Below are 71,890 nucleotides of genomic sequence, written 5' to 3' on the forward strand. Positions count from 1 at the left end.
AAGCCCTAAGGCAAACTACTTGAGCGAGTAGTGCCTTATGTGAGTACCTGCCCGCTCATCTCTAAAGATTCGGGTGCCGGCGGGGAAGAGCGGGGAGTTGCGGGAGTGAGTAGGGGGGGGGCGGGGGGGAGAGAGTGAGATCTCCCCCCCCCGTTACTACCCGCTCTCCCCCGACGCCCCCGCCGGCACCCGAATCTTCTGAGACGAGCAGGCAGGTACTCGCATAAGGCACTACTCGCTTGAGTAGTTTGCCTTAGCGAGTACGCTCGCTCATCTCTAATTTACTTCCATTCCATTTGGTTTCCGTTTTTTTTAACTAAACAATAACACTAAAGACTGTTCAGTTAAAAATATGGAAAACAAGCGGAAAGCTTCCTGTTTCTTTGAAAACTTATTAAAATCCATGCAGCAATAAACAGATCAGTTTCTTTAGGGGTGGATAGGAGGCGGAGAGGGGGCAGGAGCTCAGAGCACTGCTCCTGGCTCTTCCAGGCTCCCCCCTGCAGATGAGGAGGACGTATATCGGCCGGGCGTGAAAACTCAGCCGATATACGGTTGTCTGAATCCAGCCTTTGGCAGATTTCACGTTTTCAATTGAATACAAACTGAAGAGGTGAAATCTGCGGCAGATTCGCACCAAATTCTGGGACCAAATTCGCAGCAAACCAGTGACGTACAAACGCACCCTTAGGGCCCATTCACACAAGTGTATTTTCTGTCCGTATTTACTTGAACAAAGACGGAAAGCACGCGAATGCATTAAATAAAATCGTCTATTCAGCATCCGTAGGCTACTGGTACGTAAAAAAATTAACCCCTTCCCGCTCCACGACGTACTGGTATGTCATGGAGCGGCGGGGTATGTATGAAGAGAGGTTGCGTGGCAACCTCTCTTCATACAGTGCGGGCATCAGCTGTTTATATCAGCTGACACCCGCGGCCAATAGCCGTAATCGGCCGTTCGCGGCTATTAACCATTTAAATCCCCGAACAATGTTCGGGGGTCCTGCACGTCCGCCCCGTGGTGAGATCGGGGGAGCCGTGCAGGTGTCATGGCAGCCAGGGACCTAATGAAAGGCCCCAGTGCTGACTTACCACTTGCCCGTGGGGTGGCTTGATAGACTGCCTGTTAAATTGCAGTATGACGTAATGCTATAGCATTACGTCATACTGCAGGAGCGATCAAAGCATCGCATGTTAAAGTCCCCCAGGGGGACTTCAAAGTAATGTAAAAAAAAATCAATAAAGGTTTTTTAATTGTGAAAAAAAAAAAAAAGTTATAAAAGTTTAAATCACCCCCCTTTTGCCATATCTATTATTAAAAAATCGAAATCCTAAAATAAAAATATGTTTGGTATCGCCGCATCCGTAAAAGTCTGATCTATCAAAGTAGCGCATTCTTTTTCCTACACAGTGAACGTCGTCCAAAAAAAAAAAATAAAGAACGCCAGAAATGCACCTTTTTAGTTACCCTGTCTCCCAGAAAAAAACGCAATAAAAAGCGATCAAAGAGTTGTAAGTATTCCAAATTGATACTATCGGAAACTACAGGACATCCCGCAAAAAATGAGCCCTCGCTCAACTACGTTGACGAAAAAATTAAAAAGTTATCGCGCGCACAAAATGACCGCAGAAAATAATTGAAAAAAATTAAATGTCTGAAAAAAAAGAGTAGTATAGTAAGAAAAGCCCTATAGAAGTTTGGTATCGTGGTAATCGTACCGACCCGTAGAATAAAGTTAGCACGTCGCTTTTGTTGCCATTTGTGCGCCGTAGAAACAAGACGCACTAAAAGATGGCGCAATGTCGTTTTTTTTGTTTTTATTTTACTCCACTTAAAATTTTTTGCAGTACATTATATGGTACTTTAAATAGCACCATTGAAAAATACAACTCATTCCGCAAAAAACAAGCCCTTAGGGCTATTTCAGATGACCCTATATCAGCTCGGTTTTCACGCCGAGCCAATATACGGTGTCCTTGTCTGCAGGGGGAGAAGGATGGAAGAGCCAGGAGCAGGAACAGAGCTCCCACCCCTCGCCACTATTTGCAATGGGAGGGGTGGAGCTAAGTGCTGTTACTTAGCTCCGCCCCATCCTATTGCAAATAGTGGCAAGGGGCGGAGAGGGGGCGGGAGCTCAGTTCCTGCTCCTGGCTCTTCCATCCTCCTTCCCCTGCAGACAAGGACACTATATATCGGCCGGGCGTGAGAACCCAGCCGATATACGGTCGTCTAAATAAGCCCTTATTCAGCGACGTCGATGGATAAATAAAGGAGTTACGATTTTTTTGAAGGGGGGGGGAGGAAAAAACGAAAATGGAAAAGGAAAAAGGGGCCACGTCATTAAGGGGTTAACATATATGTTCTTTTTTTTTTTTTGATGCACCATTTTCGGTAGGTTGTGACAAAATTGACATCACTTGGGCCTTCTTGCGTTTTTCTTTGCACATGTCAAAAATAGATGTAAAAAACGCCACATGCGTGCAGCAAACACGCACATACAGATGTAGTAAAAATAGCATTTTTGGGGACTAAAATTGCATATGAGCTTGTGAATGTAATGTGTGATGGCATCACTATCACATCCTGGCACATGTATACTATACACACACAGAGCCGGACGTGGGCACTGGGCACACGCAGAAGGGGGCATTTGCTATACACAGGGCATTGCAAGCAGGATCTTATTCTGCAGGTGTCTGCACTGCTGATCTCCTCCCACCAGTTTACACTGGAGTGTGCTGGAGCATGCTGGGAAGTCAGAGAGGATGAGGAGGAGTTTGGCCTGCACTGATATACACAGAAGTGTGTGCTCTGCTGCAGAGCTTCAGCAATGTCTGCAAGCGTGGAAGATCTGCTTGCCAAGATCCGGGCAGAAGCTCTGGTGAGAGGTGTAGACTGGCTACGAGAGACCATGGCAGAAGCCCTTGAAGATAAAGGAGCAGCAGCTGATACTGAGGATGCCCAGCCATGTGCTAAGAGGGTTAGACCACTTGAGCACAGGAGCCCGTCCCCAGTGCCCAGAACACGGTGCAGAGTAAGCAGCCCCGACAGGGACCCTCCAGGAGCAGCCACTGGGCAGTGCCCGGCGTCAGAGGGGCTTCATCCTGGGAGGAATCTATTCAGATCAGACTCTGATTTAAATACTGTTAACGAAGCCCATGATGAAGATTTACGGACTTCGACTGATGCGCCTTTGCAGCGTGACGCAGACAGTGGACCAAGTAATGCGGTCGCTGTTACTGTATCCGTGGTGGACGATGAGTCCAATGATGACCAGAACTACACTAGTCCGTTAGCGGACTCTCAGCCAGACCAGGAGTTGGCAGCTCAACTCCCTGGTAATGGTAGCAGTGGGAGGGTTCCCATTACGGCCCACGCCAATCGCACGGTTAAGGAGCCTGATGCAGTACGTATAGAAAGGTTGCTCCAAAGCTGTTCAGCTGCAGCAAGCTTAGATCAGCAGCATGCACCAAAGCCGGTTAGTCGTTCTGCGCCAGGTAAGGGTTTGTATTTGACAATTGTCCTTTTGAAGCCTGAATCTTGGAGTCAGCCGAGAGTTTCTGGGTAAAGGAATCTGACCAGTGGGTTTACCTTCAATCAATGAAAAGCACAAAAGTTTCTCTTCCTTTTTTTTTCTCTTCTGATGCTGATCACAACACTAGTACTGGCACGTGCAGTCTTCTGATTTTGCTGTATTATACCCATCATTGCCAGTGGAGTGCGCCAGTAAGCAATTTTAATACTGCAGTTGATTGTGCTGGCCGCTGTTCAGTTTTGCCGTTTTTTTAGGCGGCTGTTACTGTTTTCTAATTAGAGTCTGCTCTGTGATTGGCCAGCACTGATATCACGTGAACAGCGCTGGCCAATCACACAGCAGGTAAAGTGCATTGGTAATCCTAACGCTATCAATGTACTATGGCGGAGGCCATCCTAGCCAACTGAGAATGGGACCTAAAACAGCGAAAATGAATGACAGCTGACCAAATCAATTGCAAGTAAAGTATCAGCTCCCAGTACACAATTTTGTCCAGAAATCAGAAGATTTACTGTTGCTGTCGTGTCCCAGGATGATTTTAGATTCTAAAATCTGTGGGTGGGCAGACTGGTTTCATTTCTCATTTATTTTTACCTTTTTCAGGTACAGTGATACTTTGGGTTAAGAGTGCCTCAGCTTGCAAGCTTTTTGACTTGAGAGCAGGCTCTCTTCCGAATTTTTGCTCTAATTTAAGAGCAAAAACTTGGGTTAAGAGTAGAGATGAGCGAGCGTACTCGGTTCGGGAGTTTTTGCACTCAAGCACCGCTTTTTCCGAGTAACTGACTACTTGGACGAAAAGATTCGGGGGGCAGCATGGTGGAGCAGGGGGTAGCAGTGGGGAACAAGGGGCTCTCTCTCTTTGCCCCCCTCACCCCCGTTGCCCCCCGAATCTTTTCGTCCGAGTAGTCAGTTACTCGGGAAAAGCGGTGCTCGAGTGCAAAAACACCCAAACCGAGTACGCTCGCTCGTCTCTAGTTAAGAGCCTTGCTCTCAATGGAGCCGCTGCCGGTGGCCCCATTGAAAGCAATGGCCTACCGGCAACCCCTGCAGTGCTTTTCGGGGAAGGGCTTTCAATATAAGCCCTTACCTGAAAATCTTCCCTAGCTGTAGTAAAAAAAATATATATACTCATCTGTCTGCCGGAGCTCAGGCATGTCTAGCCGCCGCTTGTTCTCCCTGTATTTTTAATCCCTGTCTGCTGAAAAGCTTCAGAGCAGTGCAGGGAGAACAAGCGGCGGCTAAATGCACCTGAGCCCTGGCAGACAGGTAAGTATATATGTTTTGTTTTTTTTTACTACAGCTAGAAATGATTTTCAGGGAAGGGCTTATATTTAAAGCCCTTCTCCAAAAATCAATGCGGGGGTGGCAGCGTCCTATTGCTTTCAATGGGTCAACGTCATCCCCATTGAAATCAGTGGGAGAGCCTCGCAATCTGGAACGGATTAATGGCTTTTCCATTCATTTCAATGGGGATAACTGATTTGATTTACGAGTGTTTTGGGTTAAGAGCTCCGTCACGGAACGAATTAAACTCTTAACGCAAGGCACCACTGTATACCATTCTTTCTTAAAAAGGACTGTCCTTACATTACTGATTTTAGTAAATACTTCTATTCCCCATACGCTAACAATTCTGGAGCAACTCTTCGTTGTGCTCTTATTCCTCCTAGACACTTATGAATAAATTGACTTCTGGGTGTTATCAGTTGGGGACATGTCCCTATTGTCCAATCAGTGCTGTCAGACGGCAGACTGTAGGACATGCCCCTTACATACGTTATCAATTTATTGATACATTTCCAAGAGGAGTAACTGAGGAACAGCACAACCTAAGTTCTAAGAAAATATGCTTTAGAATTATTTCAGGTGGAATGCAAGTATTTACTAAAACTGACAAGTAAGGGTGACTACCCACTAGCGTTTGTGAATTTGCTGCGTTTTTTTTTCCAGGTGTCTAAGGGACTTTCTAATGTTAAAAACACATCTTACCGCGAAATCCCGTTTTTACGCGATGCGATTTTAACATTAGCAAGTCCCATAGACCCCTGGAGAAAAAAAACACTGCGAATTTCGCAGTGAAAAAGAACCGTAGTGGGTAGTCACCCTTAGGGCGCCTTCAGACGACTGTATATAGACCGTGTGCCGATATACGGCGTCCCTCTCTGCAGGGGGAGGAGGCTGGAAGACCCGGGAGCAGAGCACTGAGCTCCCGCCGCCTCTCCACCCCTCTGCACTATTTGTAATGGGGGGCGGACCTAAGTTCTGAAAGCTAGCTTTGCCCCCGTCCCGCCAACCCATTGCAAATAGTGCCGAGAAGTGGAGAGGGGGCGGGAGCTCTGCACTGCTCCTGGCTCTTCAAGCCTCCCTCCTGCAGAAAGGGAAGCCATATATCGGCACACGGACTATATATGGTCGTCTGAAGGCGCCCTCAGGCTTTTTTTTTTGTTTGTTTGTTTTTGTTTGTTTTTTTTTCTCCCTCTTCAGGCAAATTAAGGTGGGGGACTCATACAAACAAATTTTAATTGCAGAATCTGCGGATTGCTGTCCGCATGGAAGATCTGCTGTAAAACATGGGCATCAAACAGCAACCCGATTCTGCAGCATAAGTAGGCGTTTTGTGGATTCAGAATCTGCAGCGTTTTACAAAAATGCTGCAGATTCAAAGCGAAAAGTTAGTACTATTGTATCTTGTCTCCACCACAAAAATGGGTGGCGACCTGTCATTGTGCTGTGGGAGGGGCAGGATACGCCCCTAGCTACTGATTGGCTGTGCTCCATTCTCAGCTGTATGTGCGTCTGTCCCGCCGCTGATGGCCTCCTTGCCATGGGCCTGCTGAAGACACTGACGGCAGGTGGCAGACAGAAGCACAGCTGCAAGTGGTTTCCCTCCGTGCAATGGTCCGCGGCAAGGACACTGACAGCGGCCAGCAGCAGGCGGGAGCAAAGAACGGTGGAGGATAGTGAGAGCGGCGGCAGGAGGGTGCACAGCTGGAAATGCATTACCGTCTGGCCTCCCTGCAGTGCCCCGCGGCCAGGACATTGACAGCGGCCAGCAGCTGGGACGACACAGCGGCGAAGGACAGTGAGGGAGCGGTGGTGTGCATGCTTGCATACAGTTACAGTGGACGCGGAGGACACTCAGTACAGCACAGTGGCTATTGCAGCAGAGGTGGGTAGGGACAGTTAGTGCTGGAGCCAGCAGGAGGAGAGACGGGTGAGCAGCGTGGTAACAGACAGGAGGCTGGCCGGCCTGCGGAAACACTCAGTGCTGCAGGCAGCTGGGGACACGGGTGAGTGGCAAGGGGTAAATCACAGGAGGCCAGCAGGGAACACAAAGGAAACCGACACGATGGTAAAGTGGCAGGGCTCATGGAACAGCAAGAGACAGCAAAGCTAACATGGCATCCCTGCATCAGCCAATCGCCTGCTGTGGGCGTTGCCAAACCCTCCCCTAGAACTCATCCTGCAGAACCCAGTTCACCACCCATTCTTCATGGTGGAGCCAAGATACAATAGCACCTGAAAAAATGTCCTCACCATGTGAAGATATATGTATATTTTTTAAATCCCCTTGACATGACTTGTACTGTAAACACTGTGGAATTTCAACACCGATTCTGCTAGTGGAAATTCTGCAGCAGATCCTGGATGTGTGAAGATGGCCGTAGGGTATGTTTACACGCGGCAGAAATGCAGCGGAATGTCTGCAGCAATTCCATATCCAGAACAGAGTCATTGGTGCAGATTTTGACACAAAATCCGTTGCGTACCCACAACTGTTATCAAAAGATACAGCGCTCATCTCAGACGTTTTCGGCTGTCGGTGCACTCCTTCACCCACTGGTCAGGTGATGGCATGAGTACCGCATCAAGGGAGTGTGCTAAAAGCCGAAGACTTCAAGGGTGAGCACTCTATCTTCTGAAATCGGCTGCGAGTACGACTTTAATGTGTAGTTGATTTCAAGTGACAATCCGCCCCAGTGGTACGTATTTTCACTTAGTTTTGGATGCGGAAATGCTGCAGAATCTTGTACTGCAAACATTCCGCAGCATGCAGATTTGTTAATCCATTTGGACCCCCATAAAAGCCTTGAGTCCTGCTGCAGACTGTCAGATCTATGTTGGAAAGTTCTGACGTGGGTTTGCTTGGGGTGTGTTCACATGTTGAAGATTTTCTGCAGCAGTCATTGCAGAGCAAATTGTTTTAGTTGCCGTGGATTTAATCCCCTCAGGTCAGTTTACTCTGGATTCTCTGCAGCATGTGGATGGGATTTCTTAAAATCTCATTTACGATATCAGTGCTGTTAATGCAAAACCTTCAGAGCTGTAGGATTTCATCCGGTACACAGAAATGCTGCCAGATAAGGCAAATGTATTGAAAGGCTTGTGCCTCTTAATGCATTTGTCGCTCATCTAGACACATAGTTTACATAGAAATGGTGGTCTAAGCTAATGGCCCCAGAGTGCCTCCACATTGGACTATGTAATCGCATCCAAAGCTTCACCATCCCTCCCCATAGCAGTTTAATCACATCCAGAAATTCAACAACCCCTTTGGGCCAAGAGCAAAATGGGTGGGGAGTTGAAATCCAACTTTCTGATCACTCTTCCTCAACATCGGCTGTTGGGAGAGAGTCAGAAGTCCCCTGATTCACGTTAGATCTGCCAAAATTGGCAGGTTTGGCTGATATCCATCTAGTGTATATAGCCCGTCTTAGAAGAGCCATATGGTGCTGATCCCACCACATGATAGGTTCTCAAAATTAAAAGAAAATAATGAGTACATATCAAAATTAAAGGGGTTGTACTACAAATTCAAGTTATCCCCTATCCACAGAATAGGGGATAACTCGCCGAAGAGACCCCCACTGATCTCGAGAGCGGGACACCCATGTCCTGCTCTTCTGTCACTGCAGGGGTCACTTTTTCCTCTTCAGAGATGTTGTTGTGAATGCAGTGCTGATCGCATGGGGCCCACGGAAATAGTCGAGCGGGACCCGCTCGGGTATCTCCGTAGTTCCATCGAAAGTGAATAGAGTACTTGTGCGTTTGCATGACCAGTGCTCCATTCGGCCCCCTCACAGATCAGCAAGTTATTCCTTTTCCTGTGGATGTGGGGGGGGGGGGGGGGTAACTTGCAATTGTGATACAACCCCTTTAAAAGGGTATTCTAGATGGGAAGTGAATGATCAAATATTCCTGATATGAAAGATGTTTGCGGCATGTTTATACACGGCTGGTTGTGGGTGTAAATTGAGCGGCCATTACTCTCTTATCCTGTCCCTATTCCCTTAAGTTCTTCATCTATAGCGCAGTCTTCACTTTAAGGGCGCCTACCCACTTGCGTTGCCGAGTTTCGCGCGTTTTTCGTGGCGTTTTTTGCAGCCCTCCATTGACAATCATGGGTGCATTAAGAGAAAAATAAGGACACATATGCAACTGACAGTTCCTATGTGAAAAAACCCCACGAAACGGAAAAAAACCCCCAGATGGACAAGAAAACATTCTGTACTAATTGCTCTTGAGAAAAAACGCAAAACATCACAGGAAAAAAAATCGCAAGTGGGTAGGCACCCTTAGGGTGTTTTTACATGGGGCTGAAATGCTGTGGAATGTCTGGAGAAAACTTCACAGCATTTCCGCATGCAAAACAGTCACAATCTGCAGCTGATTTCAGAAGATGCAGCGCTTACCTCCGAAGTCTTCAGCTGTCAGGGCACTTCTTCACACGGTACCCAGCGGCTTGTACTGAGCGCAGCACTGTTTGTCAGGTGATACAGAAGGGCCATCACCTGAGCAGTGGTGCTGCGCTCAGTACAGGGTACCGGGCGAGGTAGTGCGCTGACAGTCGAAGACTTTGGAGGTGGGCGCTGTATCTTTTGAAACCGGCTGTGGATACAAGGCACAAAGTTGAAAATTTTAGGTGGGCAGACCTAAGCAAGGGTCTTATTTGGTATACAAGTGTTAGGCTGTATCTACATGTTTCCAATGGGTCAATTTACAAAGGCATTCTTCCCCTCGAGAACGAGAAAGGACTTGCTTCATTTTTCTACCTTCAGACGATTCACGAGTAAGAATAGGACTTGCAATATGCATTCTCACACAATACACATATGCGGGGTCCATGTGCTGTGCAATGCAAGCTGCTAGGCTGGATTTAAATGGCCCTGGGATGTTTACACGGGGTGGAAATGCTGCAGAATGTTCTGGCTAATTGCTAATTCCACAGCATTTTTGCATCCAAAACAAAGTCAAAATCCGCATGATTGGTGTAAATACAGCCTAACAGTAGCGGGCCATATACTACATCACTGGTCCAAATAAGACCTTTCCTTAGGTTTGCCCACCTAAAACTTTCTAATCTGTGGACGTGGGTAGAAATGTTACTTGTATGAGTAGAAGTAATACTGGAATATGACGAGGTAGTTTGGGAAGTCCTATTGAGGGTGTGTGTACATATAAATGAAACTTTTTTTGTCTAACCTTGTTCCTGTAGATCTCCGAGCCTGCTTGGTGTGGATTCTTGGAAACTCTTTTGTTACTTCAGCATTTGAAAGAGTGTCGCAGCTACCAGATGGACGTCAGTTGGGTTTTCCACTTTCAAAAGCTATCATTCGCTGGCTGGGACTCAATATTCTGCCGTGGGCTTCTGTTAGAGCTACGGTTGCGCGTTACTCAGAACAATACCGCCCCCCTGATGTACTAGTTGTACATACTGGGGAAAATGATCTCGGTACTATTCCAATAAAACATCTGATTGAGTATATAAAGTTTGATATGTTGAGGTTGAGGTCTATATTTCCAGGAGCAGTTATTGTATGGTCAGAGATCATAAAGAGACGTAAATGGCTGCATGCAAAGTCGCGAAAAGGACTTGACCGGGCCCGCATCAAGGTCAACCAAGCTGCCTCAAAATATCTTGCAGAGAATGGTGTAGTAGTGATTCGCCATAGACGTCTAGAAGGTGATTCGGCTCACTTGTTTGAGGAAGATGGAGTCAACCTTAATTCAGCAGGTAATGACGAATGGTGTAATGAAATTCGGGAAGGGATTGACAAAGCACTTCAACTTTGGAAGCAGTCACATGGTATAACGCCTAACCATGTCATGTAAGTCAACCATTAGTGGTTGATGATCAGCTGGCAATGTCTGGGCCCCAGGAAGTGTTTCTGAAGAGCCAATATACTCACGGCTATTGGGGAGCGTACACATCACGGTGCTCCTTGTGGTATAGCTTTACTTTGAATTATTAACTTCTTTCTGATTTGTCACGTTCTTTCAAAGTTAATAAATCTGTTTAGTCTTTGGTCTTGTCTAGCACTCTTGATTGTTTGTAGTATGGGACTGGGTAAGCACTATATGGCGGTATTATGTGAGCACTGTACAGTGTTTTATTTAGGAACTAGACTTATTTAGGCAGTATTACTTTCTATTTCCTACCTTTCCAAAAAAAAGTGAAAGGGGCCTCACATCTGTCCAAATGCCTCATTTGCTCTGGCCCTGGCATTCTAATTGGATGAAAGGAAATATCAGGTTCAGGAGGATGTTAGCTGGTGGTTGGCAATAATACGGATAATTCACAGAGTTAGAGCTAATTTAGAAGTCCCTGTGTTTATGGCACATACAGAATTCTGAAAAAATGTTACAATGGCTAAGACAAAATTCCCCAAAAGATAAAGGTTCTAAAAGACAAACAGTCCTGAGGGTGGAGAGTTGTCAGGAAACCCCTAGACTGCTCAGATGGTAGGGAACAGACATGTGACTGGAAATCCTATACATATCGGAGGAAAAGGAAGAGAAGAGGTCCTTTTTCAGGGACCCGTTCTTGTCCCAATGTAAATAAAGAGAAGCATGTCGATTGGCGCTTGTTTGTTTTTCGTTTTACATTGGATGAGAGTCGCTGTTATGGAGATGAACGATTGTACATTTCATAGGCTTTTCACACAGGAAGATGTACAACCGGTCAGGAAGCATTTTAATGTTTGCTAAAAATGAACGATCAGTCGACGAACCAGCATTTACTTGTTCGTTGGCCCTTTTTAGGGCTCCTGTCCACAGACGGATTTGCATTGCGGAGTACGGAGCGGGATTCCGCAGCAAATCCAGCCCCATAGCCTACAATGTAAAAACGTGATTTTCTGCCCACGAGTGGAAATCGATTACAATTTTCCGCTCGCGGAAAAGAAATGCAGCATGCCGCGATATTGTGCACACTGCACGCTAACTGCTTCCATTGAAGTCAATGGAAGCTGTTTGTCCCGGTGCCGTTCTGCAATCATCATTGCAGAATCGCTGTGGGAGCCGCGTCATTGCCATAGCGACGGCGCGGCGTCCTCTGTTTTGCGCATGCGTGCTGGCGCGCAGGCCTGCACATCCACAGTACAGAGAAGAAGCCGACGGCCAGGTACGCAGGGGGCACAGAGTTCAACCCCGCTGCGGGATCCGACCCGCCTGTTGACAGATGGCCTTACATGGCCCCATTGTTGGAGGAATGTGTTGCTTGTGTAAAAGGGCCTCCAAAGGAAACCTGTCACCATGTTCATGCTGCCCGAACAAGAGGCGCCGTGACCCCGGAAAAGCTTTGCCCATTCTGCCTATGTATGGGTTATTCTGAAATGTGCTGCGTTTTGGAAAAAAGCACACTTACAGGTTTGACTAGGAGCTCTTGAGTCAAAGAGGCCGGCCGTGCCAGACTCTCCCAACCCACAGCATCAAGTATGACAACTCTCCTCCCTGCTTGACCCTATACAGGGGCGAGGAAAGCCCAGTGCGGCCCACCTCTAACTCTGAGCCTTGATTTCAAGTGAAGTCAAACTTCAAAGTAGGCTTTTTCTAAAATGCAGAAGCGGTACAGAATAAAACCTACAGGGGCTGATTAGCTATATTGGTCCTTGGTTCATGCTGCCAGTGGTTTGGGCAGCATGAACATGGTGACAGGCTACCCCTCACAGCTTTTTTTTTTCTTCAATGTTTAACGTTCCCATTGTTTTCAATGGAGCCTCTCAGACGTGCGCTCGATGACCGAGTGACTTTCGAGCACTGTCCTATTTTAGCGAACCTCATCAATGATGGTGTAAAGCTGCTTTCAGAGGCAGGAGCGCTGCCTCCGAAAGTAAAAGCGGGGCAGAGCGCCCGCTGTAAATCACGGAGCTCTGCTGCGCTCATATGTGAGAGTGGCCTTAAAGATTTACCGCTGTGCATAGAAAGGTCAGAAGTGAGAGGCAAACAAAGCTGCACAGGAGTATGTGTGGACAGATGAAGATATATATATATATATATATATATATATATATAGACGGAGGTTGGTTCCAACTCAAGGGGCATAAACAGGAATCAGGACTGCAGCGAGGGACAGGATGTCTACAATGGCAAAATCTAAAAATAAGGCACCAGATATTACTAGGAATATATGCATTACATAACAAAGATGATGGAGCTCTGGATGACGAATTAGAAGATGTGCGCTGACCTGACTTATATGGACAGGACTGCCAGTGATGCTTCCTATTCAGCCCATTAATTTAATTAGGTAATACAGCCAAGTTTTCAAATCCGATCAGGTGGATGTTGATAAAAGATTACTTGAAATGGTTTTCTGGTTTACTTAGGACCGCTACTTACCATCAGAAAGAACGGGGCTGCGTGGCAATACCCAACAAGCCATGTGTGCGGATGTGCCTGTAAGCATCCATGGTGCAAATGTTACTTTGCTGGAGAGGGCCTCTGGGATCTGACATCACCAATCACACAGTGGTCCAGCCGAACAATCGAATGGGTCCTGAACTTGACCTAACGGTACAATTTCCATTAATGAGCCCCAGATACTCATGGGTGGAGATCAAGGGCGTAACTAAAGGCTGAGGGGCCTTTAGCTTGGGTCCTGCCCGCCCAACCCCTTGCCTTCCCCGTACCTGAACCGCACAGCACACAGTTGCAAAACTAATAATGACCTAGCCTCTTTGCATAAGCTTTCCAAACATGACTTATTTCCTGGACTGCGTGAAAATTTGTTTGTAGCCCCTTAGACCTGGCTCACACGAGCGTATGATTACCATGTATTGCGTGCATTTGATATGCAGTAAGTCGCTGCCAATCATATAAATAATCAATGCCACCCATACGTAATTAGATTGTGTATGGGCGGCATGCATATGTGCCATTGCATAGTGATGGCGCAAGAAATATAAACAAAAAAGAAAAACTGGTGGACTGTGTATAAATGTGTGTGAGATACGCTGTCATGCGCAGTACAATTTTGCTGCAATACTTTGCAATAGGGCAGGTCACCGGCGACTCCACAGCGGTAAGGCGGTGAGTGATCCACTACTATAAATTCTGCCGCAAATCCGCCCCGTGTAGTAATAATGACCCCCTGTAGTGGTGGCCCCAGTAGTAATAGCTTACTCTATATTGGCCCCAGAAGTAATAGTGCCTCCCATTGCGGCTGCAGTAGTAATGTCTCCTATATTGGCCCCAATAGTAATAGTGACTCATATATTGGCTTCAGTAGTGATAATGGTCCCTATTGTGAGAGGGCTTCCCCATTGCAGCCCCAGTAGTGTTATCGACCCCCATTGCGGCCCTTAGTAGTAATAGTGTCCCCTGGCCATTGGTCCCCGCTGTACTCACCGCTATAAGAATAATATTTATTTGTATAGTGCCGACATATTCCACAGCGCTTCCATAGACAGGAGGAATACAGAAAGACAAAAGTACAATGATTACACAACCACGGCTACATAGTAATCAGTTGATGGAAACAATAGGGGTGCGGGTCCTGCTCCAACGAGCTTACATACTACAAGTAATGGGGTGATACAGAAGGTAAGGGGCTGGAGATGTGCACAGTATGGCGAGGTGGAGAGTGAGGGATGCTATACACACAGACAATGGTCAGACATTTAACCGTGTGACGGTAGAATCGGTATGACTGCAAGGGCAGTTGATGGTGGCTGGCAAGGATTGCAGTCAGTAGGTCAGGGAGCATGTTACCAGGCGGTGTACAGAGGGGTTTGTTTAGGGAATGCGGTATGCCTCCCTGAAGAGGTGCGTTTTTAGAGCACGCCTGAAGTTCTGTGAGTCCTGGATTGCCCAGGTATCTTTTGGTAGTGCGTTCCAGAGAACTGGTGCTGCTCTGGAGAAGTCTTGGAGGTGGGAATGAGAAGTTCGAATTAAAGGGGCGCACAGTCTAGTTTTGTTAGCAGAGCGGAGAGCCTGGGCTGGGTGATGGATTGAGATGAGGGAGGCAATATAAGGGGGGCGTTGCGCTGTGGAGGGCTTTGTGGATGAAGGTAGTGAGTTTAATTTGAATTCTGTATTTAACGGGCAGCCAGTGCAGTGACCAGCACAGGGCAGAGGCGTCCGAGTAGCGACTCTACAGGAAGATGAGCTTAGCTGCCGCATTCTGGATGGATTGGAGAGGGTAGAGTCTGGTGCAGGGGAGGCCGATCAGCAACGAGTTGCAATAATCGACCTGTGAATGGATGAGGGCAACAATAAGCGTTTTTAGCGTGTCTGCGGCGAGCAACGCGGATCAAAGACCGGGGCCGGCTCATGTGATCTGCGTTGCTATGCCAACCACAGGTCCTGCATTCTGCATTTCCTTGGGACACGGCTACAGTGGTGAGTACAGCAGGGACCTAGACCCTTCATCGGAGCCCCCCTGAGAAGCTCTTGCTGCACTGCCAGTGTAATGACATCCTGCACTTGTGACCAATCACAACTGCAGTCTCTCGGGGAAAGGGAGAGCCACGCGCCCAGGAAGTCGTCAACCTGTAACTAATTCTCGGCTGCCCAGGTAACAGTCCCTCCCCTCCCTAGGTGCCACCCACAGCTAGACAAGGCGGTAAAATGGCATATGGCGGGGGACCTCGGGCCCCAGTTGGCTAAGAGGCTCGGTGGCAATTCCGAGCTCTGTGACCCCCAGTGAAGGAGGTGATACTGTCTGGTAAAACCAGAAGGGACATCTTCATTGTCACAGTTACTGGGAGCTCCAGTATTTCGTTGACACCGATCACATATTGGTGGCCCATCATAATGAGCCATTAATCATTCCAAGCACAGAGGACTTTTGGTTCTCATTCATCAGTCTTAGGACTTGGTCATGTTGGAGAGTGGAGTGCACTTTATAATCAATGTCTTCACAGAAGAATATAAAGGTATTAAGGTCAATTTAGACAGGACGAATGTCGGGCAAACGATGCCTGACACTCGTTCTTGTGTGTCCTCAGTCCCATGCTGCTGCACGGGAGCTAGAAGAGCTGGCTCACTCACAGAGCGGCCAGCAGGGGGGCAGGGCGGCTGCAGGAGATTTCTCTCCTCGCGCTCCCCTGCCCCTCTCCATGGACTTAACATACCGGCCATTCAATACTGAATGGCTGCTATTTACACTAAGCGATCAGCTCATCGTCCATCGTTTATGCTGCATAAATGATGGATGATGAGCTGATTGTTGATCGCTCAGTGTAAATAGCAGCCGTTCAGTACTGAACGGACTCTATGTTAAGTCCATGGAGTGGGGTGGGGGAGCGCGAGGAGAGCTATCTGCAGCCGACCCGCCGTGAGCCAGCGATACTAGCTCCCGTGCAGGTGCACGAGAGCTACTATGTGTGGGCATGAGTGTTGGGCATTGTTTGCCCGACAGTCGTCCTGTCTAAATGGCCCTTTAAAACCCACTCGGTCAGCACAGCTACAGGTGTGAACCAAGACAAAGCACAATATTCACAAGAGTCAGTCCTTGGCAAGTCCCTATGAGAGAGCCTGAGTCCAGCATTGCATTGTAAAGCCTTATGCCCACGACCATGATGGGCTCCGCAAGCAGAATACCGCAGCGGAGTCCGTCATGGCGCCCCCCAAAAGACCCCATACTCGCCTCCGGGTCTGCTGCGTAGCTCCCGCATGACACTACCGGCGCGCATGCGCAGTACAGCGCATGACGCACCGGCAATGTCATATGATGCGTCGGTGGTGTCACATGATGCGCCGGCAGCGTCATATGTGCTATACTTCCGCTTGACTACAATGGAAGCCGTCCGCGCGTATGCCCGCGACAAATAGGACATGCCGTGGGTAATTTCATGCTGCGGAATTCCACAGTGCACATTGAGCTATTAGGATCAATAGAACCTAATAGCTGCCGTGAAACACTGCAGATTTCCTGCCGTGGGCATTAGGCTAAATCTGTGACATTATTTTTTGCATTCAAGCTGTGTGAAAACTCACGTAGTGGAGATTGACGCCCATTCCCTGAGCTGATGAGGCTGCGGGGCATTTACTTAGGGGCTTTGTTTGTGCAGGTAAGAGCTAGGCTGCGGGCAGCGTCTAATTCACCACAGCCCTTGGCAAAGAGGAAAGTGACCCATCTCTTTCCACCTTTATCTGTTACCCTTGCATATCTCCCAAAAAAGCATGAAAACAGGCGCCACATATGCAGCATGCTCGGCCCGCCATGGTGGATTTTGTTCAGCCATGCATCTAGCCCTCACCTAGTCCTTTTTCTGCCACAACACAATAAGGGCTCATGTCCACGACCGTGTTTTTACCACATATTACGCGTGCGTTGCACGGCCGCGTGATTCACGGTGAATGGAGCCAATGACAGCCAATGGACGTTCATTGATTTGTGTACATGCATGTGTAGACACTGCATATCAATACAGAGCAGAAATAGATCGCAGCGTGCTCTATTTCTCTGTGTACCACGCAGAGTTAGCCGTAGACATTTTTATAGGCTTGATATAAAACACTGTTCATGCGCAGTACATTGCGTACGGACGGCGTTTTCATACACATCCTCGCTCTGAAACAATGCAGTTTTTTTTTTTTTTAAAGTTACACTGCGGATGTCCGTGTGCACATCACATCACACGGGCATGCGCAGTACACTCAGCCATACGCGGTTTCTACCAGCAAAACCGTCATTTACAAACATTGGTAAAACGCTGTGAGGAGACCCGCAGAGTTTTACCTATATGTTTGTGGACAGGAAGCCTAATAGTGCCTCTTTATGCCACACAAAGGCCTCATGTCCACTTGAAAAATACAATCCGCGCAGAATCTGCCGCGGATTCCCCGTGGATTTGCTTTAAATGGTATTTTTTTTATTGCAGATATCCGCACACATCGCTATCATTGTGATAGCAATGTTGGCGATCCGCGCGGAATCCACGGCAGAATGGAGCATGCCGCGTTTTTTCTCCCGCGCGTGAAAAACGCAATTCTTTTAAAATGCCATCCACGGGTGCAAAAATCAATTTAATGGACCCACGGATGGCCAATGATTCCCTATGGGCAAAATCCGCTGCGGATTCCGCAATTCCATTTAGCTAGTGGACATGAGGCCAAAGTGCAGAATGCCCTCTTTGTGTGGCACACACTAATAGCGACTCCTCACAGTAACGCATCCCCAGGATATGCGCACACGGCGGAACCAATGTGGATTTTTCCATGTGGATACCACATCTAAAAACAGCGGCGGAAATTTGCAGCCGAGCCTCCGCAGACTGTATGGAAACGGCGCCGAATCTGCTTCAAAAAGTGAAACCTCAGTTCTTTTTTCTGCATGTGGATTTCAAATACTTGTGCAAAAATCTCTGTGCTGTGTAGACTATGGCGCGGATCCTAAGTGAAAGCGATGGCTGCATATTTGCTGCGGAATCAGTGCACTTCAATGGAAGGTATGGGAATGGAGCAAGGATGCCATGCATCGCTGTCTGTTTTCCGGCGGGGACACCAGTCACGGTTGCAGTTCTCTGCGCTGCTCAGTAGTCCGCCCGTTGTAATTTGAGAGCAGACGGACTTAGCAGCATCACTAAATGCATTGAGCGGCTGCTTCCAGCGCTGACATCGGGGGAACGATGGGGAGGATGAGGATAAAACATCCCCGGATTCCACGGGTCACCTGCAGTCCATAAGCTCAGCTCATAGGGTTAAAAGTAGGTGACAGATTCCCTTTACTGTAACACCTAATGTAATAAAGTGTGATGACATCATTATCTGGCATTTCACATCCTGGCAGATGTATACTGTACACACAGAGCCGGATGTGGGCACTGGGCACACGCAGAAGGCGGCATTTGCTATACACAGGGCATTGCAATCAATGAGTGATCCTTGTCTTATTCTGCAGGTGTCTGCACTGCTGATCTCCTCCCACCAGTTTACACTGGACTGTGCTGGAGCATGCTGGGAAGTCAGAGAGGATGAGGAGGAGTTTGGCCTGCACTGATATACACGGAAGTGTGTGCTGTGCTGCAGAGCTTCAGCAATGTCTGCAGGCATGGAAGATCTGCTTGCAAAGTTCCAGGCAGAAGCTCTGCTGAGATGTGAAGAATGGATGCGAGAGACCATGGCAGAAGCCCTTGAAGATGAAGGAGCAGCAGCTGATACTGAGGATGCCCAGCCATGTGCTAAGAAGGTTAGATCTCTTGAGCACAGGAGCCCGTCCCCAGTGCCCAGAACTCTGTGCAGAGTGAGCAGCCCCGACAGGGACCCTCCAGGAGCAGCCACTGGGCAGTGCCCGGCTTCAGAGGCGCTTCGTCCTGCGAAGAATCCATTCAGCACAGTCGATGATTTGCTAGATGTTAATAACACGGTCAATAATGAAGATTTACACACTTCATTTGCTACGACTTTTCCAAGTAGTTTTCATTCAGACTGTGATATGAAAAGCTTTAAAAACATGGCCTATTGTGAAGATGAAGAATCCTCAACCTCATCTGATAGCTCATTCGAATGGGTAGCAACTGCCCCAGATAATGAAATCACCTGTGTGGAAGATTTGCTTGCCAAGTTCCAGGCAGAAGCTCTGGTGAGAGGTCTAGACTGGCTGCAAGACACAGTGGCAGAAATCCTTGAAGATGAAGGAATAGCAGCTGATACTGAGGATGCCCAGCCATGTGATAAGAGGATAAGACCTCTTGAGCACAGGAGCCCGTCCCCAGTGCCCAGAACTTGGTGCAGGGTAAGCAGCCCCGACAAGGACCCTCCAGGAGCAGCCACTGGGCAGTGCCCGGCTTCAGAGGGGCTTCATCCTGGGAGGAATCTATTCAGCTCAGTCAGTGATTTGCTAGATGTTAATAACACGGTCAATAATGAAGATTTACGGACTTCGTTTGATACGACTTTTACGAGGAGTTTTCAATCAGACTGTGATATGAAAAGCTTTAAAAACATGTCCGATTGTGAAGATGAAGAATCCTCAACCTCATCTGATAGCTCATTCGAATGGGCAGCAACTGCCCCAGATAATGATATCACCTCTGTCGAAGATTTACTCGTCAAGTTCCGGGCAGAAGCTCTGGTGAGAGGTCTAGACTGGCTGCAAGACACAGTGGCAGAAATCCTTGAAGATGAAGGAGCAGCAGCTGATACCGACGATGCCCAGCCATGTGATAAGAAGGTTAGGCCTCTTGAGCATAGGAGCCCGTCCCCAGTGTCCCGAACTCGGTGCAGGGTAAGCAGCCCCGACAAGGATCCTCCAGGAGTAGCCACTGGGCAGTGCCCGGCGTCAGAGGGGCTTCATCCTGGGAGGAATCTATTCAGCTCAGTCAGTGATTTGCTAGATGTTAATAACACGGTCAATAATGAAGATTCACGGACTTCGTTTGATACGACTTTTACGAGGAGTTTTCAATCAGACTGTGATATGAAAAGCTTTAAAAACATGTCCGATTGTAAAGATGAAGAATCCTCAACCTCATCTGATAGCTCATTCAAATGGGCAGCAACTGCCCCAGATAATGATATCACCTCTGTCGAAGATTTACTCGTCAAGTTCCGGGCAGAAGCTCTGGTGAGAGGTCTAGACTGGCTGCAAGACACAGTGGCAGAAATCCTTGAAGATGAAGGAGCAGCAGCTGATACAGACGATGCCCAGCCATGTGATAAGAGGATAAGGCCTCTTGAGCACCGGAGCCCGTCACCAGTGCCCAGAACTCAGTGCAGGGTAAGCAGCCCCGACAGGGACCCTTCAGGAGCAGCCACTGGGCAGTGCCCGGCTTCAGAGGGGCTTCATCCTGAGAAGAATCCATTCAGCTCAGTCAGTGACTTGCTAGATGTTAATAACATGGTCAATAATGAAGATTTACAGACTTTGTTTGATACTTTTACAAGGAATTTGCACTCAGACTGTAATATGAGAAGTCGTAAAAACGTAGCCCATTGTAAATATGGAGAATCCTCAACCTCATCTGATGGGCCATTCGAATGGGTAGCAACTGCCGCAGATAATGATTTCACCTCTGTGGAAGATTTGCTTGCCAAGTTCCGGGCAGAAGCTCTGGTGAGAGGTGCACAATGGCTGCAAGACACAGTGGCAGAAATCCTTGAAGATGAAGGAGCAACAGCTGATACCGAGGATGCCCAGCCATGTGCTAAGAAGGTTAGGCCTCTTGAGCACAGGAGCCCGTCCCCAGTGCCCAAAACTCGGTGCAGATTAAGCAGCCCCGACAGGGACCCTCCAGGAGCAGCCACTGGGCAGTGCCCGGCTTCAGAGGGGCTTCATCCTAACATGAATCCATTCAAATTACACTCTGATTTGCAACATGATGTTAACGAGGCCCATGATGAAGATTTACGGATTTTGTCTGATGCGACTTTGCAGCGTGACGCAGACAGTGGACCAGGTAGTGCGGTCACTGTTACTGTATCCATGGCGGACAATGAGTCCAGTGTTGACCACAGTGAGCAGGACAACTTTAGTCAGTGTGCAGACTCTCGGCCAGACCAGTTGACAGCTCAACTCCCTAATAGTAGCAGTGGGAGGGTTCCCCTTACGTCCCACGCCAAGCGCACGGTTGTGGTGTCTGATGCAGTACGTATAGAAAGATTGATCCAAAGCTGTTCGGCTGCAGCAAGCATACGTCGGCAGCATGCACCAAAGCCGCTTAATCTTTCTGCGCCAGGTAAGGCCTCTACCACACAGACGCTTTTTACCACGATTAACGCAACGTTTTGAATGCCGCGTTAATCACGGTATAATGCTCCCAGTGAAATCAATAGGGCCTCCAGACATGCGCTCGATCTTCGAGCGGGATCTGTTCTATTTTTTTGTGTTTAGCGCACCTCCTCAATGATGAGGTGTGCTAAACACCGCTGTTGGCCACAGGGAGCTGCGGACGAAAACAAAAGAAAAATTGCGGCTGCGCTGCTGTGTGAGAGTGGCCTAAGGCCTCCTTCACATGGGCGACTAATGCTACAAAATGCATGTAGGTGCACGTGCGATGTTTTGTAGCATGCAACAACCCGTCACAAAAACCTCGCAGCTTCGGTGATCTGTCCGTGACTTGTCAGGTTTTGTAGCCCATGTTTCCCTATAGAGCCTTCATCTCTGTTTCATCGCATGAAAATGCGATTTTCGTGCGGTGCGATGCAATTTTGACAGTAGGAAATCCTACTGTCAAAACCCTAAACTAAGCATTAGCTGCAAGGAAAAATAAATAAAAAAGTATACATCACCTTAGAAGAACTGTCCGACACATCTGCAGCTTCCTCTGGGTCCCTGACACTGTTTTTCTTCATCCCCGTCTCCTGGAAGCGCTGGCTGTAATTGGCTGATGCTTAGCCAATTAGAGCCAGTGCTCGATGAATCAATCGCAACCATTCATCGAGCGCTGGTTCTGATTGGCTAAGTCTCAGCCAATCACAGCCAGCGCTTCCAGGAGGTTGGAATTTTTCAATCCCCGGCCAGAGGAGATGGAGAAGAAGAGTGTCGGGGCCCAAGAGGAAGCTGCTGAGGAAACCCTAGACAGCGTTTCTAGGTGATGTAAACAGTTTTTTTTTCCTTTTCCGGCAGCCAGGGCATATTTTCAGGGTAGGGCTTATATTTCAAGCCCCCCCTTCAAAAAAATAACTATCCCCGCATGTAAAATTTGCAGTATCACTGCGGGAAATCGCAGCGATATCACATGGACCAGCGATGCGATTTTTTCAAGGCGATGCAGTGTCGCCCGTGTGAAGGAGGCCTAAGGGTTTATATTTTACAATTTGTCCTTTTGAGGCCTGAATCTTGGAGTCAGCTGAGAGTTTCTGGGTAAAGGAATCTGATCACTGGGTTTACCTTCAATCTAAGGGCTCCCACACACTTGCGATTGCGGTTTTTGTTAACGCGGTTGTCAATGGGACTTTCTAATGTTAAAAACGCAACGCAATGCCCCAAAAATGCAGTTGCATGTGTTTTTTTATAATAGAAAGTCCCATTGACAATGGCGTTACCAAAAAACGCAATCGCAAGTGTGTGGGAGCCCTTCGAGAAATAAAAAAGAGCAATTCTTCAATTTCCTGATGTTATTGAAAATGCTGATCGCTAGTACTGGCACGTGACCAAAATGACTGCTGCTGTTTTCTAATTATTCAATGAACTGCTCTGTGATTGGCCAGTGCTAATATCGCGTGAACAGAGCTGGCCAATCACATTGCAGGTATAGTGCATCAGTACTCCTAACACTATCAATGCACTATGGCATTGATATGAATGACAGCTGACCAAATCAATTGCAAGTAATGTACCTCCTCCCCTTATAGGACACAATTTTGTACAGAAATCAGAGGGTCGCTCTAGGCCTCCTTCACATGGGCGACAAAGTCGCGCGATTTTGTAGCATTGCTACGTTGCTACAAATCGCACGTATGAGAAGCCCATGGTTTCCTATGGGTTCCTTCACACATGAGATGCTTTGTAGCATGCTACAAAACGACACACAAACCTCGCAGGTCCAGCGATATGCCCGCGACACCTGAGGTTTTGTAGCCCATGTTTCTCTATGGAGCCTTCCTCTCTGTTGCATCGCATCTCACGAAAACGCGGTTCGCATGCGATGCGATGCAACTTTGACAGTAGCAGATGATACAAAGTCGCGTGATTTTGTAGCGTCACTTGTGACTTTGTAGCGCTACAAAATCGCGGTATTGCTGCGAGAAAATCGCAGCGATATCATACAGTGCAGCGATGCAATATCGCTGCGATTTTCTCGCAGCGATGCGGTGCGCCCGTGTGAAGGAGGCCTTAGAGTTCGAGAAACTTTTGAGAAATCTAACAATTCGGGAGCAACTCTTTGTTGTGCTCCTATTTCTCCTAGACGTTTATGAATAAATTGACACCTGGGTGTTATCAGTTGGGGACATGTCCCTATTGCCCAATGGGTGCTTTCTGTGTCAGACTGTGTAGGGACATGCCCCTTACATAAGGGGAATGGCCACACCTAGTTATCAATTTATTGATACTTTTCCAGGAGGAGTAAGGCCGGCTTCACACGGCCGTGACGGGCTCCGCCGCGGAATTCCGGCACCCCCCCAGAGACCCCAATACTTACCTCCGTATCCGGTGTCCTACGCCCCGCATGACGCTTCGGCGCAATAGAGCGTGTGACGCGTCGTGTGACGCGCCTGCAGCGTCCCGTGACGCAATGGCTGCGTCATATCACGCGGTAGGCGGGGAAGTGGTTTCACGCTATTATCCGCTGTAGCACGCTATTATCCGCTGTGAATGGAAGCCGTCCGCGCGTACACCCGCAGCAAATAGAGCATGCCGCGGGTGAGGACGGGTGATTTGACGGTGCGGAATTCAATAGAACCTAATAGCTGCGGGCAACGAAGCGGATTTCCGCCGCATATCACGTGGCGGAAATCCGTCTGTAGGAAGGAGCCCTAACTGAGGAACAGCACAACATAAAGTTCTAAGAAAAGATGCTCTAAAATTATATCAGCTGCCTGTTCACTGCAGGGGGTGCAGTAACCCCGCAGTGAGGGGTGCACGAGACCTCTATTCTTGAGATTGGCTGGAGGTCTCAGTTGTGAGATGCCCACCGATCAGCAAGTTATTCCCTATTCTCTGGATAGGGGACAACTTTCATTTGTGATACAACTCCTTTAAAGGGGTATTCTGGTTGTAAAGTCAATTTTCAAATATTCTGGATATTATAGGTGCTTGCGCCATGTTTATGCACAGCTGGTTATGGGTATAAATCGAGCAGCCATTACCTTCTTCTCCTGTCCTCGGTTTCTGATGTGTACCAGCATCCCTGCCGAAATGCAGTTTGAAACTACATTTCATAGAATTTCCCCCTCTACTTCCTTCCTGTGTGCGTTCCCTCTAAGCGCTGCCCTGCTATTGGTCAGCAATCTAGTACCGAGAGCTGAAGAGAAAAAAAAAATCCCTAGTCGTTCCTACTGAGCCAACCGGACCAGTAGCGCTAGAATACCTACAGGTTGTATGCAGCGAAACCTGGGAATGAAGTCTTCTGAAGTGCCAGGAGAAGGTCCTGGTTTTAGGGCTACCGACACACAATCCAAAGCCGTACCGCATTGCAAACTATAATATTTGATGATCATTTGACAGCAACTTTGCGTTACCAGAATAACCCTTTAAGCTGGGTTTCTCTTTAAGTTCTTCATAAGGTAGACTCCATCACTAAACAGGTGATTCATCTCACTTGTTTAGGGAAGATGAAGTCCACCTTAATTGAGCAGGTAAGGTCATTCAGGAAGGGATTGATAAAAGCACTTCAACTTTGGAAGCAGTGGCATGGTATAACGCCTAACCATGTCATGGAAGGGCAATTCTCACGGTTGACCACCAGCGGGCAATGCCTGGGCCCAGGAAGTGTTTCTGAAGAGCCAGTATACTCACGGCTATTGGGGAACGTACATCTCTTGCTTCTTCTTGTTATAAAGTATTGCTTTGAACTATTAACTTTTTTTCTGGTTTGTGAGGTTCTCTCAAAGACTAATAAATCTGTTTCATTTTCCTCCCGTGTAGCACTCTTGTGTGTTCATAGTATGGTGCTGGGTAGGCACTATATAGCAGTATTATGTGAGCACTGTAGGGTACTTTTGTTTAGAAACTAGACTTATTTAGGGTACTTCACGTGTAGCGGAAATGCTGTGCATTTTCTGCAGCTGAAAATTTCTTGGCAAAATCTGCAGCGTTTCCGCATCAAAATCGGAGTGAAAATCCGCCCATTGGTGTATATTTTTTTTTACTCAAAATGAGCTGCAGATCTGTCAAACACTGCGGAATTGCACAGGATAAAGAAGACAGCTAGAGCTCAGACTAATTAGCCATTTCAATGGCTGGCAGCCTCGGTACATATTCTTTTGCATGCGCAATTGCGCACGACTTGCACGCACAAAAAGTACAGTAAAATATGCGAATGCATGAGCAAAAGGTGGCGCTCATGCGCACTCAATATGCAGTGAATAGAACCCATTGATTTCAATGGGTTCGTTCACATAAGTATATGTTATTGAGCAGGTAAGGACATATGGTACATTGACATTCAGGAAGGGATTGACAAAGCACTTCAACTTTGGAAGCAGTCACATGGTATAACGCCTAACCATACCATGGAAGGGCAATTCTCGTGGTTGACTATCTCAGATATCATTCATGGATGACGACCAGCTGGCAATGTCTGGGTCCCAGGAGGTGTTTTTTTGAAGAGCCAATATACTCACGGCTATTGGGATGTATACACGTCATGGTGCTCCTTGTTATATAGTTTTGTTTTGGATTAACTTCTGTCTGATTTGTCACGTTCTTTTAAAGTTAATTAATATATTTAGTCTTTGGCCCCGTCTAGCAGTCTTGTGTGTTCACAGTATGGGACTGGGTAAGCACTATATGGCAGTATTATGTGAGCACTGTACAGTATTTGATTTTGGAACTAGACTTATTTAGACAGCGTTACATTTTATTTCCTAACTTCCAAAAAGGCCTGTCCAGAGGCCTCAACAGGCTTTGACCTGGCCCTGACATTATCTCATTGGATGAAAGGAAATATCAGGTACAGGAGATGTTAGCTGGGGGTTGGCAATAATATGGATAATTCACAAAAAAAATATAAACTTATATTAGAAATCCCGGTGTTTATGGCTCAAACATAATTCTACATTCATAAGCTCTTACCCAGGCCGGAGTGCTGAGCAAAGGACGACCCCCCTGCCGCAAAGCTCTCACCCGGGCCGGAGTGTTGAGCAGAGGATGACCCCCCAACCCCCCCAAACCTCCTCACCGCAAAACTCTTACCCGGGCCAGAGTGATGAGCAGAGAATGTGTCTAAGGATGACGGCAGTGGCAGCAGAGAAGGACAGAATGCTGAGCAGAGGACGCAAAGCTGTAGCAGCGGAGAAGGCCAGAGTGATGAGCAGCGGAGAAGGCAGGAGTGCTCAGCAGAGGAAGGGGAGCTGTACAGTCAATCAGGAACAGGGGGCGTCACCAGCCTGTCAATCTTGTCTCCACCACTACTTTCGGTGGTGACAAGATACAATAGTACAGGATAAAAGTACTGAAAAAGCAAAAACATTCCTGGGGGTTGTGAGTTGCCAGGAAACCAAGAGGCTGCTCAGATGGTAGGGAAAAGAAATGTGAATGGAAATCCTATACATATCGGAGGAAAGGGAAGAGAAGAGCTATTTTTCATGGGCGCTTGTTGGCTTTGTTTTACATGGAATGAGAATCTCTGTTATGGGGATGAACGGTAGTTCATTTCATTGGCTCTACATCTCCCCATGTGAAAAGCCTATCAGGAAGTATTTTTATGTTTGCTGAAATTTGATTAGCCAACGAAGAAGCATTTACTCATTCATTGGCCCTTTTACACGGCCCCATTGTTGGAGGAACCTGTTGCCCGATAATCGGCCCGTGTAAAAGGGCCTTTGAGGAAGCCTGTCACCATGTTCATGCTGCCCGAACAATAGGCGGTATGAACCCGGGAAAGATATACCCATTTGGTACGGTTTATATTGAAATGCTGCTATGTTGTGGGAAAAGGCATACTTACAGGTTTGACTTAGAGTTCTCGAGTCAAAGAGGCCGGCCGTACCACACTCTCCTAGCCCACAGTATCAAGTGTGACAACTCTTCTCCCTGCTTGTGTATAGGGAGAGAGCTGCCTGTCGTGATGACAGGGGTGAGGAAAGGCCAGTGGGGCCCACCTCTTTAACTCTGAGCCCTGTTTCAGCTGAGTTCTGAGTCAAACTTAAAAGTAATACAGCCATGTTTTCAAATCAGATTGATGGACGTGGGTAGAAATTACCTGAAATGGTTTTGTGTTACCCTTAGGACCCCTACTTATCATCAGAAAAAAGTGGCTGAGTGGTAATCCCTAACATGCCATGTGTACGGATGTGCCAGTAAGCATTCAGGGTGCAACGGTTGCTCTGCTGGAGAGGGTCCCCGGGTTCTGACATCACCAATCACACACACTGTTGGCTTAGCCCAGTGTTTCTCAACCTTTTCATCCCTGGGACACCCATGGGAAAAATGTTTATGGCGCGGCACCCTTACCAAAAGGGGGTGTGGTCATGGTGTGATCAGAGGCGTGTCTTATTACAATGTATTATTTGACTTTCGGTCATCACTATATACAGGGGATGTCTAACTTATACCAGCTGTACATATATAAATATATACAGGAGATACCCAGGTTACTCCAGCATGCTCCATATTACTATATACAGCAGATATACAGCCCCTGTATATAGTGATGCTGATGTAACCTGGATATGTCCTGTACATAATAATATGTACAGCTGGTATAACGTATTCTACCTAAACATACAAGATTACATACAGTACATGGTACATACCTCGTTGTACCACATTTACTGCTCCTCTGCTCTCATCCTCGGGCCCAAACATTGTCACTGCAGGGCCGGCCGGACATCCATCCTGACCCCCAGAAATCACACACACAGCTCCACTACATCCATCATGATCCCCAGACATTGCACACACAGCTCCGCTACATCCATCCTGATCCCCAGACATCACACACACAACTCTGCTACATCCATCCTGATCCTCACAGCTCCACTCACTCACTCCATCCATCCATCCTGATCCCCATAGCTCCACTTACTCAATCCATCTATCCATCCTGGTCCCCACAGTTCCACTCACTCACTCAATCCATTCAACAATCCTGATCCCCACAGCTCCACTCACTCACTCCATCCATCCTGACCTCTACAGCTCCACTCACTCCATCCATCCTAACCTCCACCGCTCCACTCCCTCACTCCATCCATCCTCACCCCCACAGCTCCACTCACTCCATCCATCCATCCTGACCCCCACAGCTCCAACACATACACAGAACACAGCACAGTCCTACATTTACTGAGCTCCCCCGTGGTCATGTGATCCCTGACTCCTCCCACACATGATATCACATGACATGACATCATCGGAGGTCCTGGATGCTGCCAGCTCTGCAGGTCTGTGTGTCCCCTCATGATAGGACTGCTGGAGGAGGGTTAACCGGTGCTAGGAGGCAGTTCCCCTCCTGCACCCACCTTACTATGCCACTGTGTCAAGGTACAACAATACCAATGTGATTTCCAGCCAGAGAGCCGTGGCACCCAAGTTGGGAATCACTGGCCTAGCCTAAGAATCGAATGGGTCCAAAACTTGACCTAACGGTGCAAGTCCTATTACTGATACCCAGATGATCATGAGTGGAGGATGTGTCGTCTTATTACACCTGAAGGGACCTCTTCATTGTCATCATTTTTGGGAGCATCAGTGGTTTGACGCACACCGATCATATATTGGTGGTGTAGCGTCTGAGGAGCAGGACCACAACCGAGGAGATAGCAGGGTAGATTGAGGCCTTGTCAGAGGGTTCTACCATCTCCTCCCCTGGGAGTAGCACGGGACTAGAGATGAGCGAGTATACTCGCTAAGAGCAATTGCTCGAGCGAGCATTGCCCTTAGTGAGTACCTGCCCGCTCGGCGGCGGGCGCGGAGAGCGGGGAAGAACGGAGGGGAGATCTCTCTCTCCCTCTCTCCCCCCGCTGCCCCCTGCTGACTGCCGCAACTCACCTATCACCCGCGCTAGCAGCCGAACCTTCTCTGCCGAGCGGGAAGATGCTCATTAAGGACAATGCTCGATCGAGCAATTGTCCTTAGCGAGTATGCTCGCTCATCTCTACACGGGACCCGTCCAAGTTACCATTGGGGGAAGTTTCACGGGGGTAACCCAAGTTGTGGTTTAACTTAAAAAGTCCTGTCACTTGTGACGCCACCGTTCCTTCCTCTGCGGTGAATCCAGATGATAGAAAGAAGTAGTCCACACACAAGGAAATGTTTAAAAGCAAAGCTGGGAACGGTCGGCAGTGCTCCTTTGGCCTCCTGCACATGGGCAGAAATTCCGTGATTTCCCGCAGAATTTCCGCCCGTGCCCGCTGCCATAGGATTGCATTTGATATTGCAATCCTATGCAGACCGCGTGGAAACTCGCGCAGTAAACAAATCGCGGCATGTCCTATTGCTGTGTGAGCCTCGCAGAGGCCCGCACAGAAACGTCACTGGTGAAGTGCCGGCTCTGCTCTGCACATGTGCGGCTTTAAGCCAGCTGTCCCATCACAGTGCAGAGAGAGAAGACGCCGGACCGGTGAGTATAAGGTCAATACCAGGGCACTGGTCGCATCCGACTGCGAGAATTCTTGCAGCGGGATCCGACCCGGCTGTCTGAGGGCGACCTTTACTTGAGAAAAATATTAACAGTCCAAAACAGTAGATACACACCAGCAAGGAATGGTGCAAAACACAAAGTGGTGCGACAGTGAGTACAAATTAAGGGTGGATTCAGACGACCGTATATCGGCTCGGTTTTCACGCCGAGCCGATATACGGTGTCCTCATCTGCAGGGGGGGAACAGGAACTGAGCTCCCACCCCCTCTCTGCCTCCTCTCCACCCTCTCTCCGCCCCTCTGCACTATTTGCAATGAAAGGAGGTGGGGCAGGGGTGGGGCTAAGTGGGCCGAATTAGCCCCGCCCCCATCCCGCCTCTCCCCATTGCAAATAGTGGAGAGGGGGCGGAGCTCAGAGCACTGCTCCTGGCTCTTCCAGCCTCCTCCCCCTGCAGAGAGAGACGACGTATATCGGCTGGGCGTGAAAACCCAGCCGATATACGTTCGTCTGAATCCAGCCTAAAGGATAGCAGAAGATAATAATGATCTTTATTTGTATAGCGCCAACTTATTCCACAGCGCTTTCAAGCATGGGATAAATGCAAACAATATAGCAATTACAATGTGAGGTACAACTCGATTGAAACAAATGGGGTGTGGGTGGTACAGGAGGTACAAGGTGGGGGGAACGAAGCATGGAGAACACAGGCAGCAGGGGATTTCATGCGGAAATCAGTTATTAGGAAGCAAACGGGGTGGGGCGGTAAGGAGATGCAGGGGTAGAGGTCGTATGTGATAGGCAGGGTGGAAGGTGTGGGGAGCCATAGGGAGGGGTTGGGGACTAGGTCAAGGGATTTGGTATGCCTCCCTGAAGAGGTGCATTTTTAAGGCACGTCTGAAATTTCGTGCATCAGGAATTGTTCAGATGCCCTGGGGTAGAGCGTTCCAGAGGATGGTTGCTGCTCTGGTGAAGTCTTGGAGGCAAGCATGTGAGGTTCATATTAGAGGGGTGTTTAGTCTGAGTGTGTTAGTGGATTGGAGTGAGCAGACTGGGTGGTGTATCGACAGGAGGGAGGGGATGTACGGTGACACGGCGTCATGCAGAGCTTTGTGGGTGAGGTTGAGGAGTTTAAATTTAGTTCTGCAGTGGATGGGCAGCCAATGCAGCGACTGGCATAGTGCAGAGACGTCTGAGTAATGGCTGGATAGAAAAATGAGCCTAGCTGCCGCATTTAGTATGGACAGGAGTGGAGCGAGTCTGGTGCGGGGGAGGTCGATAAAGAGCGAGTTGCAGTAGTCAAGTCGGGAGTGGATGGGGGCGACCACGAATATCTTTAGTGTGTCCATGGTGAGGATTGGCCATATTTTAGCAATATTTCTGAGGTGCATGTGGCATGTTTGGGCCAGAGATTGGATATGGGGGGTAAAGGAGAGGTCAGAGTCCAGTGTGACCCAAGGCAGTGGGCATGCTGTCTGGGGGTTATGATGGTGCCAGACACTGGAATGGAGATGTTGAGGGGAGGTCGTTAGGAAGGCGGAAAGACGAGGAGGTCAGTTTTAGAGAGGTTAAGTTTGATAAAAAGGGAGGACATAGTGTTAGAGACAGCGGACAGACAGTCGGTGATATTTTGGAGGAATGGTTCAGAGACCTCACGAGAGGAGGTGTATAGTTGGTGTCATCAGCGTAGAGATGGTAATGGAGGCCAAATTTGTGGATGGTTTGTCCAATTACGGCTGTATAGATAGAGAAGAGAAGGGGACCAATGACCGAGCCCTGGGGTACCCCAACAGTGAGAGGAAGTGGAGCAGAGATAGAACCAGCAAAGGAGACACTAAAGGAGTGGTCAGAGAGGTAGGAGGAGAACCAGGAGAGAGCAGTATCCTTTAGACCAATAGAGAGGAGCATAGTGAGAAGGAGGTCATGGTCGACAGTGTCAAATGCAGCAGACAGGTCAAGGAGGATTAGTAGGAAATAGTCGTCCCTCGACTTTGCCATCATCAGGTCATTTGATACTTTTGTGAGGGCAGCTTTAGTCGAGTGTAGAGAGTGGAAACCAGACTGGAGGGGGTCGAGGAGTGTGTTGTTAGAGAGAAAGCGTGTGAGGCAGAACATGATCACATGACTAACAAACAGATATATTTTCCAGACAGACAACTCACATACCAGACAGTTAACCCATTCAGTGCTGCAGCTATGCAATACACATTACTAATTCATCACAGCCTTTGGCAAAGAAGCAAATGACCCATGTCTTTCCACTTTTATCTGCTACTTTTGGATATTTCCCAAAAAGCATGAAAACAGCATGTAGCATGGTAGGTGCGCCATGGCGAATTTTGTTAAGCCATGCATCTATCCCTTACCTAGTACCTTTTGTGCCACCACAAAGTAATAGTACCTCATGGTCAGGGCGAAGACACATGAGCATGTTTTTCTCCCCTTATACGGCCGTGATAATCACGGCCATATAACGGGACAAAACGAAGCCACTGATCTCAATAGGAGTTCAGTGGTTCCGTTTTCACTAGCTCTTTCCTTGGCTGTGAATACTACAGCCAAGAAGAGATAGGACCTGTCCTACCGTCCCTGCACGTAGTGAACACATTGTGCAGGGAAGATCGGGCAGCACCTATCTTCCCGCGGTTTGAAAAGCCGCTGAAGGGGAAAAAACGTCTCTCTATCTCGGCGAGCGTAGTTGCGCCTATGACAGTGTGTTTTTGCCCTGATGCATCCCCAGGATATATGCACATGGCGGAATCCAATGTGAATGTTTCCATGTGGATGCCACCTCTAAAAACAGCAGCAGAAATTTTCAGCTGAGCTTCCACAGATTCCAACTGAAAATGGCGCCGAATCTGGTCCAAAAGGTGACAGGTTTGTTCTTTTTTTTCCACATGTGGATTTCAAATTCGTGTGGAAAATAATCTGTGCTATATAGACTATGGGGCAGATTGTCATTAAAAGTAATGGGATGCATATTTGCCGCGGAAGCAGTGCACTTCAATGGGAGTTATAAGAAGGGCGTAAGGATGTTGCGCACGGCTGTCTCTGTAACGCCCGGCGAGATGGTCGGGAAAGAAGTCATAGTTCAAAAAGTTTCCTTGGTGCTCAGGTTTTGAGGGGTTTGAAAAAGGAGGTCATGCTGTCCTGTTTCTTGTGGCCTCGTGTCGCAGTTCTCTGCGCTGCTCAGTAGTCCGCCCGTTGTAATTTGAGGGTGGACGGACTTAGCAGCATTATTAAATGCATTGAGCGGCTGCTTCCAGCGCTGACACCGGGGGAACGACGGGGAGGATGAGGATAAAACATCCCCGGATTCCATGGGTCACCTGCAGTCCATAAGCTCAGCTCATAGGGTTAAAAGTAGGTGATAGATTCCCTTTACTGCAACACCTAATGTAATAAAGTGTGATGACATCATTATCTGACATTTCACATCCTGGCACATGTATACTGTACACACAGAGCTGGACGTGGGCACTGGGCACACGCAGAAGGGGGCATTTGCTATACACAGGGCATTGCAAGCAGTGAGTGATCCTTGCCTATGTCTGCACTGCTGATCTCCTCCCACCAGTTTACACTGGAGTGTGCTGGAGCATGCTGGGAAGTCAGAGAGGATGAGGAGGAGTTTGGCCTGCACTGATATACACGGAAGTGTGAGCTGTGCTGCAGAGCTTCAGCAATGTCTGCAGGCATGGAAGATCTGCTTGCAAAGTTCCAGGCAGAAGCTCTGCTGAGAGGTAAAGAATGGATTCAAGAGACCATGGCAGAAGCCCTTGAAGAGGAAGGAGCAGCAGCTGATACTGAGGATTCCCAGCCATGTGCTAAGAGGGTTAGACCACTTGAGCACAGGAGCCCGTCCCCAGTGCCCAGAACTCTGTGCAGAGTAAGCAGCCCCAACAGGGACCCTCCAGGAGCAGCCACTGGGCAGTGCCCGGCGTCAGAGGGGCTTCATCCTGGGAAGAATGCAGACTGTGATATGAAAAGTCTTATAAACATGGCCCATTGTGAAGATGAAGAATCATCAAACTCATCTGATAGCTTATCCGAATGGGCAGCAACTGCCCCAGATGATGATATCACCTCTGTGGAAGATGTGCTTGCCAAGGTCCATGCAGAAGCTCTGGTGAGAGGTCCAAACTGTCTACAAGACACAGTGGTAGAAATTCTTGAAGATGAAGGAACAGCAGCTAATACCCATTATTCCCAGCCATGTGCTAAGAGGGTTAGACCTCTTGAGCACAGGAGCCCGTCCCCAGTGCCCAGAACTCGGTGCAGAATAAGCAGCTCCGACAGGGACCCTCCAGGAGCAGCCACTGGGCAGTGCCCGGCTTCAGAGGGGCTTCATCCTGGGAGGAAGCTCTTCAGATTAGACTCTGATTTGCAAGATACTGTTAACGAGGCCCACGATAAAGATTCACAGACTTTGTCTGATGTGACTTTGCAGCGTGACGCAGACAGTGGACCAAGTAGTGCTGTGGGTGTTACTGTATCCATGTCGGATGATGAGTCCAGTGTTGACCACAGTGGGCAGGACTACATTAGTCCGTTAGCGGACTCTCGGCCAGGCCAGAAGTTATCAGCTCAACTCCCAGATAGTGGTAGCAGTGAGGGGGTTCCCATTCCGGCCCACGCCAATCGCACGGTTGAGGTGTCTGATGCAATACGTATGGAAAGGTTGATCCAAAGCTGTTCGGCTGCAGTATTGCTAGGTCAGCAGCATGCAGCACGCAAAGGTCAGCAGTATGAACCAATACCGGTTAGTCTTCCTGCGCCAGGTAAGGGTTTGTATTTGATAATCTAAGAGAAACTCAAGAATAGCAATTCCTCAATTTCCCGATGTTATTGAAAATGCTGGGTGCTAGTACTGGCATGGGCAAATCACATTTTTGCCCTTCTTCAGGTAGACCATTATTTCTTAAAGAGGACCCATCAGCTCTCGCAGGTCTGTTTTACTTATATTCCCATAACAATTCTTAAGAATCTTTTTTTAGAACTCTACTCTGTTGTTCCTCCTAGAAATTTATGAATAATTTGACAACAGGGTGTGATCAGTTAGGGGTGCGTTCTTATTGTCCTGTCCACAGGCGTTGCGGTATCCCACGGTGGATCCCCGCCGCCAGGGAGCAGGCGCTTGGAGACGGATCTCCGCGTTCAGCCTATCTGACAGATAAACTGACCGCGGAGAATTGCGGCAATTCGCAGCATGCTGTGAATTGCGGTCCGCGAGCGGAGAATCACTATGATTCTTCGCTCGTAGACAAGGGGGCTGTGCTTTCCAGAGCAATGCTATGGAAATTGTGCATTGCGTTCCCTGCGGACAGATTATCGCCACGGGGATCGCAATTCAAGAATGCTCGTGGACAGGCAGCATAAGTACTTATATTCTCATAATTCTTTTTCTAGAACTCTACGATCTGCTGTTCCTCCTAGAAATTTATGAATAATGTGACAACAGGGCGTGATCATATAGGGGTGCGTTCTTATTGTCCTATCAGTGCTGTCCGTGTCAGGCTGGATTCAGACGAACGTATATCGGCTGGGTTTTCACTCCCAGCCGATATACTGCGTCCCTCTCTGCAGGGGGGAGCCTGGAAGAGTCGGGAGCAGTGCTCTGAGCTCCCGCCCCCTCTCTGCCTCCTCTCCGCCCCTCTGCACTATTTTCAATGAGGAGAGGTGGGATGGGGGTGGGGCTAATTATTGGAACTTAGCCCTGCCCCCATCCCACCTCCTTTCATTGCAAATAGTGAAGAGGGGGCGGGAGCTCAGTTCCTGCTCCTGGCTCTTCCATCCTCCCCCCCCCCCTTCCTGCAGATGGAGACACTGTATATCGGCTTGGCCTGAAAACGAGCCGATATACAGTAGTCTGAATCCACCCTCAGGCTGTGTATGAATAAACCCCTTATATAAAAGGAATGGTATTGCCCAGTTATCAGTTTATTGATGAACTTCCAGGAGGAATAACTGAGGAACCGCACAACATAAAGTTCTAAGAAAACCTGCCCTGCAATTATTTCAAGTTCAAGAATTTACTAAAACTGATAAGTCTGGAAATGGTGCAGCTCCTCTTTACAAGGGTAAGGGCTCCTTCACATGGACTTATTTGCGTACGCAAAGTATGTGTGCTCAAAATGCAGAGAATAGAACCCAGTGATTTCATTGGGTTTGTTCCCATTTCCTTTCTTTGCACGAAAAAAATAGGGCCTCATAGAGGTCTATGGGATGTGCGCAAATGCGCAAAAGCGTCTCGTTCACGGCACAAATGTGTTGTGCTTCGGTGCAAACAAAAACGCATAGCAGAAAGTGATACATCCTGATGACTCGAAGCCTCCTTCACATGGATGTATTTGTGCAAGCAATACGCAGAAATTTCAATGGTTTGTTTCACTTGCGCCTATTTTCTCTGTTACGACAAAAACAAAATTTAGCATGCTCTCTTTTCCTGCGGACCTGCGCACTCAAAGTCTCATAAAAATCAAATTCGCGCTAAATACGCCAGGAGATATGTGAAACAGTGCGTAATTGTGCAGAAACAAAGAACACATCTGGAACTCGGACTAGTTAGCCGTTTCAACTGGTGCATCTTTGTTTGCTGTATGCGGCCAAAAAGTACAGTAACGTACACAGATGTGCGCAAAAAAAACATACTTTAGTCCGCAAATGCGTTCGCAAAATGAAGAGAAAGAGAGACTTGTTATTTGTATAGCGCCAACTTATTCCGCAGTGCTTTCAGGTAATTTATTACCCCCCACCCAGCTGGGTACTCATTCTACCGACCTCGGAAGGATGGAAGAATCAGTCACTGCATTCTGCTGCCTTAACACTCTGCCCCACACGAGGCCCACTATAAGCACATGCTTGTGTGAAGTGGCCTCAGGCCTCACGCACACGGGCGGATTTTTGCTGCGGAATCCGGTGTGTCCAGAAGTCAATGGAAGCCATCTGACCCGCGCATTCCGTGGGAAAAGGAGTTTAAAAAATAACTGTACTGCGCATGTCCGACAGCGAGCTGTGTGGACCATCCACAGTACAGAGAAGCCAAAAGAAGACAGGTCCGCGTGGACGCCAGGTAAGAAGATGACAGGTACGCAGCGTTACCCGCCTCAGTCAGGGATTCCGCAGCTGGAATCTGGCCCTGCCGTGTGCATGAGGCCTTACTGCACCTCCACGCTCCTCTGATTTTATATGGAGACACACAGGATGCTTTTGTGAAGGACTCTATGAATCCTGAAGAAAAGTATTTGTAATATGCGCCGTTGTATTCCAAATCATGGAGGAATGCTCCGCTAAAAACGTTGCTTCTAGAGAAGAATACGGTGTCTGACAGAGGAGCCTATGTACTATGGAGGACATCACATTTACTGCAATCTACCCTCTCCCTCCCCTCCCCAGCAGCATACATGTGGGTCAAACCCCTCTCCCTCCCCTCCGCAGCAGCATACATGTGGGTCAAAGCCCTCTCCCTCCCCTCCGCAGCAGCACACATGTGGGTCAAAGCCCTCTCCCTCCCCTCCGCAGCAGCACACATGTGGGTCAAAGCCCTCTCCCTCCGCAGCAGCACACATGTGGGTCAAAGCCCTCTCCCTCCGCAGCAGCATACATGTGGGTCAAACCCCTCTCCCTCCCCTCCGCAGCAGCATACATGTGGGTCAAACCCCTCTCCCTCCCCTCCGCAGCAGCATACATGTGGGTCAAACCCCTCTCCCTCCCCTCCACAGCAGCATACATGTGGGTCAAACCCCTCTCCCTCCCCAGCAGCATACATGTGGGTCAAACCCCTCTCCCTCCCCAGCAGCATACATGTGGGTCAAACCCCTCTCCCTCCGCAGCAGCATACATGTGGGTCAAACCCCTCTCCCTCCGCAGCAGCATACATGTGGGTCAAACCCCTCTCCCTCCCCTCCGCAGCAGCATACATGTGGGTCAAACCCCTCTCCCTCCCCTCCGCAGCAGCATACATGTGGGTCAAACCCCTCTCCCTCCCCTCCGCAGCAGCATACATGTGGGTCAAACCCCTCTCCCTCCCCTCCGCAGCAGCATACATGTGGGTCAAACCCCTCTCCCTCCCTAGCAGCATACATGTGGGTCAAACCCCTCTCCCTCCCCTCCCCAGCAGCCTACATGTGGGTCAAACCCATTTTCCCCCTCCTCAGCAGCATACATGTGGGTCAAACCCCTCTCCCTCCCTCCCCAGCAGCATACATGTGGGTCAAACCCGTCTCCCTCCCCTCCCCAGCAGCATTCATGTGGGTCAAACCCGTCTCCCTCCCCTCCCCAGCAGCATTCATGTGGGTCAAACCCGTCTCCCTCCCCTCCCCAGCAGCATTCATGTGGGTCAAACCCGTCTCCCTCCCCTCCCCAGCAGCATACATGTGGGTCAAACCCCTCTCCCTCCCCTCCCCAGCAGCATACATGTGGGTCAAATCCCTCTCCCTCCCCTCCCCAGCAGCATACATGTGGGTCAAACCCCTCTCCCTCCCCTCCCCAGCAGCATACATGTGGGTCAAATCCCTCTCCCTCCCCTCCCCAGCAGCATACATGTGGGTCAAACCCCTCTCCCTCCCCTCCCCAGCAGCATACATGTGGGTCAAACCCCTCTCCCTCCCCTCCCCAGCAGCATACATGTGGGTCAAACCCCTCTCCCTCCCCTCCCCAGCAGCATACATGTGGGTCAAACCCCTCTCCCTCCCCTCCCCAGCAGCATACATGTGGGTCAAACCCATTTTCCCCCTCCTCAGCGGCATATGTATGGGCCAAACCTCTCTCCCTGTGCTATGATATAACTGTGTGACCAGGCCCCCCACACTGCAATATATGTGCTTGTTGGAACCTCTCTTCCTCCCCAGATAGAGGTGTGAGCTTACTCTTAGGCCGCTCTCACACAAGTGTTAGCAAATTGCCGGGTTCTAAATTGTGTTTTTCTTTTTTCGAACGCACTGTACAGCGTTCAACAGCGTTTTTAAACTGACGCCATCATTGTGATGGGTTGTGTTAAGAATTGCTAATTTGCACAAAAATAAAGCAGACAATACTCAAATTGCGGCATTAGAAACGCTGCGTTTGAATCCTAGTCTGCGAGGCCCCATTGAAATCGGTGGGAGCATTTTACAGCCTTTAGCGCAGTGTTTGAACCGCCGCACTGAACGCTATAAACAACGGTGAGTGTGAGAGGGGGCCTTGTGCTCCCACGGGCATATTTACCATCGGTATTATGTGCGGATTTTATACGGACGGACAGCATAAACCTCACAGATTTGCATTGTTTATACACACATGCATTTTTCACTCATGCGGAAAACTTGTTTTGGTCGGTATTGCAGACCAGAAATCGCCCACGCAAATCTATTGGAGCGTTAAAAATCTACAGTGAATACGCATGATCCACGCTGCACATGCTTTTACGCAATAATATAGGAGGAATCCATTGGTGCTCCTTCTGTTTGGTTTTCATGCATGCGAAAAAAAAACCTAGTGAATACGTGTGCAAAAAAAACGCAGCAAGGACCAAATCTGGGTAGTTTTGGTCCGTAAAAACGTTGCGTGTTTCACGGACCGAAACTGCATCCGCCTGTGTGAGTCCCCCCCTTACGCTTCGGGCTCATTCATAGCAGCATTTATTCTCCATTCAGGCTTTCTGTCCTTCGGTACCATTTTTGGAGCAGAAAGACAGAATTATGATGGGGTTTTTAAAATAGCGGAAAGCTTTCTGTTTGATTCCACTCCATTAGGTTCAGCTTTTTTTTAAGCCCAGTTTGCAGCGCTTTAAAAAAATGGAAACCTAAGAGAAGCAAACGGAAAGTTTTCTGTTTTTAAAAAAACCTCATGGAAATCAATTTTGGTAAAAACGGATCAGTTTAATTCCATTTTAATTCTGTCTCTGCTCCAAGAAACACAACAAAGAAAGCCTGACAATAGGATAAACGCTAATGTAATGTGAGCCTACGGGCCCTTTCAGATGGGGCAATTAATTGGCGCTTAACTTCTAAATGACGCACCTCTTTTTTATTTTTTTGTTTCATAATTAGTAAAACTTTATTGTTCTTATTGTTACTTTTTTTTTTTTTTCTTTTAGTATCCATAGGGAACAACAACTTGCGATTAGGGATGAGCGAGTATACTCGCTAAAGCACTACTCGCTCGAGTAATGTGCTTTAGACGAGTATCTCCCTGCTCGTCCCTGAAGATTCAAGAGCCGCCGCAGCTGACAGGTGAGTTGCGTTGGGGAGCAGGGGAGAGCGGGCGGGAGAGAGAGATCTCCTCTCCGTTCCTCCCCGCTCTCCCCCGCAGCTCCCTGCCCTGCGGCGGCCCCGAATTTTCAGGGACGAGCAGGGAGATACTCGGCTAAGGCACATTACTCGAACGAGTAGTGCTTTAGCGAGTATACTTGCTCATCCCTACTTGCGATGCTTTGATCGCTCCTGCAGTATGATGTCATGCCATAGGATACTGCCAAGACAGCCCTGGGGCCTTTCAGAAGGCCCCCAACTGCCATGACACCCACACGTCTCCCTGCAATTTCATCACGGAGGGGCCGTCAGAAATGACAGTGGCATTTAAAGAGTTAACAGCGCCGATCAGCCGCGCAGCTTATTGGTGCTGTATGAAGAGAGATCTCTTTTCATACATACCCCAATGCTGCAGGGTGTAAATGTACGCCTTGCAGCAGGAAGGGGTTAAAGAGACTAAGCTTGTGGGTTGAAAGTAGGTGACTGTTGAGTCCGGGGATCTAAGTGTTATACTTACCTCCCCCGGTGTGAGCACTGGAAGCCGCCACTCATTGCATTGAGCGGCTCTGCTAAGTAGTCTGCCCATTATAAAATTATACGGGTTGACTACTTAGCAGCGCTGCTCAATGCACTGAGTGGCGGCTTTCAGCGGTGACATCGGGGGAAACGATGGGGGAGGTAAGTATAACACTTAAATCTCCAGACTCAGTGGTCACCTTTTTTCAACCTAAAAGCTTGGCTTACAAGGCTAAAAGAAGAAATATTCTCTTGGTTTGGCATCATCTCTGTACCGATTGGGGAGATATATTACTTTGAATGGAGTACGCGCTTGCACACAGAAGATTGGGTTTCCCAGCCACAGATTGTCATTGCGGAGCTAATATAGCTTCTACGCATGCGCGATACTTTCAAGATGGCCGCGGCTGGTGACACGGCAGGGAGATCTTGCGCGATGGATTATCTTCCCGCGCCTGCGCTATGGATACATGTCTGCGCATGCGCACTAACTCCAGTGGGACGCCAGATCAGAGTGACGGTCATTGAGAGGAACGGGAGTCACTGGAACACCGGCAACTACCAACTGATGTGTGTGACCATAATGTATCACACCTGTGGATGGGGTGGGGGCTTACAATGTGTGTTCTGTCTATTGGATGTAATTTTTTGTGTAGGACTATTTATATGTGGGATATCACAGTTGTATTTGAGCTTGAGAAAGGCCAACATGGGCGAAACGTGGCCTTTTTGTATGTGATGGAGGAATAAAAATCTTCTTTATGGATTAGCACCTCTGATGCTGCCGAAGTTTTTCTTTACTCTGAAGTGTCAGGAGAAGGTCCTGGTTTTAGAGCTACTGACACAAAATTCAAAGCCGTACCGCATTGTAAACTTTAACAGTTGATGATCATTCCATAGCAGCTTTGCGTTACCAGAATACACCTTTAGGCTGGATTCAGACGACCGTATATCGGCTGGGTTTTCACGCCCAGCCGATATACGTCGTCTCTCTCTGCAGGGGGGGGGGGCCTGGAAGAGCCGGGAGCAGTGCCCTGAGCTCCCGCCCCCTCTCTGCCTCCCCTCCGCACTATTTGCAATGGGGAGGGGTGGGGGCGAGGCTAATTTGTGAAATTTAGCCCCGCCCCGCCTCCTTTCATTGCAAATAGTGCAGAGGGGGCGGGAGCTCTGTTCCTGCTCCTGGCTCTTCCATCCTCCCCCCCCCCCCCCCACCTGCAGATGAGGACACCGTATATCGGCTCGGCGTGAAAACCGAGCCGATATACGGTCGTCTGAATCCAGCCTTAAACTGGGTTTCTCTAAATTCTTCATCCATAGTGGTGTCTTCACATTAATACTTGTAGGCCATATACTTCACTAGTGGTCCTAATAAGACCCTTGCTTTGGTTTGCCCACCTAAAACCTTGAAACCTCACCTTTAACGTGGCTACCAACGTTACTTGTATGGGTGGACGTTATACTGGACTATGATTAGGTAGGTTGGGAAGAGTCTGTGTACGTACAAATGACATTTTTTGTCTAACCTTGTTCCTGTAGATCTCCGACCACGCTTGGTGTGGATTCTTGGAAACTATTTTATTACTTCAGTATACAGAAGAATGTCGAAGATACCAGATGGACGACAGTTGGGTTTCCCGCGTTCAAAGGCCACCATTCGCTGGCTGGAACATGAAAAACTTCCTTGGGATGATGTTATACCTGCAGTTTCACATTATGCAAAAAAATACGGACACCCTGATATACTGATTGTGCATGCTGGGGAAAGCGAACTTGCTTCTACTAGGACAAAGGAACTGACTCAATATATACGGGATGATCTATTGAAGTTGAAATCTATACTTCCATTAGCAGTTATTGTATGGTCGCAGATGGTGTGCATACGTAAAAGGCCAGCTCCATATTCAGGTAGAAGACTTGACCGGGCCTGCAACAAGATCAACAACGCTGTTTCAATACATCTTGAAGGTAGTGGTGTAGTGTGCATTAACCACAGTAATCTGTTGAAAGAAACATCTGACTTGTTTAAAAGAAGTGGACTCACCCTTACTTTAGTAGGTACTAAAATATTCTGCACTAACCTTCAGGAAGGGATTGAAAAAGCACTTCAACTTTGGAAGCAGTCACATGGTGTGAATGCCTAACCATACGCTGATAGGCAATTTTCATGGTTGACTATCTCAGTTATCATTCACAGTTGACGACCAGCTGGCAATGTCTGGGTCCCAGGAAGTGTCCCCACGGCTATTGGGGAATGTACATCTCTTGCTTCTCCTTTTCTGCTTTTAGTTATAAAGTATTGCTTTGAACTATTAACTTTTTTTCTGGTTTGTCAAGTTCTCTCAAACTTAATAAATCTGTTTCATTTTGGCCCCGTGTAGCACTCTTGTGTGTTCATAGTATGATGGGTAGGCACTATATAGCAGTATTATGTGAGCACTGTAGGGTATTTCACATCTAGGGGAAATGCTGCGTATATTGTGCAGCTGGAAAATAAGCTGCAGACCAGAAGCTAATTTCGGCTTGCTGCTCATCTGACCTCGGAATCAGCAGCCCCTCACTGCAGCGCGCAGAGCAGACCTTATCCAGTAACCGCTACTAAGCACTGCGGCCACCGGCCAGGTGACGTGCTCACTTCCATATCACCTGACATCACTTTCCATTTCCTAAGTGAAAAAGTCTCACTTCTGTCCAGAGGCCTTAACAAGCTTTGATCTGGCCCTGGTATTGTCTCATTGGATGTATGGTAATATCAAGTACAGGAGGGAGGATGTTAGCTGGTGGTTGGCAATAATATGGAGAATTCACACAAAAAATCTAAACCTATATTAGAAATCCCGATGTTTATGGCACAGGCATAATTCTAGTTTCATAAAAAATGTTACGACAGACAAAAAGAAAAAAGTACTGAAAAAGCAAAAACATTCCTGAGGCCATTCTCGCATATCCGATTTGTTTACCGCGATCACTGTGGTGTTTTGAACATCGTAGTACAAGGCTCCCATTGATACCAATGGACCCTCGCAGACCTGCACTCGCGGCGTTAGAATTCGAGCGCTTTCTGCTATTATTATGCTATATATTACTATGATTAATGCACCTCATCACCCATAAGAATGATGGGATGCGTTAAAACCAGCTGTCAGAGGGCAAACCTGTGTCCGTTTTGCAGACGGCATGTGTGAGAGTGGCCGGACGGTTGTAAGCTGCCAGGAAACCCCTAGGCTGCTCAGATGGTAGGGAACAGACATGTGACTGGAAATCCTATACATATCGGAGGAAAAGGAAGAGAAAGGGTCCTTTTTTTCATGGACTAGTTCTCGGCCCGATGTAAATGAACGACAAGCATGTCGATTGGCGCTTGTTGGCTTTTGGTTTACATGGGATGAGAACCGCTGCTATGGGGATGAACGATTGTACATTGACTGTACACTTATGTTTGCTGACAATCGATTAGCCGACAAAGAAGGGGGCCCTTTTACACGGGCCCATTGTTGGAGGAACATGTTGCCCAATAATCGGCCTGTGTGAAAGGGCCTTAGAGGAAACCTGTCACCATGTTCATGCTGCCCGAACAACAGGTGGCATGAACCCGGGAAAGATATACCCATTCGGCCCATGAATGGTTTATTCTGAAATGCTGCTACTATAGATGAGCAAGTATACTCGCTGAAGGCAATTGCTTGAGCGAGCATTGCCTTTAGTGAGTATATCCCCCGCCCGAGACGGAAGGTTCGGGTGCCGGCAGCGGGCACGGAGCTGCGGGTTAGAGCGGGGCGGAACGGAGGGGAGATCTCCGCTCCCTCCTGCTGACAGCTGTAACTCACCGCTCCCCCGCGCCGGCACCCGAACCTTCTGTCTCGAGCGGGGGAGATACTCGCTAAAGGCAATGCTCGCTCGAGCAATTGCCTTTAGCGAGTATACTCGCTCATCTCTAGCTGCTACACTTCGGAAAAGGCACACTTACAGGTTTGACTTGGAGCTCTCAAGGTTGGTACCAACTCAAGAGGGACATAAACAGGAATTAGGACTGCCGTGAGGGACAGGATGTCTGCAATGGCAAAATCTAGAAAATAAGGCACCAAATATTACGAAAAAATGTAGGAATGGATGGATTATATAAGGAAGATGATGGAGCTCTGGATGAGGAATTAGAAGATCTGTACATTGACCTGGCTGATGTGGTCAGGACGGTCAGTGATGCTTCCCATTCAGCCCAAAGTTTTGATTAGATAATACATCCAAGTTTTCAAATCAGATTAGGTGGACGTGGGTAGAAATTACCCTAAATGGTTTTGTTATCCATAGGACCTCTACTTACCATCAGAAAGAAAGCGGCTGAGTGGTAATACCCGACATGCCATGTGTGCGGATGTGCCAGTATGAATTCATGGTGCAAACATCGCTCTGCTGGAGAGGGTCCCGGGGTCTGACCTGACCAATCACACACTGGTAGCCTAGCCTAAGAATTGAATGGGTCCTGAACTTGACCTAATGGTGCAAATCTTATTACCGAGACCCAGATGATCATGGATGGAGTGGGGGACCTCTTCATTGTCAAAACTTTTGGGAGCTTCAGTGGTTCGACGCACACGGATCGCATGGTGGTGCCCATCATTATGTTGTGCCATCAATCATTTCAAGCACAAAAGGCTTTAAATTTGGTTCTCATTCATTGGCCTTTGTAAAACTTGAACACCAAGACTATTAAAATTGCCAATTAGGGTTTTAGGAAGGTTGTATGCATCTAACCCTCACCTAGTCCCTTTAAGGTGCCTACCCACTAGCGTTTTTTTTTTCTTGTGCTGCGAGAGCAAGTGAAAACACACGCCTCGCAGCGATATCGCTAAATGCTTTCAATGGGGCCGGCAGCAGCAGCGCCAGTCCCACTGAAAACATAGGAAGTATATCGCGGACTTCTGCCACAGCAGGAATGAAGGAATCCTCTGCCACAGCTGTGGCAGAAGTCCAGGCTGCTATCCCATTGCTTTCAATGGGGTCGGCGCTGCTGCGGCCCCATTCAAAAGCAGTGGGTTGCAGGCAACCCCTGCAGGGATGAAGGAAACCCCTGCAACAGCTGTCACAGCTGTGGCAGAAATCCATGATGTACTCCCTATGTTTTCAATGGGCAGCGCTGCTGCCACTGGCCCCATTGAAAACACTGAGCGATATCGCAGATTTTTTCTCTGCGCTGTGAGACTGCAATGAAAAAACGCAAATAAGTATGAAACCATTGAAAATCATTGGTTTCATGATCATCGCTCTCGCATCGCAGGAAACAATATCGGTAGTGGGTAGGCACCCTTAGGCCTAATAGTGCCTCTTTCTGTCACACACACTGCAGAATGCCCTCTTTGTGTGGCACACACTTAGGCTGGGTTCACACGGGACTGAAATCCCGCGGAAATTTTGCGGAATGACCGCACGGAAATACCATGAGATTTCCGTGGGAGAAATGCTACTTTAAAACCCGCAGCCTTTCACCGTGCGTTTTGGAGCAGCTTCTCCGTCAGCATTCGACGGCGACTAGCTCTCCCCAAAGAGAGGAGAGAGGCCGCCGGAGAAACGGGGACAGAATTGACATGTCGCGGCTTTGTATTCCACTCGGCATGTCAGTTTCAGCACTGCTTGGCCGTAACAGATCAGCCGCAGCGTGTGGATGAGATTTTTGCTAAAATCTCGTCCACTTTGCTGGCTAATCCCAGGATTAAAGTCACAGGTGGAATTTCTGTGTGGAAAGTCTAATAGCGACTCCTCACAGTAACGCGTCCTCAGGATATGCGCCCACGGCGGAACCAGCGTGGATACCACCTCTTAAAACAGCAGCAGAAAATTGCGGCCGAGCCTCCACAGACTGTATGGAAACGGCGCCGAATCTGCTTCAAAAAGTGAAACAGTTCTTTTTTCTGCATGTGGATTTCAAATACTTGTGCAAAAATCTCTGTGCTGTGTAGACTATGGCGCGGATCCTAAGTGAAAGCGATGGCTGCATATTTGCTGCGGAATCAGTGCACTTCAATGGGAGGTATGGGAATGGTGGAAGGATGCCATGCATCGCTGTCTGTTTTCCGGCGGGGACACCAGTCACGGTTGCAGTTCTCTGCGCTGCTCAGTAGTCCGCCCGTTGTACTTTGAGGGTGGACGGACTTAGCAGCATCACTAAATGCATTGAGCGGCTGCTTCCAGCGCTGACTCCGGGGGAACGATGGGGAGGATGAGGATAAAACATCCCCGGATTCCACGGGTCACCTGCAGTCCATAAGCTCAGCTCATAGGGTTAAAAGTAGGTGACAGATTCCCTTTACTGCAACACCTAATGTTATAGTGTACACACAGAGCTGGATGTGGGCACTGGGCACACGCAGAAGGGGGCATTTGCTATACACAGGGCATTGCAAGCAGTGAGCCATCCTTGTCTTATTCTGCAGGTGTCTGCACTGCTGATCTCCTCCCACCAGTTTACACTGGAGTGTGCTGGAGCATGCTGGGAAGTCAGAGAGGATGAGGAGGAGTTTGGCCTGCACTGATATACACGGAAGTGTGTGCTGTGCTGCAGAGCTTCAGCAATGTCTGCAAGCGTGGAAGATCTGCTTGCAAAGTTCCAGGCAGAAGCTCTGGTGAGATGTGAAGACTGGATGCGAGACACCATGGCAGAAGCCCTTGAAGATGAAGGAGCAGCAGGTGACACCGAGGATGCCCAGCCATATGCTAAGAGGGTTAGACCACTTGAGCACAGGAGCCCGTCCCCAGTGCCCAGAACACAGTGCAGCGTGAGCAGCCCCGACAGGGACCCTCCAGGAGCAGCCACTGGGCAGTGCCCGGCGTCAGAGGGGCTTCATCCTGAGAAGAATCTATTCAGATCAGTCAATGATTTGCTAGATGTTAATAACACGGTCAATAATGAAGATTTACGGACTTCGTTTGATACGAGTTTTCATCCAGACTGTGATATGAGAAGTCTTATAAACGTGGCCCATTGTGAAGATGAAGAATCCTCAAACTCATCTGATAGCTTATCCGAATGGGCAGCAACTGCCCCAGATAATGATATCACCTCTGTAGAAGATCTGCTTGCCAAGGTCCAGGCAGAAGCTCTGATGAGAGGTCCAGACTGTCTACAAGACACAGTGGCAGAAACTCTTGAAAATGAAGGAACAGCAGCTGATACTGAGGATGCCCAGCCATGTGCTAAGAGGGTTAGACCACTTGAGCACAGGAGCCCGTCCCCAGTGCCCAGAACTCGGTGCAGAGTGAGCAGCCCCGACAGGGACCCTCCAGGAGCAGCCACTGGGCAGTGCTCAGCTTCAGAGGGGCTTCATCCTGGAAGCTCCTTCAGATTAGACTCTGATTTGCAACTTGCTGTTAACGAGGCCCATGATGAAGATTTACAGGCTTTGTCTGATGCGACTTTGCAGCGTGACGCAGACAGTGGACCAAGTAGTACTGTGGCTGTTACGGTATCCGTGTTGGACGATGAGTCCAGTGTTGACCGCAGTGGGCAGGACTACATTAGTCCGTTAGCAGACTCTCGGCCAGGCGAGGAGTTGGCAGCTCAACTCCCGGATAGTGGTAGCAGTCCGTCCCATGCCAATCGCACGGTTGAGGTGTCTGATGCAATACGTATGGAAAGGTTGACCCAAAGCTGTTCGGCTGCAGCAAGCTTAGATCAGCAGCATGCACCAATGCCGGTTAGTCTTCCTGCGCCAGGTAAGGGTTTGTATTTGACAATCTAAGAGAAATTCAAGAATAGCAATTCCTCAATTTCCCGATGTTATTGAAAATGCTGGGTGCTAGTACTGGCACGTGCAAATCACATTTTGCCCTTCTTCAGGTAGACCATTATTTCTTAAAAAGGACCCATCAGCTCTCGCAGGTCTGTTTTACTTATATTCCCATAACAATTCTGCAGAATCTTTTTTTTAGAACTCTACTCTGTTGTTCCTCCTAGAAATTTATGAATAATTTGAAAACAGGGCGTGATTAGTTAGGGGTGCGTTCTTATTGTCCAATCAGTGCTGTCAGTGTTAGGGCGCATTCAGACGACCGTATATCGGCTGGGTTTTCATGCCCAGCCGATATACGGTGTTCCTCTCAGCAAGGGGAGGAAGCTGGAAGAGGCAGGAGCAGTGCTCTGAGCTCCCGCCTCCTCTCTGCCCCTCACCACTATTTGCAATGGAAGGGGCGGGATGGAGGCGGAGCTAAGTTCCCAGGTGTATCTCTGCCCCTGTCCCGCCCCCTCCCATTGCAAATATTGGCGAGGGGCGGAGAGGAGGCAGGAGCTCGGTGCACTGCTCCTGGCTCTCCCAGCTTCCTCCCCCTGCAGAGAGGGACGCCATATATCGGCTGGGCGTGAAAACCCAGCCGATATATGATCATCTGAATGCGCCCTCAGGCTGTGTATGAATAAACCTCTTGCATAAAAGGAATTGTATTGCCCAGTTATCGGTTTATTGATAAACTTCCAGGAGGAATAACTGAGGAACTGCACAACATAAAGTTCTAAGAAAACCTGCTCTGCAGTTATTTCAGGGAGAATGTAAGAATTTACTAAAACTGAGAAGTCTGGAAATGGTGCAGCTCCTCTTTACTAGGGTAAGGGCTCCTTCACATGGACTTATTTGTGTACGCAAAATGTGTTAAAAATGCAGAGAATAGAACTCATCGATTTCATTGGGTTTGTTCCCATTCCCTTTGTTTGGGTGCAAAAAATAGAACATGCTTTAAGGGCCCCATAGAGGTCTATGGGATGTGCGCAAATGCGCAAAAGCGTCTCGTTCACGGCACAAATGTGGTGCACACAAAAACGCATAGGCCCATATGTAGGAGCCGTAAGTGATTTTTTTTTTTTTTTTCTTTTCCTTTGCAAGCAGATACAAAGTGATACATCCTGATGACTCGAAGCCCCCTTCACATGGGCGTATTTGTGCAAGCAATACGCAGAAAATAGAACCTATTAATTACAATGGTTTGGATGCTCCCTCTTTTCCTGCGGCCCTGCGCACTCAAACTCTCATAGAATTCAATGCGCGCAAAATACGCTAGGAGATATGTGAAACAGTGCGAAATTGTGCAGAAACAAAGAGCACATCTGGAACTCGGACTAATTAGCCATTTCAACTGGTGCATCTTTGTTTGCTGTATGCAAATGAAAATGCCTTGCGGGCACAAAAAGTACAGTAAAGTACGCCGATGTGCGCAAAAAAACATACTTCAGTCCGCAAATGCCAATGCAAATAGAAAGAGAGTGAGAGACTTGTTATTTGTATAGTGCCAACTTATTCCGCAGCGTTTTCAGGTAATTTGAGAGAATGCAAGACTCAAGGCAGCAGAATGCAGTGACTAACACTCTGCACCACACGAGGCCCACTATAAGCACATGCTTGTGTGAAGTGGGCCTCAGGCTTCACGCACACGGGCAGATTTTTGGTGTCTGGAAGTCAATGTAAGCCATCCGATCCGGGACGTCCGGAAGTCAATCGAAGCCATCTGACCAGTGAATTCCGCGGGAAAAGCAGGAGTTTAAAAAACAATCTGTACTGTACATGTCCGACGGCGAGCTGTGCGGTCCATCCACAGTACAGAGAAGCCGGAAGAAGACAGGTCCGTGTGGACGCCAGGGAAGAAGATGACAGGTGCGCAGCATCACCCGCCGCAGTCAAGGCTGGATTCCATTCGGGATTCCGCAGCTGGAATCTGGACCTGCGTGTGCAATAAGGCCTTACTGCACCTCCACGCGCCTCTTATTGTATATGGAGACACACAGCTTGCTTTTGTCAAGGACTCTGCATGAATCCAGAAGGAATGTATTTGTAACATGCATCGTTGGATTCCAAATCGTGGAGGAAAACATTGTTTCTAGAGAAGAATACGGTGTCTGACAGAGGAGCCTATGTACTATGCAGGACATGACATTTACTACAATCTATGAACAAACTGGCATAGACTATAGCAAAACCCTCAGACCTGTTGTAAGTTTTCATCCGGTACGCAGAAGTGCCACCAGATGAGACAAATATATTGAAAGGCTTGCGCCTCTTAATAAATTTGTCACTCATAGAGAGATGCATAATTTACTAAGACTGGCATGTGAAATGGTGGTCTAAGCTAATGGGCCCAGAGTGCCTCCGCAGCGGACTATGTAATTGCATCCAGAGCTTTACCATCCCTCCCCATTGCAGTTTAATCACATCCAATCATTTAACAAACTTCAAACCCCTCTCAGTCTTTCCCGTCAGTATACGTATAAGCCAAACCCTATCCTTTCTTCGTGCCAGTATGCGTATGGGCCACAGCCCTGTCCCTCCTTCGCGCCAGTATGCGTATGGGCCACAGCCCTGTCCCTCCTTCGCGCCAGTAAGCGTATGGGCCACGGCCCTCTCCCTCCTTCCCGCCAGTGGGCGCGTGGGCCACGGCCCTCTCCCTCCTTCCCGCCAGTGGGCGCGTGGGCCACGGCCCTCTCCCTCCTTCCCGCCAGTGGGCGCGTGGGCCACGGCCCTCTCCCTCCTTCCCACGGGGAAGGCTTGATATGGATACTGCCAAGACAGCCCTGGGGCCTTTCAGAAGGCCCCTGACTGCCATGACACCCACACATTTCCCTGCGATCTCATCACAGAGGGGCCGTACGGAACCCCCAAACATCGTTCGGGAGATTTCAATGCCGCTGTCAGAATCGGTGCTGTTGCCGCCATGTGTGGGCTGTAATAAACAGCCGACACCCATGTTTTATGAAGAGAGAACTCTCTTCATACATTCCCGGCTCTGCACTCTTTTGCAGGGCCATGGACTGGATTCTTCACCGTATTGTCCAATGTAATGGGGTCACTTTCCCGGAGTACCACTTCACCGACCTGGACTATGCCGATGATGTTGCTCTCTTGAACGTTGCATCTAATAATCTGAGACACTAATTGGAACATTTCAATTTTGAGGCGTCCTGTCTTGGGCTTCACATCTCATGGCAAAAAAACAAGCAATCCCTCCGGACCTAGAGAAAAATGGCCAGAGAGTTGACACTGTGAGTTCATGTACCTCGGAAGTGTTCAGCACGCAGATGGGAGGGCGCTTCTGGACATCCTGCGGAGAATAGCGTTGGCAGCTTTGGCGAGCAGGTCCCTGGAAAAACTCTAGCGGAGGCAGCACATAACACCCAGGACTAAGTTCGATTTTACCAGACCTGCGTAATGCCGATATTATTGTACGGCTTGGAGACCTGGACTTTGCTGTCGCAAACCACTGAGTGTCTGGAGTCCTTTTGCATGCGATGCCAAGCCAGATTCTCCGTGTCCGTGGGTTTAACTTCATCAGAAACAGCGAGATACAGACTTGCGCAGGGCTTGAGTCAATCACAGAAACAAGGAGACGACTCAAATTTTTTTGGCCATGTCGCACGCTTGTCAGAAGGTGTCCTGGCCCACGGTGCTCTAACCGCAGCAGGTGCTAGAAAAATCGAGAGACGACCCCTTGCCGGATGGCGGAGGCCTCCTGGTCGTCCGCGGCACTCGTGGGTTCAACAGATAGGCAACTGTACATCTGCACTGAATGGAACAATGCTCTCGGTCTTGGTCATTCTAGATCGGCGCTACGGACCATCGTTGTCCAAGCATGATAACTAACTAACCACTTAGCAGCGCTGCTCAATGCACTGAGTGGCAGCTTTCAATGGAGATTTCGGGGGAAGCGATGGGGAAGGTAAGTATGACACTTAAATCGCCAGACTCAGCGGTCACCTACTTTCAACCCATGAGCTTGGCTTACAAGGTTAAAAGGTGACAGAGTCTATTTAAAGGGATTCTCCCACTTCTAGCTGTTTTCAGACAGCTCCGTACGTGGCCCAGGTTGGTACGGCAGGCTGAGTACTATGAGAATAAGACTCAGCTTGCAGTACCAACCAGGGCCACAGTGCAATGTACGGAGCTGTTTGAAAACAGTTAAAAGACGGACAACCCCTATTAAGTGCTCAGCAGTTGTCCCAGTGATGATCGCTCAGTGAATCAGTAGTCCACCAGAAACACTGGTACTGTAATCTTTTAATAATTACTAGTCTTCTTAAATATATCAGACATCTCAGAATTTTGAGTGGATTTCCTCTCCATCTTGTCTTTCGTGCCGTATTAGAATATAGGCAACAATAGGCCACAACCATCATATTACAGCTATCTTGCATTGCCCACATTTAAAGGGCTCATTCAGTCTGAATATGTGAAAAATATATATTTTCTCTCCCCACTGAATCTGTAGAGTAAGAGCAAAATACTATGAGATGGACTATGTCTACGTATTCTATATGTTCCATCACTGGCATGTCCACTCCCAGATCAAGACGTTATCTCGCTCATCCTTTAGAGCAGTTGTAGCAGTTATAGGCCCGTAAATTCTTCATCCATAGTGGTGTCTTCACATTAATACTTGTAGGCCATATACTTCACTAGTGGTCCTAATAAGACCCTTGCTTTGGTTTGCCCACCTAAAACTTTGAAACCTCACCTTTAACGTGGCTACCATCGTTACTTGTATGGGTAGACGTCATACTGGACTATGATTAGGTAGGTTGGGAAGAGTCTGTGTACGTACAAATGACATTTTTTGTCTAACCTTGTTCCTGTAGGTCTCCGACCCTGTTCGGTGTGGATTCTTGGAAACTCTTTTATTACTTCAGTATTGGAAAGAGTGTCGCAGCTACCAGATGGTCGTCAGTTGGGGTTTCGGTGTTCAAAGGCCATCATTCGTTGGCTGGGACATAATAATCTGCGTTGGGCTTCTGTTATACCTACAGTTTCACGTTATGCAAAAGAAGACGGACCCCCTGATATACTAGTTGTGCATGCTGGGGAAAGCGATCTCGCTTCTACTACGATAAATAATCTGACTCAATATATACAGGGTGTTCTATTGAAGTTGAGGTCTAAATTTCCAGGAGCGGTTGTTGTATGGTCGCAGATGGTGTACAGATGTAAAACGCAACCTAAAATTTCGCAGAAAAGACTTGACCGGGCCTGCATCAAGATTAACAACAATGTCTCAAAATATGTTTCAGATAGGGGTGTAGCGTGCATTAAGCACCAAGGTTTGTTTGGTGACTCACCTCACTTGTTTAGTAGAAGTGGTCTCTCCCTTACTTCAGCAGGTAAGGACATATGCCGCACTGACATTCGGAAAGGGATTGAAAAAGCAATTCAACGTTGGAAGAAGTCACATGGTATAAATGCCTAACCATACGCTGGTAGGCAATTGTCATGGCTGACTATCTCCATTATCATTCACAGTTGACGACCAGCTTGCAATGTCTGGGTCCCAGGAAGTGTTTCTGAAGAGCCAATATACTCGCGGCTATTGGGGAACGTACATCTCTTGCTTCTCCTTTTCTACATTTAGTTATAAAGTATTGCTTTGAACTATTAACTTTTTTTCTGGTTTGTCAAGTTCTCTCAAACTTAATAAATCGGTTTCATTTTGGCCCCGTGTAGCACTCTTGTGTGTTCATAGTATGATGGGTAGGCACTATATAGCAGTATTATGTGAGCACTGTAGGGTATTTCACATGTGGTGGAAATGCTGCGTATATTCAGCAGCTGGAAAATAAGCTGCAGACCAGAAGCTAATTTCGGCTTGCTGCTCATCTGACCTCGGAATCAGCAGCCCCTCACTGCAGCGAGCAGAGCTTATCCAGTAACCGCTACTAAGCACTGCGGCCACCGGCCAGGTGACGTGCTCACTTCCATATCACCTGACATCACTTTCTATTTCCTAAGTGAAAAGGTCTCACTTCTGTCCAAAGGCCTTAACAAGCTTTGATCTGGCCCTGGTATTGTCTCATTGGATGTATAGTAATATCAAGTACAGGAGGGAGGATGTTAGCTGGTGGTTGGCAATAATATGGATAATTCACACAAAAAAATCTAAACCTATATTAGAAATCCCGATGTTTATGGCACAGGCATAATTCTAGTTTCATAAAAAATGTTATGACAGACAAAATTCACAAAAAGATAAAAGTACTGAAAAGGCAAAAACATTCCTGAGGCCACTCTCGCATATCCGTTGTTCACCGCGATCACTGCGGTGTTTTGAACATCGTAGTACAAGGCTCCCATTAATACCAATGGACCCTCGCTGACCTGCACTCGATCACGCCGTTAGAATTTGAGCGCTTTCTGCTCTATATTACCACGATTAACGCACCTCATCACCCATCAGAATGATGGGGTGCGTTAAAACCTGCTGTCAGAGGCTGAAACCTGTGTCCAAAAATGAAAGTAAAATTGTCGCAAAACCCCCGCAATAGAAATCGCAGCGTTTTGCAGACGGCATGTGTGAGAGTGGCCGGAGGGTTATAAGTTGCCAGGAAACCCCTAGGCTGCTCAGATGGTAGGGAACAGACATGTGACTGGAAATCCTATACATATCGGAGGAAAAGGAGGAGAAAAGGTACTTTTTTTCATGGACTACTACTTGGCCCGATGTAAATGAACAACAAGCATGTCGATTGACGCTTGTTGGCTTTTGTTTTACATGGGATGAGAACCGCTGCTATGGGGATGAACGATTGTACATTGACTGTACACTTAAGTTTGCTGAAAATTCGATTAGCCGACAAACAAGGGGGCCCTTTTACACGGGCACATTGTTGGAGGAACATGTTGCCCATGTGTGAAAGGTAAATATTTAACAGCTAAAAGCCAGGCTGCAGACAGCTGCTAATGTACCACAACCCTTGGCAAAGTGGCAAATAACCCATCTCTTTCCACTTTTATCTGCTACCTTTGCAAATCTCCCAAAAAAGCAGGGACAACACCATGCTCGGCACGCCATGGTGAGTTGTGTTAAGCCATGCATCTAACCCTCACCTAGTCCCTTTAGGCCTAATAGTGCCTCTTTCTGTCACACACACTGCAGGATGCCCTTTTAGTGTGGCACACACTTAGGCTTGGTTCACACAGGACTGAAATCCCGCGGATATAGCACAAGATTTTTGCGGGAGAAATGCGACTTTAAAACCCGCGGCCTTTCACCTCGGGCTTTGGAGCAGCTTTGCCGTCGGCATTCAACTGCGGACAGCTCTCCCCATTGAGAGAGACCACCACGGAAACAGGGGGAAAAATTAATATGTCGCGGCATGTGAATTTCAGCGCCTTGGCCGTAACGGATCGGCCGCAGCGTGTGGATGAGATTTTTGCAAATCTTGTCCACTTTGCTGGCTAATCCCGGGATTAAAGTCACAGAAGGAATTTCTTTGCAGAAAGTCTGCAAGGAAATTCCACGCCAATTACTCCCCATATGAACCCAGCCTAATAGCGACTCCTCACAGCAACGCGTCCTCAGGATATGTGCCCACGGCGGAACCAACGTGGATTTTTCCATGTGGATACCACATCTAAAAACAGCGGCTGAAATTTGCAGCCGAGCCTCCACAGACTGTATGGAAATGGCGCCGAATCTGCTTCAAAAAGTGAAACCTCAGTTCTTTTTTCTGCATGTGGATTTCAAATACTTGTGCAAAAATCTCTGTGCTATGTAGACTATGGCGCAGATCCTAAGTGAAAGCAATGGGTGCATATTTGCTGCGGAATCAGGGCACTTCAATGGGAGGTATGGGAATGGTGTAAGGATGCCATGCATCGCTGTCTGTTTTCCGGCCGGGACACCAGTCACGGTTGCAGTTCTCTGCGCTGCTCAGTAGTCCGCCCGTTGTAATTTGAGAGCAGACGGACTTAGCAGCATCACTAAATGCATTGAGCGGCTGCTTCCAGCGCTGACAGCGGGGGAACGACTGGGAGGATGAGGATAAAACATCCCCGGATTCCACGGCTCACCTGCAGTCCATAAGCTCAGCTCATAGGGTTAAAAGTAGGTGACAGATTCCCTTTACTGCAACACCTAATGTAATAAAGTGTGATGACATCATTATCTGGCATTTCACATCCTGGCACATGTATACTGTACACACAGCTGGATGTGGGCACTGGGCACACGCAGAAGGGGGCATTTGCTATACACAGGGCATTGCAAGCAGTGAGTGATCCTTGCCTATGTCTGCACTGCTGATCTCCTCCCACCAGTTTACACTGGAGTGTGCTGGAGCATGCTGGGAAGTCAGAGAGGATGAGGAGGAGTTTGGCCTGCACTGATATACACAGACGTGTGTGCTGTGCTGCAGAGCTTCAGCAATGTCTGCAAGCATGGAAGATCTGCTTGCAAAGTTCCAGGCTGAAGCTCTGGTGAGATGTGAAGACTGGATGCGAGACACCATGGCAGAAGCCCTTGAAGATGAAGGAGCAGCAGCTGATGCTGAGGATGCCCAGCCATGTGATAAGAAGGTTAGATCTCTTGAGCACAGGAGCCCGTCCCCAGTGCCCAAAACTCTGTGCAGAGTGAGCAGCCCCGACAGGGACCCTCCAGGAGCAGCCACTGGGCAGTGCCCGGCGTCAGAGGAGCTTCGTCCTGCGAAGAATACCTTCAGCTCAGTCAATGATTTTCTGGATGTTAATAACACGGTCAATAATGAAGATTTACAAACTTCACTTGATACGACTTTTCCGAGTAGTTTTCATTCAGACTGTGTTATGAAAAGCTTTAAAAACATGGCCTATTGTGAAGATGAAGAATCCTCAAACTCATCTGATAGCTCATCCGAATGGGCAGCAACTGCCCCAGATAATGATATCACCTCTGTGGAAGATTTGCTTGCCAAGTTCCGGGCAGAAGCTCTGGTGAGAGGTCTAGACTGGCTGCAAGACACAGTGGCAGAAATCCTTGAAGATGAAGGAATAGCAGCTGATACTGAGGATGCCCAGCCATGTGATAAGAAGGTTAGATCTCTTGAGCACAGGAGCCCGTCCCCAGTGCCCAGAACTCCGTGCAGAGTGAGCAGCCTCAACAGGGACCCTCCAAGAGCAGCCACTGGGCAGTGCCCGTCTTCAGAGGGGCTTCATCCTGGGAAGAATACATTCAGCTCAGTCAATGATTTGCTAGATGTTAATAATACGGACAATAATGAAGTTTTACGTACTTCGTTTGATACGACTTTTACAAGGAGTTTTCATCCAGACTGTGATATGAGAAGTCTTAAAAACGTGGCCCTATGTGAAGATGAAGAATCCTCAAACTCATCTGATAGCTCATCCGAATGGGCAGCAACTGTCGCAGATAATGATTGCACCTCTGTGGAAGATTTGCTTGCCAAGTTCCGGGCAGAAGCTCTGGTGAGAGGTCTAGACTGGCTGCAAGACACAGTGGCAGAAATCCTTGAAGATGAAGGAGCAGCAGCTGATACTGAGGATGCCCAGCCATGTGATAAGAAGGTTAGGCCTATTGAGCACAGAAGCCCATCCCCAGTGCCGAGAACTCGGTGCAGAGTAAGCAGCTTCGACAGGGATCCTCCAGGAGCAGCCACTGGGCAGTGCCCCATGTCAGAGGGGCTTCATCCTGGGAGGAATCTATTCAGCTCAGTCAATGATTTGCTAGATATCAATAACACGGTCAGTAGTGAAGATTTACATACTTCGATTGATATGACTTTTACAAGGAGTTTTCATTCAGACTGTGATATGAGAAGTTTTAAGGACGTGGCCTATTGTGAAGATGGAGAATCCCCAACCTCATCTGATTGGCCATTCAAATGGGTAGCAACTGCCGCAGATAATGATATCACCTCTGTGGAAGATTTTCTTGCAAAGTTCCGGGCAGAAGCTCTGGTGAGAGGTGCACAATGGCTGCAAGACACAGTGGCAGAAATCTTGAACGATGAAGGAGCAGAAGCTGATACCGAGGATGCCCAGCCATGTGATAAAAAGGTTAGGACACTTGAGTACAGGAGGCTGTCCCCATCACCCAGAGACCCTTCAGGAGCAGCTACTGAGCAGTGCCCGGCTTCAGAGGAACTTCATCCTAGCATGAATCCGCTCAGATTACACTGTGATGTGCGAGATGCTGTTAATGAGGCCCATGATGAAGATTTACGAATTTCGTCTAATGCGACTTTTCAGCGTGATGCAGACAGTGGACCAGGTAGTGCGGTCACTGTTACTGTATCCACGGCGGACAATGAGTCCAGTGTTGACCACAGTGAGAAGGACTACATTAGTCCGTTTGCAGACTCTCGTACAGACCAGTTGGCAACTCAACGCTTTGATAGTAGCAGTGAGAGGGTTCCCATTATGGCCCATGCCAAGCGCACAGCTGTGGTGTCTGATGCAGTACGTATAGAAAGATTGATCCAAAGCTGTTCTGCTGCAGCAAGCATAGGTCGGCAGCATGCACCAAAGGCGGTTAGCCTTTCTGCGGGGACAGGGAGCTGCAGCTGAAAACAAAAGTAAAATTGTGGCAAAGCACCATGATTTAAATTGCAGAGCTTTTTCTGCAGTGCTGTGTGAAAGTGGCCTAAGGCTTCGTTCACACGGGCGACAAAGTCGCATGATTTGGTTGCATTGCGCCAAAGCAACAAATCACATGTATGTGAAGCCCATGCTTTTCTATGGGTTACTTCACATGTGCGATGTTTTGTAGCATGCAACAACCCAACACAAAAACCTTGCAGGTCTGGGGATATGCCCGCGACTCATGAGGTTTTGTAGCCCATGTTTCCCTATGGAGCTTTCCTCTCTTGCATCGCACGAAAATGCGTTTGTTTTTTTTTGTGCGGTGTGATGCAACTTTGACAGTAGGAAATCCTACTGTCAAAGCCCTAAACTAAGTATTAGCTGCAGGGAAAAAAAAAAAAAAAAAAGTATACATCACCTTAAAAGCATTCTCTGGCGCAGCTGCAACTTCCTCTCAGTCACCGACACTGTTTTTCCTCATCCACGCCTCCTGGAAGCGCTGTCTGTGATTGGCTGATGCTTAGCTAATCACAGCCAGTGCTCGATGAACCAATCGCAGCCATTCATCCAGCGCTGGCTCTGATTGGCTAACCGCCTGCCAATCACAGCCAGCACTTCCAGGGAGCAGGGATTTTTCAACCCCCGGCCTGAAAAGATGAAAAACAAGAGTTCCTGGGACTGAGAGGAAGCTCCTAGGTGATGTAAACTTTTTTTTTCTGCAGCTAGGGCGTATTTTTGGGGTAGGGCTTATTTTTAAGCCCAACCCTGAAAATCCTTGCATGTAGTGCTACAAAGTCGCATGATTTTGTAGCGCTACAAAATTGCTGTATCACCGTGAAAAATCGCCGTGATATCGCACTGATCCGCGATGCGATATCGCTGTGATTTTCTCCCGGCAATGCCGTGTTGTCCATGTGAAGGAGGCCTAAGGGTTTGTATTTGACAATTTGTCCTTTTGAAGCCTGAATCCTGGAGTCAGCCGAGAGTTTCTAGGTAAAGGAATCTGACCAGTTTACCTTCAATCTAAGAGAAACAAAAAATAGCAATTCCTTAATTTCCCCATGTTATTGAAAATGCTAATCGCTAGTATGTGCAGTCTTCTGATTTTGCTGCATTATGTCCAGCATTGCCAGCGGAGTGCAAATGGGAGCAATTATAATATTAACCCTTTGCAATCCAATTTTGGATTCAGGGTTTCCTAAGGGGTTTTCTCTTTCTGCCAATATACAATGGCGCCATCTGCTGACTAGAGCCAGTACTGCAGTATGTGACTTGTCGGAGAGGCCCCCGACAACAGAGCTGCCAGTAATATACAGTAAGAATACCCTGCCAGAAGTCTTCCGATATCAGAGCTGTACAGCCTTCAATCAGAATGTCTTTAGATGTCAGACAGTGGATTGGAAAGGGTTAAAGTGACCTTCTGGGTGCTCCAGGGTGGGTGGAGGTACACTAGATGCAGTTGACTGTGTCGGCCATTGTTCAGTTTTGCCTGTCCCAGTGCTATGTTTTAGGTGGCCAAAATGATGACTGCTGTTTTCTAATTATACAATGTACTGCTCTGTGATTGGCCAGTGCTAATATCACGTGAACAGCGCTGGCCAATCACATTATAGGTATAATGCATCAGTACTCCTAACACTATCAATGCACTATGGCATTGATATGAACGACAGCTGACCAAATCAATTGCAGGCAATGTACCCCGTTACCTTCTGGGACACAGTTTGGTACAGAAATTGAAGGGTCGCTTTAAAGTTTGAGGAACTACTGGTGCTGTCGTGTCCCAGGATGATTTTAGATTCTAAAATCTGCAGGTGGGCAGACTGGTTTTATATCAATAAAATATTTTTACCTTTCTTTAGGTGTACTTTTCTTTTCCCCATAATATAACAATTCTGGAGCTACGTTTCTTTGAACTTGTTTGGGAAACTTTTGAGAAATCTAACAATTCGGGAGCAACTCTTTGTTGTGCTCCTAGACATTTATGAATAAATTGACTGGGTGTTATCAGTTGGGGACATGTCCCTATTGTCCAATCAGTGCTGTCAATGTCAGACTGTGTAGGGACATGCCCCTTACATAAGGGGAATGGCCACACTTAGTTATCACTTTATGAATACATTTCCAGGAGGAGTAACTGAGGAACAGCACAGCATAAAGTTCTAAGAAAAGATGCTCTGAAATTATATCAGCTGCCTTTTCACTGCAGGGGGTGCAGTAACCCCGCAGTGAGGGGTGCAGAAGACCTCTATTCTTGAGATTGGATGGGGGTCTCAGTGGTGAGATGCTCACCGATCAGCAAGTTATCCCCTATTCTCTGGATAGGGGATAACTTTCATTTGTGATACAACTCCTATTCTGGATATGAAAGGTGTTTGCGCCATGTTTATGCACAGCTGGTTATGGGTATAAATCGAGCAGCCATTACCTTCTTCTCCTGTCCTCGGTTTCTGATGTTTACCAGCATCCCTGCTGAAATGCAGCTTGAAACTACGTTTTCATAGAATTTCCCGCTCTACTTCCTTCCTGTGTGCGTTCCATCTAAGCGCTGCCCTGCTATTGGTCAGCAATCTAGTACCGAGAGCTGAAGAGAAAAAAAGCCATCCCTAGTTGTTCCTACTGAGCCAACCGGACCAGTAGCCCTAGAATACCTACAGGTTGTATGCAGCAAAACCTGGGAATGAAGACTTCTGAAGTGCCAGGAGAAGGTCCTGGTTTTAGAGCTAACGACACACAATCCAAAGCCGTACCGCATTGCAAACTATAATATTTGATGATCATTTGACAGCAACTTTGCGTTACCAGAATAACCCTTTAGTGATGGCGTCTACCTTATGAAGAGCTTAAAGAGAAACCCATCTTAAACAGGTGATTCATCTCACTTGATGGAGTCCACCTTAATTGAGCAGGTAAGGACATATGTACATTGACATTCAGGAAGGGATTGACAAAGCACTTCAACTTTGGAAGCAGTCACATGGTATAACGCCTAACCATACCATAGAAGCGCAATTCTCGTGGTTGACTATCTCAGATATCATTCATGGGTGATGATCAGCTGGCAATGTCTGGGCCCCAGGTAGTGTTTCTGAAGAGCCAATATACTCACGGCTATTGGGATGTATACACATCATGGTGCTCCTTGTTATATAGTTTTGTTTTGGATTAACTTCTTTCTGATTTGTCACATGGGATCTTACGCTTTATTAAAACCTTACCAAACTCTTATAAATAACCGACACAGACACCAGTAGTGGATAAAGAAGGGCGCGGTGTTTATTAACGGGGTTACAAACATTGGGGAGAAATGTAACCAATAATAACCATAACTCTTCCTGTAAACTCTGTCTTACAGACACGAGTTTACCACCACCAAACTCTCCCCAAATTTACCTGCCCACCCGCCTAATGCGGGCGACAATCCCCCACCAGGCCATGGCATTCACTAATGACATGGCCCCCCCAACAAACCGCAGCCTCCTCAATCATCTACACAAATCCATATTAAAATTATCCAACACAATCTCTGACAAGTCTACTAGATCATTCCTATGGAAGCCTGGAACGAAACCTTCCAAATCAGCCTATCTAAAAAGAAAAAATCCACCCCTGGCATGAGCTCTACCACCTATTTAACCCTTCTCCGAATTCTCTCGCTATATACAGACCTCGGCAATGACCATAATAATCGAGGAACAATATCTGAAAAAACTATCACTGTATCTGGAACCTTGTTTAATGCTCCACATCTCCCTTTCAATGTCCCATGACATATCAATGTGTTCTCTTCTATGTCATTAACCCCTAAGTGTAAAATTAAAACATCTGGACAGGACCCACGTGACTCTATGCCGACGTGACTCTCTAAGCCCACGTGACTCTCTATACCCACGTGACTCTTTATACATCAGTTCAGCCATTAATCCACTCCACCTCATACATCTATTACCGCACCAAAAAATTTCAAACTGTGATCTGTACAATCCCAAATTTTCGGAATAGCAGCGATCTGCTGCCCTTCTCCAATCCCAGTACACAAAGGAGGGTCCAACAATCCACACAATACTTTTCTTAATTCCTAAAATGAAAAAAGAATTAGTACCCCATATTATTCAGGCGCCTGTACAACTTAAACTGAGATGAACCCCATCTGTTTACTTGTTCTTCAATAAAACCCCACCTGTAAACCTTTTTAAGCACCATTATACATTAAAAGCAAGATAATGACTGTCCATCATCCCCGTCTCCCCGAAAACAAGACAGGGTCTTCTACTAATTGCTCCATAAGATCTTACTTTTGATATGTATAGCTGCCTGGACACTATTTACATTGATTTTTTTTTTAATTAACTGCAACTAGGACTTATTTTTGGAATAGGGCTTAAAGTTCAAGCATCCTCAAAAATCCTGAAAAATCCTGCTAGGGTTTATTTCCGGGGTAGGTTTTATCTGTGAAGCAAAGAAGGACCGACCTGCTAATCGCTGCAGCTCCCTCCATGTAATCGTCCATCATACATAATGTCTGACTAATTAACCCATAAACTATACACCCCTGACATTGGCAATTAGAAAAACCATCGCAATGCTATCAATTGAATACCTAAAAACTCCAACCGAGTACACGGCCATACCATTTTTTCCATTCGCCAGCGGCACCCCAAAATCCTCCATCCTGACCACATGTCCTCTAAAACTTGTGCACCCCTCCTTACCCTGATGCCCCATAAACAAAAATCATCTAAGCAGTGTATTACATCTACATCAGGAGATTCCTCCCTCCCCATCTACTCTAACAATGAGGATAGTCCTAAATAATAATAGGATGCCTTAGATCCCATCGGTAACGCCAAACCGGAAACCCAAAGAATTAACACCCCAACCAATAAGAAGTTATCTGAATACTGCATCACATGACCGAAGGGCCATAATAAAGCCAATGTAGTCACATGATGCATATCTTAATGCCAGCAGCTCAGGAGCGCCTCAGCATTCAGAGAAAACTGAGTGGGGTAAGATAGATGATAAATAACCAGGAGGAGATAGACTCCTGCTTCGGCATCACCCTTAAAGGGGACAACCTCAAATTGAAAAAAGGGGGGTATCAAAATAACCGGCAACTCTGCCCTCAGCTATGTGCTTAGCAATTTAACTACCTCAGGATCATAAACAACTGAAATTAACTTATTAACCCCTTCACAGCTGAGTCCCTTTAACTCATGCTCATATAGGCCGTACCAGGAGCCTTCTTTAATGAGCCGGGCCTACTTCCAGCATGAGGGCCTCACTGGAGTCTTGCCCTATTGCAGGAAATTCTCTATTTCCTGGATGCAGGGAATGTGTACTGATTTCTGACTAAAACAACCAAAAATGGATGAGAGCGGCACAATATGAGCCCTCATGGCAGTACCCACAGCTCTTACCTCAGTACCCACACCGCTCCATTACCTCGATTACACCGAGGTAGTGAGGCGCCCCAAGGATGTCCAACAACCACCTAACTAGTTACACCGAGGAAACGCCAACATCCCAGTAACCATTATTAACCATCTCTGTTCCTCCGGTCATCATTAGATTCTGCTTCTTTATATGAAAGTAACAGTCATAAAATAACAAGTAATTATAAACCAAATCTGATTAACAGCAGCAGCCGCCTCAACCACAGACTGCATACAGTGGTTACCTCACAGCTGACAGTCTGCATACAGTGGTTACCTCACAGCTGACAGTCTGCATACAGTGGTTACCTCACAGCTGACAGTCTGCATGCAGTGGTTACCTCACAGCTGACAGTCTGCATACAGTGGTTACCTCACAGCTGACAGTCTGCATACAGTGGTTACCTCACAGCTGACTGCCTGCATACAGTGGTTACCTCACAGCTGACAGTCTGCATACAGTGGTTACCTCAGAGCTGACAGTCTCCATACAGTGGTTACCTCACAGCTGACAGTCTGCATACAGTGGTTACCTCACAGCTGACAGACTGCATACAGTGGTTACCTCACAGCTGACAGTCTGCATACAGTGGTTACCTCACAGGTGACAGTCTGCATACAGTGGTTACCTCAGAGCTGACAGTCTGCATACAGTGGTTACCTCACAGCTGACAGCCTGCATACAGTGGTTACCTCACAGCTGACAGCCTGCATACAGTGGTTACCTCAGAGCTGACAGTCTGCATACAGTGGTTACCTCACAGCTGACAGTCTGCATACAGTGGTTACCTCAGAGCTGACAGTCTGCATACAGTGGTTACCTCACAGCTGACAGTCTGCATACAGTGGTTACCTCACAGCTGACTGCCTGCATACAGTGGTTACTTCACAGCTGACAGTTGCATACAGTGGTTACCTCAGAGCTGACAGCCTGCATACAGTGGTTACCTCACAGCTGACAGTCTGCATACAGTGGTTACCTCACAGCTGACAGTCTGCATACAGTGGTTACTTCACAGCTGACAGTCTGCATACAGTGGTTACCTCACAGCTGACAGTCTGCATACAGTGGTTACCTCACAGCTGACAGTCTGCATACAGTGGTTACCTCAGAGCTGACAGTCTGCATACAGTGGTTACCTCAGAGCTGACAGTCTGCATACAGTGGTTAGTTACCTCACAGCTGACAGTCTGCATACAGTGGTTACTTCACAGCTGACAGTCTGCATACAGTGGTTACTTCACAGCTGACAGTCTGCATACAGTGGTTACCTCAGAGCTGACAGTCTGCATACAGTGGTTACCTCACAGCTGACTGCCTGCATACAGTGGTTACCTCACAGCTGACTGCCTGCATACAGTGGTTACCTCACAGCTGACAGTCTGCATACAGTGGTTACCTCACAGCTGACAGTCTGCATACAGTGGTTACCTCACAGCTGACAGTCTGCATACAGTGGTTACCTCACAGCTGCCTGCCTGCATACAGTGGTTACTTCACAGCTGACAGTCTGCATACAGTGGTTACCTCACAGCTGACAGTCTGCATACAGTGGTTACCTCAGAGCTGACAGTCTGCATACAGTGGTTACCTCACAGCTGCCTGCCTGCATACAGTGGTTACTTCACAGCTGACAGTCTGCATACAGTGGTTACTTCACAGCTGACAGTCTGCATACAGTGGTTACCTCAGAGCTGACAGTCTGCATACAGTGGTTACCTCAGAGCTGACAGTCTGCATACAGTGGTTACCTCAGAGCTGCCTGTCTGCATACAGTGGTTACTTCACAGCTGACAGTCTGCATACAGTGGTTACTTCACAGCTGACAGTCTGCATACAGTGGTTACCTCACAGCTGACAGTCTGCATACAGTGGTTACCTCAGAGCTGACAGTCTGCATACAGTGGTTACCTCACAGCTGACTGCCTGCATACAGTGGTTACCTCACAGCTGACTGCCTGCATACAGTGGTTACCTCACAGCTGACAGTCTGCATACAGTGGTTACCTCAGAGCTGACAGTCTGCATACAGTGGTTACCTCAGAGCTGACAGTCTGCATACAGTGGTTACCTCACAGCTGCCTGCCTGCATACAGTGGTTACTTCACAGCTGACAGTCTGCATACAGTGGTTACTTCACAGCTGACAGTCTGCATACAGTGGTTACCTCACAGCTGACAGTCTGCATACAGTGGTTACCTCAGAGCTGACAGTCTGCATACAGTGGTTACCTCAGAGCTGCCTGTCTGCATACAGTGGTTACTTCACAGCTGACAGTCTGCATACAGTGGTTACTTCACAGCTGACAGTCTGCATACAGTGGTTACCTCACAGCTGACTGTCTTCATGCAGTGGTTACTTCACAGCTGACAGTCTGCATACAGTGGTTACCTCACAGCTGACAGTCTGCATACAGTGGTTACCTCAGAGCTGACAGTCTGCATACAGTGGTTACCTCACAGCTGACAGTCTGCATACAGTGGTTACCTCACAGCTGACTGTCTGCATGCAGTGGTTACTTCACAGCTGACAGTCTGCATACAGTGGTTACCTCACAGCTGACAGTCTGCATACAGTGGTTACCTCAGAGCTGCCTGTCTGCATACAGTGGTTACCTCACAGCTGCCTGCCTGCATACAGTGGTTACTTTACAGCTGACAGTCTGCATACAGTGGTTACCTCACAGCTGACAGTCTGCATACAGTGGTTACCTCACAGCTGACAGTCTGCATACAGTGGTTACCTCACAGCTGACTGTCTGCATGCAGTGGTTACTTCACAGCTGACAGTCTGCATACAGTGGTTACCTCACAGCTGACAGTCTGCATACAGTGATTACCTCACAGCTGACAGTCTGCATACAGTGGTTACTTCACAGCTGACAGTCTGCATACAGTGGTTACCTCACAGCTGACTGTCTTCATGCAGTGGTTACTTCACAGCTGACAGTCTGCATACAGTGGTTACCTCACAGCTGACAGTCTGCATACAGTGGTTACCTCAGAGCTGACAGTCTGCATACAGTGGTTACCTCACAGTTGACAGTCTGCATACAGTGGTTACCTTACAGCTGACTGTCTGCATGCAGTGGTTACTTCACAGCTGACTGTCTGCATACAGTGGTTACCTCACAGCTGACAGTCTGCATACAGTGGTTACCTCACAGCTGACAGTCTGCATACAGTGGTTACCTCACAGCTGACAGTCTGCATACAGTGGTTACCTCACAGCTGACAGTCTGCATACAGTGGTTACTTCACAGCTGACAGTCTGCATACAGTGGTTACTTCACAGCTGACAGTCTGCATACAGTGGTTACCTCACAGCTGACAGTCTGCATACAGTGGTTACCTCACAGCTGACTGTCTGCATACAGTGGTTACCTCACAGCTGACAGTCTGCATACAGTGGTTACTTCACAGCTGACAGTCTGCATACAGTGGTTACCTCACAGCTGACAGTCTGCATACAGTGGTTACCTCACAGCTGACTGCCTGCATACAGTGGTTTCCTCACAGCTGACTGCCTGCATACAGTGGTCAGTTATCTCACAGCTGACAGATACCAAGCAGTGGTTACCTCAGAGCTGACAGTGGACAGTTACCCCAGAGCTCAGTTACCTCAGTTACCTTACAGCCTAGTAAGGGTTAACACTAACACATTTAAAAGTGACAAATCTACCTTAGGGGGCGCTCACACCACGGCCCCCATGCCCAGCACCCTGTGAGCCAAAGCCAGGAGCAGAAAGTACAATGGAAAGATTTGCATGTCTTCCCTATAATGAACCGACTCCTGGCTCCGGCCCGCCAAAAAACCGAACACAAAAACCGCCGTGCAAAATCGCTCACAACTGTTACACAAGCTAAATCCTTCTATACACAGGTGCCAGTGACCAGGGGTACCACCTCGTTACCGGGGGTCTCAGCAACTTGTAGAGCTTCACCTGCACCCTGCAAATGCAGCAGCACAGGACTTGGCAGAGGTGCCGTTGCCATCTTGTAGAGCTTCACCCGTACCCTGCACGCGCAGCAGCACAGAACTTGGTGTTGTCATCTGGTGGCACTGTTCCTGCTGGTGTTGGCATCTGCTGGGCACTGTTCCCGCTGCCAGGTTTCAGTCGCCTCCGAACGGATGAAGGTAAAGGCAGCCCTTGCGTTCGCTTCGCTGGTGGTTCTCTACTGACAAGTCCTCCTCAGATACAAGTGTTCACACGATGTCCTCTGCCTGTTCTGCTCCTCCTGGCCTGCACTTCTGACAAGTCCTAAGCTGAAGCGCAGCTATTCCTCACCGTCCACTTCATACACGCCGACAGTCAGCCGCTGCAGATGGTCCACCATCTTCACAGAGGATCTGAAGCTGTGACAGGAATTGTGAGGGGAGCTGACAGGAACAGGGAGCTGTCACCGGGATGCTGCATGCTGCTTCCTTTCCAGATGATGATGGCCCACATCTCTGCACCTCCATATCTCACTGCTGCTCCTCTTAGCTTGTTCCTCTGGACCAATCACCAGCCACTGTCAGACCACCAGATTCTGCCTGACAACCACAGGCATTTCCCGCCATTTTTCTACAGCCAATCATTTGCTGCTGCCAACCAGTCCATCACTGGGCAGAACTCACTCTCTGCCATCTCATCTGACCCAGTAATGACCTTTGTAACATATCATAGTTAACCAGAAAACCTTCTTCATAGAAGGTGACATATCATCCATCCATCATGTACATAAAGCTCCCAGATCCCATGAGGCTTTCCCTCCTAACTGTCCCTCAAGCCTTACATTCTTTCAAAGTTAATAAATCTGTTTAGTCTTTGGTCTTGTCTAGCACTCTTGTTTGTTCATAGTATGGGACTGGGTAAGCACTATATGGCGGTATTATGTGAGCACTGTACAGTATTTTATTTAGGAACTAGACTTTTATTCAGTATTACTTTATATTTCCTACCTTCCAAAAAGGCCTGTTGAAAGGATGTTAGCTGGTAGTTGGCAATATTATGGATAATTCACTAAAAAAATCTAAACCTTTATTAGGAATTCCACTGTTTATGGCACATACATAATTCTAAATTCATAAAAAAATGTTGCAATGGCTAAAACAAAAAATTCAAACAGTCTAAAAGTACTGAAAAAGCAAAAACATTCCTGAAGGTTTTGAGTTGCAGAAAACCCCTAGGCTGCTCAGATGGTAGAGAACAGACATGTGAATGGAAATCCTATAAATATCGGAGGAAAAGGAAGAGAAGAGGTCCTTTTTCAGGGACCCGTTCTTGTCCCAAAGTTACTGAACAACAAGCATGTTGATTGGGGCTTGTTGGCTTTTGTTTTACATGAAATGAGAATTGCTGTTATGGGGATGAACGATTGTTCATCTCATTGGCTTTACATCTCCCCATGTGAAAAGCCTATCAGCAAGTATTTTTATATTTGCTGAAAATCGATTTGCCAACGAAGAAGCATTCACTCATTCATTGGCCCTTTTACACAGCCCCATTGTTGGAGGAACCTGTTGCCTGATTCAGCCCGTGTAAAAGGGCCTTAGAGGAAACCTGTCACCATTTTCATGCTGCCCGAACAATAGGCGGCATAAACCCAGGAAAGATATACCCATTCGGCCCATGTATGGTTTATATTGAAATGCTGCTATGTTTTGGGAAAAGGCATACTTACAGGTTTGACTTGGAGCTCTCAAGTCAAAGAGGCCGGCCGTGCCAGACTCTCCTAGCCCACAGCATCAAGTATGACAACTCTTCTCCCTGCTTGTGTATAGGGAGAGGGCTGCCTGTCGGGATGGCAGGGGCAAGGAAAGCCCAGTGCGGCCCACCTCTTTAACTCTGAGCCTTGTTTCAGCCAAGTTTTCAAATCTGATTAGGTGGACGTGGGTAGAAATTACCCACAATGGTTTTGTGTTAGCCTTAGGACCCCTACTTACCATCAGAAAGAAACGGGCTGAGTGGTAATACCTGACATGTCATGTGTGCAAATGTGCCACTAAGCATTCATGGTGCAAACGTTGTTCTGCTGGAGAGGGTCCCTGGGGTCTAACCTCACCAATCGCACACTGTTGGCCTAGCCTAAGAACCCAATGGGTCCAGAACTTGACCTAATGGTGCATGTCCTAGTACTGATACCCATATGATCATGAGTGGAGGGTGTTTTGTCTTATGACACCTGAAGGGACCTCTTGATTGTCATAATTTTTGGGAACTTCAGTGGTTTGATGCACACCGATCATATTTTGGTAGTGCAGCATCCGAGGAGCAGCCCCATAACCGAGGAGATAGTGGGGTAGATTGCGGCCTTGTCATGGGGCTCTACCATCTCCTCCCCTCGGGGTAGCACGAGACCCGTCCAAATTACCGCTGGGGAAGTTTCACGGGAGTAATCCAAACTGTGGTTTACCTTAAAAAGTCCTATGAGTCGTGACGCCACTGTTCCTTTCTATGCGGTGAATCCAGATGGTAGAAAAAAGAAGTCCACACACAAGGAAACGTTTACAAGCAAAGCCGGAAACGGTTGGCAGTGCTCCTTTACTTGGAGGAAAATATTTACAGTCCAAAACAGTAGATACACACCAGCAGGGAATGGTGCAAAACACAAAGTGGTGCGACAGTGAGGAAAATCACAGGATAGCAGAAGAATCCACAGCCCATGTTATCTGTGGGGTTCTGTTCCCAGACACTCTTATTTACTCACATTTGGAAGAAGAAAAGCACTCAGCCTGCATAGCGGTTTTCTCTCTATCTCTCAGTGTTGGGGATAACACTGGCATCTCCCGGATAAAGCAGGCGCAGGGTAGGCTGATGGAGATCTCTCAGCCTCTTCCATTCCGGACCACACAGAGCAGAAGGTGTCTGTGTGGCTCAGTTGCAGAACTCCACTCCCTCTCTCTTGCAAGGCGTAGAATGGACTCTTGCAAGTACTGTGCAAAAACACATATACAAAACACGATCACATGACTAACAAACAGATACATTTTCCATACAGACATCTCACATACCAGACAGTTAACCCTTTCAGTGCTGCAGTTATGTAGTAAACATCACTAATTCACCACAGCCTTTGGCAAGGGGCAACTGACCCATGTCTTTCCACTTTTATCTGCTACTTTTGCATATCTCCCAAAAAGCATAAAAACAGCATGTAGCATGGTAGGCGCGCCATGGCAAATTTTGTTAAGCCATGTATCTATCCCAATGTGAATGTTTCCATGTGGATGCCACCTCTAAAAACAGCAGCAGAAATTTTCAGCTGAGCTTCCACAGATTTCAACTGAAAATGGCGCCGAATCTGGTCCAAAAGGTGACCGGTTTGTTCTTTTTTTTCCACATGTGGATTTCAAATTCGTGTGCAAAATAATCTGTGCTATATAGACTATGGGGCAGATTGTTATTAAAAGTAATGGGATGCATATTTGCTGCGGAATCAGTGCACTTTAATGGGAGTTATAAG

At 47.9% G+C, this 71,890-nt stretch overlaps 3 protein-coding genes across 3 annotated transcripts; all 3 read left to right on the top strand.

Moving 5' to 3' along the window:
• The first annotated feature begins 2,776 nt into the window (after window positions 1-2,776).
• LOC136580181 (uncharacterized) lies at window positions 2,777-10,848 on the top strand. Its single transcript, XM_066580530.1, has 2 exons — window positions 2,777-3,501; window positions 10,036-10,848. Exons 1-2 carry the CDS (start codon window positions 2,835-2,837, stop codon window positions 10,650-10,652), a joined length of 1,284 nt encoding a protein of 427 aa, XP_066436627.1. The 5' UTR covers window positions 2,777-2,834; the 3' UTR covers window positions 10,653-10,848.
• Window positions 10,849-33,579: 22,731 nt separating this feature from the next.
• LOC136580182 (uncharacterized) lies at window positions 33,580-43,062 on the top strand. Its single transcript, XM_066580531.1, has 2 exons — window positions 33,580-34,731; window positions 42,232-43,062. The coding sequence occupies exons 1-2, from the start codon at window positions 33,636-33,638 to the stop codon at window positions 42,834-42,836; spliced, it is 1,701 nt and encodes a 566-aa protein (XP_066436628.1). The 5' UTR covers window positions 33,580-33,635; the 3' UTR covers window positions 42,837-43,062.
• A 4,141-nt stretch (window positions 43,063-47,203) lies between these two features.
• LOC136580183 (uncharacterized) lies at window positions 47,204-54,144 on the top strand. The gene is made up of 2 exons (XM_066580532.1): window positions 47,204-48,399; window positions 53,297-54,144. Exons 1-2 carry the CDS (start codon window positions 47,259-47,261, stop codon window positions 53,899-53,901), a joined length of 1,746 nt encoding a protein of 581 aa, XP_066436629.1. The 5' UTR covers window positions 47,204-47,258; the 3' UTR covers window positions 53,902-54,144.
• The last annotated feature ends 17,746 nt before the right edge of the window (window positions 54,145-71,890 follow it).

This window comes from Eleutherodactylus coqui, chromosome 10, assembly GCF_035609145.1.
Source record: "Eleutherodactylus coqui strain aEleCoq1 chromosome 10, aEleCoq1.hap1, whole genome shotgun sequence".
NCBI lineage: Eukaryota > Metazoa > Chordata > Amphibia > Anura > Eleutherodactylidae > Eleutherodactylus > Eleutherodactylus coqui.

Excerpts from the sequence above, each read along its gene's own strand:
- LOC136580183 (XM_066580532.1), top strand. The coding sequence starts at position 47,259 with ATGTCTGCAAGCGTGGAAGATCTGCTTGCAAAGTTCCAGGCAGAAGCT. Across the intron at positions 48,400-53,296 it reads GGTTAGTCTTCCTGCGCCAG|GTCTCCGACCCTGTTCGGTG; the intron begins GTAAGGGTTTGT and ends TTGTTCCTGTAG.
- LOC136580181 (XM_066580530.1), top strand. The coding sequence starts at position 2,835 with ATGTCTGCAAGCGTGGAAGATCTGCTTGCCAAGATCCGGGCAGAAGCT. Across the intron at positions 3,502-10,035 it reads GGTTAGTCGTTCTGCGCCAG|ATCTCCGAGCCTGCTTGGTG; the intron begins GTAAGGGTTTGT and ends TTGTTCCTGTAG.
- LOC136580182 (XM_066580531.1), top strand. The coding sequence starts at position 33,636 with ATGTCTGCAGGCATGGAAGATCTGCTTGCAAAGTTCCAGGCAGAAGCT. Across the intron at positions 34,732-42,231 it reads GGTTAGTCTTCCTGCGCCAG|ATCTCCGACCACGCTTGGTG; the intron begins GTAAGGGTTTGT and ends TTGTTCCTGTAG.